At 37.7% G+C, this 72,089-nt stretch overlaps 2 protein-coding genes and 1 long non-coding RNA gene across 3 annotated transcripts; 2 read left to right on the forward strand and 1 right to left on the reverse strand.

Moving 5' to 3' along the window:
- Positions 1 to 7,142: 7,142 nt before the first annotated feature.
- LOC311625512 lies at positions 7,143 to 8,519 on the forward strand. Its single transcript, XR_014795523.1, has 2 exons — positions 7,143 to 7,360; positions 7,600 to 8,519. It is a non-coding gene; the product is annotated as an uncharacterized lncRNA (long non-coding RNA).
- CENPQ (centromere protein Q) lies at positions 7,725 to 26,470 on the reverse strand. Its single transcript, XM_084889857.1, has 9 exons — positions 26,357 to 26,470; positions 22,176 to 22,320; positions 21,364 to 21,418; positions 20,249 to 20,369; positions 19,701 to 19,769; positions 16,121 to 16,250; positions 10,428 to 10,547; positions 10,213 to 10,290; positions 7,725 to 8,832 (listed from the first exon to the last, which is right to left on the reverse strand). The coding sequence occupies exons 2-9, from the start codon at positions 22,275 to 22,277 to the stop codon at positions 8,701 to 8,703; spliced, it is 807 nt and encodes a 268-aa protein (XP_084745983.1). The 5' UTR covers positions 22,278 to 22,320; positions 26,357 to 26,470; the 3' UTR covers positions 7,725 to 8,700.
- A 60-nt stretch (positions 26,471 to 26,530) lies between these two features.
- MMUT (methylmalonyl-CoA mutase) lies at positions 26,531 to 59,784 on the forward strand. Its single transcript, XM_084889853.1, has 13 exons — positions 26,531 to 26,678; positions 31,635 to 32,059; positions 33,080 to 33,447; positions 36,106 to 36,263; positions 38,791 to 38,962; positions 40,302 to 40,550; positions 41,905 to 42,016; positions 43,094 to 43,209; positions 46,847 to 46,962; positions 49,104 to 49,235; positions 50,379 to 50,526; positions 54,331 to 54,498; positions 59,583 to 59,784. The coding sequence occupies exons 2-13, from the start codon at positions 31,675 to 31,677 to the stop codon at positions 59,709 to 59,711; spliced, it is 2,253 nt and encodes a 750-aa protein (XP_084745979.1). The 5' UTR covers positions 26,531 to 26,678; positions 31,635 to 31,674; the 3' UTR covers positions 59,712 to 59,784.
- The last annotated feature ends 12,305 nt before the right edge of the window (positions 59,785 to 72,089 follow it).

Consider the following 72,089-nt stretch of genomic DNA (forward strand, 5'->3'; position numbering starts at 1 on the left):
GTCTTCACCATAGCATTTGCTTGACTTTTCACTTGAGCTATCTCTAAACAAAGTCCAGATCTCTAGCTTCTAAATGTTCAGAACCCTCCTAGATCTGGCTTTAATATACCTTTCTAGACTAAGCAGCTATTTCAACTCACAAACAAATGACTCAGGATGACAGATACTGAGGACTTTAAAATCAGGGACATTTCTCCCAGGGGTTCACACGGAGAGAAGATATTATAATTAATGAACATTAAAAAATATCCTTTCAGTAAACTGTGATGAACTTCATAAGAATATTTCTTTTATTAAATGAAAAGATAGGTTTTTTTAAAATTAAAAAATATATATTTTTGTTAATTCTCACCTGAGGAAATTTTCCCCATTAATTTTTAGAGGGGGGCGGGTAGAGAAAGAGAGGGATAAAGATCAATATGAGAGAGAGAGACCTCAACCAGAAGCCTCCCACACTCACCCCAACTGGGGGCCAGGGATGAAGCCTGCAACCCAGGTACATGCCCTTGGCCAGGAATTGAAACTCAAACCCTTCTGTGTGCTGGCTGATACTCCGAACACTGAGCAACACTGGCCAGAGCTAAAAAGATAGCTTTTGAAGGCCACAAGAACATACAGAAATTCTCATAAGTGCAGAAAATCTTTTGCACATTATTGAATTATATCTGAAAGTCATAATGGCAACCATTCACTCTGAAAGCTACAAGATTAGGATATCATATCCTCACCACTCAATTATAAAGTCTCCATAATTAATATGGGGCCCAGAATTGGAAGGTAAATGTTTGAAAATCCCTTAGCCAAACTCTTATCAACAGAGTCACTAAATGAAGTCTTTGTGAAGGAAATTACCATGCTCATATAACTTTTATTTATTTATTTTTAAAATAGATTATTATTATTATTATTATTTTATTATTATTATTATTATTATTATTATTATTTTTTTTTTTTACAGAGAGGAAGGGAGAGGGATAGAGAGCTAGAAACACCAATGAGAGAGAAATATCGATCAGCTGCATTCTGCACACCTCCTACTGGGGATCAGCCTGCAACCAATGTACATGCCCTTGACCGGAATCAAACCTGGGATCTTTCTGTCTGCAAGTTGATGCTCTATCCACTGAGGCAAATCAGTTAGGGCTTATATAACTTTTAGAAACTGAAGTTTCTTTGGGGCACCCAAAGGATTTTACTCATATTAACTAGACAATAAAAGTATGGTACTCTCCTGGGAGACTTTTAATTCTCACAAATAAATAAAACAGAAGGGCCCTGTATTTATGGAGTAACACACCATTTGTAATAAAATAGTCATTATTTTTTCAGGCAATAGGTTTTTCTGTTTACAAAGATTCCTGTCTTATCTGTCCAGGAAGAATCCAGTCTTATGCATTCAGGAAGATTCCCATCTTATTTGTTTGCAAAAACTTCTATATTTCATAGTGCTTATTTCCCCCATATCAAAATTTAAGAGTAAAAAATCTAAAAACCCAAAAAAAATCTTTCCCTTCGAATCTAATTAAATTTATTCTTCCTATACAATGTTGAATTTCACCGCCCCTCTTTCTATTTCCCCATTTATTCTTGCACTCAAATTAGTAATTTGAAACTTAAATGCAATTAATACATTTAATTGAAGTATATTAATTAAAACCTGGGTTTTCGTTAATAAATGCTTACCTGCTATTCAGCGGCTAGCCTGGAACAGGGTTTTCCCTGGGCAAGCAGCAGCTCTTTCTCCCCAGAGGGTGAGTTTATTCCTCAAGCCTCGCCCCTTAATCCTTAGAGCACAGAGAAGGGAGGGAAAGGAAATGTCACACCTGTAGAGAGGGAGGAGCTTCTGATGTCAAGTGAGACTTCCCACGAATGCAGCACCAGTGCTTCTCACCACCTCTTCCTTTCCATCACATTTAATCTTACAGTGGAAAAGCCACTGCGTACTAATTGTGATATAGATCTGAACGTTTTCCAGACACAAAACCTATCTATCCATCAGGCTCTCTGGAAAAAAAAAAAAAAAGAAAGGTCAATGGGGGAAAAAAGGAGACATATAGTACTACTATTTGTAATACTTTAAACGATAAAATAAAATTAAAAAAGGAAAAAAAGAAATGGGACATAGGCAAGTGGGGAACAATAAAATAATGTGGATATTGACTTCTTATATATTTTTAATCTATTCTAAAAAAAAATAATTTTGCTGCTCTGAGCTTCCCAGGCTGAAAGAAGGTAATGTCTAAAGAGGAGGCTTGTAAAATGGAGAGTATCTTTGAAAATGTTATTCTTTTACCCTATTCTTTTAAATGAAAAGCTGTTCACAGTTGACTTGCTTTCCTCTAACCATTAGGAATGGCTGCAGTCTCAGGCACCACAGAAACATTTGCAGGGAATCGCAGCACACAACACCCTCCCTGAGCCTTGGATAGTAAACAGTACAAATGTCCCCGGGGTATGTGGTGATTGCTTCAATTTGAATGTAGTCACCTGGGAGGATACTGTTTACCACTTATGTCTCATAAAGTTAAGTTTCAAATGAAGATGCTGGTTTTAAGTAATACACTGGGTAATTGGTGGTTGAAAGTGGCTAAAAAACTTGTATTCGATGACAATTACTGACGTCAAAATAAGTGTTTATAGATCCTGATATTATTGATAACTTTTAAAATATATATATTTTATTGATTTTTTTTTTTTTTTTACAGAGAGGAAGAGAGAGGGATAGAGAGCTAGAAATACCGATGAAAGAGAAACATCGACCAGCTGCCTCCTGCACACCCCCTACTGGGGATGTGCCCGAAACCAATGTACATGCCCTTGACCGGAATCGAACCTGGGACCTTTCAATCCACAGACCGATGCTCTATTCACTGAGCCAAACCGGTTTTGGATTTTAGATTTTGGCCCCTTCTCTGATTGAGTTCGACACCCCTACTCTATTCACTGAGCCAAACCGGTTTTGGCTTGATAACTTTTTTTTAAAAAAATGTTATGGAGGGCGACATATACCTGTGCATGTTTTTAAGGATACTATATAAATCTAGTCTTCTGTAAATATTATTTGAGGAAAATTGATTTAAAAATGAACAGATGTTGTTATTGGTAGAACAGAAACACCTTAAAGTTCGGGGTCAAGTTATTTATGGACTCAGAGAGATCTATCCAGTAAATGTCTTCCCAGATTTTAAACTACATCCTGTTTCCTGGTGTATCCAAAACTGAAACTTCTATTCTTTTTTCAAAGTTCTTTGCTCTCTATAAAATATCAGAACTAATTAAAGCAGTTGTTTTTTGCCATTAGGAAAAGTAACCAATAAGGCAAAGCATGTTACTTTTCCAGAAAAACTACATTGGTTGAAGATAATTATGTTTGAAATATGTCCATTACGCTAAACTGAAAGTTTAACTCTGGGATTTACAAGGAGAAAGTGGGAGGAAAAGGAGGTTACTAATACAAGATAAATTTAAAGAGATTTTCTTCTATAAACCCAAGTGAACAAATCCATAATATTATCATAGAAAAATAGATGGACTTGTACATTGTTTTTAACAGGATTTACACATCAACTTTAGTAGCCCCTTCTAACTGTAGTGTATCAGCAAATTCCTAAGTCAAAATTACAACTTTTTTTTTCCTCTTCCTAGTTCTATTACTTGCTATCTGAGGATCTTATGAAGGTCACTTAGTTTCCCAGGCTTCAGCCTGCAGGATAGGGATAATGGTAACTGTCATGGGGTTTAATCCCCATAATGTTATTAGGATTAAACACTGGTATAAATGTATGTACACATGTGGTGGGCTTAGAATAGTGTCTGGCACATAGCACGCATCAGGAAATGTCAGCCATTTTTATCAGTTATTATTGTTATACTAGAGGCCTGGTGCATGGAAATTCGTGCATTCAGGTGGTCCCTCAGCCCGGCATGCACCCTTTCCCAGTCTGGAACCCCTTGGGGGGATGTCCACCTGCCAGCTTAGGCCCACTCCCTGGGGGATTAGGGCCTAAGCTGGCAGTCAGACATTCCTCTGGCAGCCTGGGAGCCCTTGGGGGATGTCCAATGGCGGCTTAGGCCCGCTCCCCTACGGCCACCTCTGTGGATGGAACTACGCCAGGACCGACTATCCTGCGCCACCACCTCTGTGGAAGGGGGGGCACTGGGACCGCCATGGCTGGCCGGCAGCACAGGCTCACTGGCCCCGCCCCCCACCCACTGGTCATTCCAGCAGGTCATTCTGGAAGGTCATTTTGCTGACTGGCCTAATTAGCATATTAGCTCTTTATTATATAGGATGGTGCTATTGTCTCACTAATTTTAAAGACCTCGTTGGGGTATGAAACAGTGAAATTGCCCAACACACATTTGTTAACAAATGAATACTTTCTATTAGTTAACAAATGAATACTTTCATTTTTAAAAAGCCATTTAGAGTCATTTATTGAATTTAGGGAACAGCCCTCTTTCTTCTTCCTGTTTGTCCAATTTTAACACGTTAAGCACCAAACCTGTTTTGTCTTTCTTTCCATTTAGCCCTAGATATCTGATTTCACCGATATGCTGACGGCCAGAGACTGATGAGGCCCAAACGGAAAGTATAGTGTCAGTCACGTGTTAATAACTATAATCTGTCTTAAATGTGGCTACTACAGCAATTTCATAGCCTTGGTAACAGCAGAGGTCACTTTAATGAGAGCCAGAGAAACCAGGAGAAATATTGCTATGGTGGTGTAGTAGTGAAGGACCACCTTCAGTGGCAGTAACTTTTAATAAGAAGAGCTGGTGAATAAAATAACAATATTATTATTTTAATAATAAGAGCTGGCTCAGTTACTTTTGACATGGTAAAGTCCAAATGGGAAATTTGAATTTCTCTCTGCTTTTGCTTTCCTTCTTTCCTCTCTCTCTCCCGCAAAGCTGAATATTTCTTGACAATGAATGAAACATGAGAGGATTTAGAAGTCTTATGTTTGGAAACTAAGCCAACCTGCATTCAAATACTAATTTTGACAGGTGCACCTGTATTTATTTTTGGTAAATGGAGAATGCCAGGAAATTCAACCCAACCAAATAGAAGAAAGCAAATCCTTTAATTTTAGGTTCCAGCGCAGGTCAAATGTAAATAAAACCTGTTTGTTAAACAGATGCCCCTCTGAGATTTGGGGGAAATGGAAGGGCTCGAATAAAGAATTTATAATGACTGGCAGTACCCTAAGATCCTGTAACCTATGCGTACAAGCTGCCTCCCCTAACCCTGGTCACACACACAGATTACACCAGTTTACCTGCCTTCCTTCAGCAGCTTCAGTGAGGTCCCACTTTCCCTTATGTTCAGCAACTTTCCCTTTTAGCCCTTTTTCAGTCTGATAGGGGAAACTTTTATTTTGCATTAAAGTGAACATCTTCCAAATACACATTGGCCATTTATGGATCTTTGAGAATTGACCACTTTCCTACTGCCATTTACTCTATTTGTTGCTGACATTTTAAGTTTATGTGTAACTTAATTTGGAATCTATCTATAGTAATAAAAGGGTAATATGCTAATTAGGGTGGACGTCTTCTGGATGTCCATCCCGACAAAGGCACAGTGGCTGCGAGGGCCTAGAGCCATTGCCACATGGGAGAGGTGGGCAGGTCCGGCCCCGCATGGGTGGGGCAGTGGGTCTGGCTCTCGTGTGGGAGGGGCAGGCCAGGCTGGTGCCATTGGCCCAGTGTTGCAGCCCCTTTTGCAGAGGCAGAAAGAAGGGGGTGCCACGCCCCCTGCCGCAGAGGTAGTGCAGGACAGGCTGCGGTGCAGTCTGGTCCCAGTGCTGCCCCTTATGCAGAGGCAGCCACAGGGGCAGTAGCTCCAGCTGGGGCCAGGTGCCACGTCTCTGCAGAGGCTGGATGGGGTGCAACCAGCTGTGCCTCAACCTCCCACAACCCCTCCCACAGCCGGCCTGGTCCCAGATCTCCCCCCACCCACCAGCGGGCAGGGTGCGGAGCCAGCACTGAGAAGTGAGGGCTGGCAGCTGTGGGGGCTGGCAGTGGCAGCAGCAGCAGGGTGATGGGGGCAGTGCCTTCCCCTAATCAGCCTGGTCACCTTCCGCATAGGACATCCTCTGAGGGCTCCTGGACTGTGAGAGGGGAAAGGCCTGGTTGAGGGACACTCCCTTCCCAGTGCACGAATTTTCGGGCACCGGGCCTCTAGTCTATATATAAAAGCCTAAACAGCAGGTACGACTGGTCAGCCGGCTGGTAGCTGTGATGCACACTGACCACCAGCGTGCAGATGCTCATCACAGGAGTCGCCCCCTGGTGGTAAGTGCACTCCCACAGCCAACCTCCCGGGCTGGCCAACCTCCTACTATCTGCCCCCCAGCCAGCTGGCCCTGATCACTGGCCAGGCCAAGAGATACACCCATGCACCGAGCCTCTAGTTTGGGCATAAAGTAGGAATTTTAACCACTGTTTCTCCACCCCATCTCTGGTGTGGTTAGCAGTTTTCTCATTTACCATTTATTGAATATCTTTCTGCATTTTACTTAAAATGCTATCTTTATCACATGTTATGTCTTTACACTATATGTCCTCCACTTCGAAATACATTATTTTTAGAATTTAAGTTTCTGGCATTGGCACTTACCATCTCCTTGCTAGACGGTGGGTTATGGTTGGCATGAACTGTGCGTATGAGAACTCAGGTGGGTGTGGAAATTACATAGGAGCTATAGCCATCTGAATTACTGGTATCAAGTACAGATGAATTTTATTTGGTTTTTTAATTAACTTAAACTATTCATAAAGAGTACACTAACATGCATCCATTAAAGAAGATATTGTGTATGTTTTTAATTGCCTGATACCTGCCAGAAGAAATGCAGATCTCTCAAAATTAGGTCACATACTTTTCAAAGCTCCAAGAGTGTAGTATGACCAGTTCATGAATGAAGAACTGTCACTCAGTAAGTACAAGTTCCAGTTGATGTTCAATAATCTGTTTAACAAATGTTCTGAGAGAAACAAGACTTTAATAAAATATTTTATTGATTTCAGATAGGGAGAGAGATAGAAACATCAATGAGAGAGAATAATTCATCAGCTGCCTTCTGTACGTCCCACACTGGGGATTGAGCCTGCAACCTGGGCATGTGCCCTGACCTGGAATTGAACTGTGAGTTCCTGGTTCATAGGTCGATGCTCAATCACTGATCCACACTAGCTGGGTTAGACTTTTAATGTACTTTCTTTCCCAAAAGCTATTATAAACACCATAATTAATGATAAAAATTAGTGAGTTGGGGCTCTATTAGTCGCTCTAAAACCCTGAAGCTCTGAGACTCCAAGTGAAGTTTTTAAGATATTTTGTAATCTTTTAGTTGTGCTGAAGCCGGTTTGGCTCAGTGGTAGAGCGTCGGTCTGCGGACTGAAGGGTCCCAGGTTCGATTCCGGTCAAGGGCATGTACATTGGTTGCGGGCACGTCCCCGGTAGGGGGTGTGCAAGAGGCAGCTGGCCGATGTTTCTCTCTCATTGACGTTTCTAGCTATCTATCTCTCTCCCTTCCTCTCTGTTAAAAATCAATAAAATATATTTTTTAAAAAAGAAAAAAAATCTTTTAGTTGTTTTGCCTGATATAGCAGACTGTCCAAAACACACACACTTTCTTTAAATGCTGCAGTACAGGTTTCTGTTATTGAAGGCTTGCTTTCCCTCTAAAATCCATTAATGGCCTTTTGGACCATTGCTTCCTAAGAAGACATTGTTTTTGACCTTTTCACTGAGCTTCCCAGGGTTTCCTGTGGAGTGTGGCCTCCCTCATGGCAGTGAGCATTACACTGAGCTTGTTGCTAGTGGTCTCTGCCTGGAGGATATTAACAGAATTATGGCACCTTCTACATTAACTGGCAAAGTATTCTTCTAGGCGAGACATAAAAATAATTAAATTTCAAGTATTTACTTATAGATAAAAGCAACCCACACAATAAAAATAATTTTTAATATGTTTTACTGATCATTTATTTACATTTATATACATATTATAATCACAACGAGGAAAGGTTTAGAAAATTATTTTTATCTGGTTTTTGTTTTAAGGGAGTAAATGTGTTTATGTTCCATTTTAATAATTTTATGAAATGAAAGTATTATTTGATAAGGGAAAATAAGTATGTAACATTGATCCACTAAACCAACCAAAGAAATAAAATATTCATACTACCTCCAAAGTTAAAGACAAATGGCAAATTTTAATTATACCATGAGTCTAGAGAGTTATGTAAAAGAATAAAGGCACTGGAGATTTCTCAAGTTTCAGATGACCAGGCAGAAAATGCAAGTCATCAGCTAAAGAATAATGACAGCAAAGATGTTTTTATGAACTAGGTACTTTAATCACGTTACATATATTAAGTCACAGTATCAAATTTCCTCTGCATTAGTCAATAAGTGAGCTTTATTTAGACTATAAATCAGTGAACTATGACTGTTCTTATTTTGGTGTCAGGTAAATAACTGGAACAAAAATGTGAGCTCCTGTACGCAACAAATGCTAAAACCAGTTTTCAGGACTACACTCCATGCTGATGGTAGATCTGCAGCTAAGCTCCATATTAGGAAACAATAAACCCTGAAGAAGACTTAGCCTCTGAAATATCATCAGGTTAACAGTTTTAGAACTTATAAACACTGAAAATTAATGTGGAATAACCTAAAAACATTCTTCAAGAGGCATCCAATCTCTTATAGGCTTCTTCGATGAAAGTTAGCATGTTCTTTGTCTGAGACGAATTATGGAGAACATCAAAGTCCTTCAGAAGAGCTTTCTGGTTTGGAATTTGTGCCAAAATTTCTTCCTGTGGGTACAATGTTTAAAACTGTTTATTGAAATATAATTGACATAAAACATTATATTAGTTATAGTTGTATAACATAATGATTCAATATTTGTATATAAAAGTGCAATGAATCTAGTTAACATCCATCACCACACAGTTATAAGTTTTTTGTGTGATGAGAACTTTTAAGATTTACTCTTACAACTTTCAAAAATACAATACAGTATTATTGACTAATTACTATACTGTATATTACATCCTCGTGACTTATTTATTTTACAACTGGAAGTTTGTATGATACCATTTGACCACCCATATAACTGTTTTTTAAATCTTATGAAAAATATAAAATGCTATTTACAGAATGGTATAATAAATCTCATGTACCCATCATTCAACTTCAAAAACCATCAACTCATTCTGTTCTTTCAAATTGATATTATTGTTTTTTCCTCTGCCCATTTTGCTTCTTACACCTAGATGAATTGTAAATACGAAAACTTCAAAATACTTTTTGAGATGATATAAAGACTTTCTACCACTATAAACATTTACATTATAATATCTACTAGAGTCCTTTGAAGAAAGACAAGTTAGCAGTGTATAGCCCACTACAAATAAGACATAATACTATTTTATGAAGAGCTATATGTCTTTGTTAGAAGTGTAAGCAAAAGCAACTGTTTTTGAATTTACTTTCCTAAATCTATTCTACAGTTATATAACCACACAAATGCATAAAAATATATGTACAAGCGTATATTCAGCATTATCTGTAATGATAAAACTTACTGATTTCCATCAGTAACTCACAATTTATATTATGGTATATCCATACAATGGAATATTATACAACTACTACCCGTGTTTCCCCGAAAATAAGACATCCTCTGAAAATAAGACCGAGCGCATAGAAAAATAAGACATCCCCTGAAAATAAGATCTAGTGCATCTTTGGGAGCAAAAAATAATATAAGACACTGTCTTATTTTCGGGGAAACAGGGTAGTAGCCCTGAGCACTAATCTCTGAGTGAGTAGCTTGCTTGCTGCTGCTTGCCTCAACTGGCCACCCGCCCACCACCACTGGTAGCTCTCCGCTGCAGCTCTCTGCCCGCCCTCCTGTAGCTTTCCACCACTTGTTCATTAGTTGTGATGTTATGGTGTAATGGATAATTAGCATATTCCTCTCATATTACACAGGATTAACAAAGACGAGACACATCTACATAGACTGACAAAGAAAGATGTCCAAACTATAGTGTCAAGTAAGAAATAATTGTGTGTATATGTATACCATGAATTCCATTTTTTTTTAATAAAAGAAACAGCATATATAATGCTTTTTAATATCAAATTAGTAACTGGTGATACAGCCAATATAGTCAATTGTTACTTACCTGAAGTATGGGAGCTTTGAGAGTCTTCTGAGGAAGTTCTGGAAGGGAGAGTACCCCACTGCTATCTATTTGAAACATCTAAAGTAGAAAAAAGAAAGCTGTTGGTTCTTTAAAAAGACTAATATCTCTGACCTTATTACATGGAAAAGTTGTGTTGGTAAAACGTAAGCATTCAAAATTACACCAAGTCTAGCAATATATTATTAAACAATTACCTGTTTGACTTTCTCCTCTTCTTTTTCCACCTCACTTGTCAGAATTTGAATTTTGTTCTTTAGGCTCTGGATATTCCCAGTCACTGCCTCTATGGTCTCTACTATTTTATCTATTTCTTCCTGAGTCAGAAAGAGAAAGTTAATGTTTCAAATTAAATATTTTATTAGATAAACCCCAAAGATATTTACATATCTTTTAAAAACCTTATATATTACAACACTGCTCAAAAGAAACTGGTAAATACATTTATGTTTTTCTTTCAAAAACCAGACTTACTAGGAACTAATTGACCACTGTCACAATGCGTTATAAAGAAGTGAATTTCCTGAAACAAAAAGATATACCTACGTACAAGAATATTTCCTCAAAAATACTGAAGCTGCCAGCTTCAGATTCTGGAAGCCCAGCAGAGCCCAAGGGCTGATGGCTGTTCATCTATACCCCACCACAGACCATGGCGATCACTGATCCTTTTATTGTCCCCACAGTTTTGTCTTGTCCAGATGTCATACAGCTGCAATCACATAGTGCACAGCCTTCTCAGATTGGCTTATTTCACTTAATAATATGCATTAAGTTTCCTCCTTGCCTTTCTGGGCTTGATAGCTACTTTCTTTTTAATGCTGATTTTAATAACCCATTGTCTACATGTGCCACTGTTTATTTATCCATTCACCTACTGAAGGACATCTCGTTTTTCCCCAAGTTTTGGGAATCATGAATGCCGCTACAAAGATCGCTGGGCAGGCTCCCTCTGAAGGCTCTAGGGAAGATTCCTTTCTTGCTTCTTCCGGCTTCGGAAGCTGCCAGCATTCCATGTAGCTGCATCACTCCAACTTCTGCGTGTTTGTGCAAGGCCTTTTCCTGTTATGTCTATCCCTTACAAGGACATTTTGGTCTCTTGAAGGATACCTATCACTGGATTTAGGGCCCACCCAAGATAATCCAGGATGATCTCACCTTGAGATCCTAACTTAATTACACATAGGAAGATTCCCTTTCTAAATAAGGTCATATTCCAGGAGTTAAGATTTAAACGTATTTTTCGGGGCCCACCATTTAAATCATATTGAAGGAAATGAATAATAATACTGATGGAAGAGTTAATAATAATGACTAAATTTTTTCATTATGAATTTAAAAAAATTAATTTTGTTCCATTGCTTTGGTTATTTACTTTAGGTATTCCTACCATTCATACCCATGTTGCAACTTTTGTATTTTCCATTTTTTTCTCCATACCTTTAAAAAATAATCTTTCTTTTTTATTCTTTTTTTTTAAAAAAAATACATTTTATTGATTTTGTACAGAGAGGAAGGGAGAGAGATAGAGAGTTAGAAACATCGATGAGAGTCATCGATCAGCTGCCTCTTGCACACCCCCTACTGGGGATGTGCCCACAACCAAGGTACATGCCCTTGACTGGAATAGAACCCGGGACCCTTCAGTCCCCAAGCCGACACTCTATCCATTGAGCCAAACTGGTCCCGGCTCTTTTTGATTCTTAACATTTTCTCATTTCACCTTCAATGTATTGTAAGTATTGTCAGTTGTATTTGCTTAATGATCTTTTTAACTTAAGTCTGCAAATCCGAAAGGCTTTTTCTTTTATTTCTATGCTTTCCTGAATTCTGTAACTTCACTTTTTGGTATAGCAGTTCCTCTAATAACATTGTTTCGTTTAACCTCATCTATACTAATAAAAGGGTAATATGCAGATTGGTCCAGACGCCCTCATGCTATGACAGAACAGCAGGCAGTAAGGGGCAATCAAATGACCAATGCATGAGGCAACCAGGCTGGGAGAGGGGGCAGTGAGGGGGGGCAGTAAGGGGTGACCAGGCCAACAGGGATGGCAGTTGGGGGCGACCAGGCAGGCAGGAGAAGGTAGTTGGGGACAACCAGGCTGGCAGAGGAGGTAGTTAGGGGAGACCAGGACAGAAGGGGGGGGGGGGCAGTGAGGGGTGACCAGGCTGGTGGGGGGGGCAGTTAGGGGCAACCAGGACAGAATGGGGGCAGTTAGGAGCTAGTGGTCCTGGACTGTGAGAGGGATGTCCAACTGCCTGGGATTGGACCTAACCCAGCAGTTGGGAATCCCCTAAGGAATCCCAGGTTGGAGAGAATGCATGCTGGGCTGAGGGAACTTCTCCCCCTGCCCTCATGCACGGATTTCATGCACCGGGCCTCTAGCTTTGTTATAATGAGGGGAGGAAAAAACATCCATTCCCTGCTAGGGCCACCACTGTGTGGAGACTGCACGTTCTCCCCATGCTATGTGGTTCTTTTCCAGGTGTTGGAAAGTCACAACCAGCAGTAACTCTAGGCTGCAGTAGGAGAAAGCTTTCTCAGTAATGCACATAAAAGAAAACGAATGAACACAAATTCTACAAATTCCTAGTTCGAAGACTCTCTTATGCTCAAAATGACAACAGTGCTTCTGCTGAGTAACTGACTTATCAAGCAAACCACAAACTGCTGTAATATAACAAATATACATTTATTCAGTCTTCATGCTCAGTTCCTGGCACAGAGTTTCTAAAACCTTTGTAACTTCCAAGTGATGGGTGGTGGGGAAAGGTGGGATAAGAGCATATTTAGTTATATTTGATTTTTGTCCTGGTTCCTGGCATAGCTACCAAAAACCCTTGTAATTTTCTGAGTAATTGGGGTGAGAGATTTATTTGTCTTCTATAATTTGAGTTTATGATAATGCACACACAGAGGATGAAGGCTGGTTGCTAGAACAAGCAACCATGTGATCAGAGGTTTGGAACTTCCAGCCCTAATCCCTGACTTGTGAGGACGAGCTGGGCTGGAGACTTAGTTAACAATCAATATGTCTATGTGATGAAGCTTTTATAAAAACTCCCAACAACAGGTTCAAAGAACTTCTAGGTTGCTGATCACATGAAGGAACTGGGAGGATGATGTGCCTGAAGAGGCATCCCTTCCCCTATACTGTGCCCTTAAGCATTCTTCCTTTGGCTGTTCCTAAGTTGAGTCCTTTATAACAAACTCGTAGCCTGGTTAGTCTAAAATGTTTCCACCTGGCTATAAAGCAAGTCATGTTCCTGGGCTGAAGAAACTGCAAGGAGGCTAGTTGTTGCTAGGGAGAGGAAGCTGGGTGTTGCTATGTGATGTTATTACCTGGACAGACACTTAGCATATTAGCCTTTTATATATAGACTGGTAATAGTAAGTAGCTATTGCTTTCCTAAGTCCTATGAGCCCTTCTAGCAAATTATCGAACCTGATGAGGGGGTGACAGAAACCCCCCATTTCTACTTGGTTGCTCAGAAGTACAGAAGGCTTGGGCTTGAAACTGGGATCTGGGATCTAAAATGGACGTGGGGGGACAGAAGTCTTGTGGGACTGACCCTGTGGGGTCTGTGCTTACATTAGGTAAGTGTCAGCATTGAATTAAAATGTAGGACACCCAGCGAGAATTGCAGAACTGCTGAGTATGGAACACACACAAATTTTAGCTGTAACACAGAAATGCCTCCCAGTACTACAAAAATCACACTGTCATTTGCTATCTCTAATCACTTTTAAGTGACTTATGGAAATATTAAATGCTAAAGTAACATTTACTATTATTACACTTTAAAGCCATTTAAAATAACCTCAAAAAAGTCCAAGTCATAGAAGCAGAGTAGGAAAGTGATTGTCAGGGGCTAGGAAGTGGGATGTTAAAAGGGTACAAAGCTTTAGTTACAAGATAATGAAGCCTAATAATTTAATGTAAAACATGGTGATTATAACTGATAACACCATGCTATCTAATAAAAGAATAATATGCAAATTAACCATCACTCCACTATACCCACAAGCCATGCCCCCCAGCCAATCAGGAGCGAGTGCAAATTAACCCGAACCAAGATGGCTGTGGCCACAGAGCCAGCAGGAAGCTTACGTTTCCCAGGCACTGGAGGAGGCCAAGCTTTCTACACACCCTGGCGGGCCCAGCCCTCCATTCAAGGCTACAAAGTTTCAATTATAGAAGATAAATAAATCCAAACAAAAATGGCTGCAGCCATGGAGCAGCAGGAGGCTTGGCTCTGCTCTAGGCTACAAAGTTTCAATTATAGAAGATACATAAATCCCAGATACTAGGGCCTCCACTTGGGTCACCGGGAGGCATGCTCAGCCTGCAAACCACCACAGGCCCATGCCCCAAGGGAACCCCCACCCTGATCCGGGACACCTTTCAGGGCTAACCAGCTGGCCCCCACCTGTGTACCAGGCCTCTATCCTATCTAATAAAAGAGTAATATGCAAATCGACTGTCACTCCAAAACACAAGATGGCTTCCCCTATGTGGACACAAGATGGCCGTCACAAGATAGCCAGCAGGGAGGGTAGTTGGGAGGGACCAGGCCTGCAAGGGAGGGCAGTTGGGGTGATCAAGCCTGCAGGGGAGGGCAATTAGGGGTAACCGGGCCGGGAGAGGAAGGAAGTTGGGGGCGACCGGGCATGTAGGGAAGGGCAGTTGGGGGAGACCCAGGTCTGCAGGGGAGAGTAGTTGGGGACAAGGCCTGCAGGGGAGGGCAGTCGGGCAAACAGGCTGGCAGGGGAGTGATTAGGGATGATCATGCTGGCAGGCAGAAGCGGTTAGGGGCAATCAGGAAGGCGAGCAGTTGGGAACCAGCAGTCCTGGATTGTGAGAAGGGTCCCAGATTAGAGAGGGGGCAGGCAGGGCTGAGGGACACCCCCTCCCTGTGCACGAATTTCATGCACCGGGCCTCTAGTATAATTTATGAAGTGATCTCCCAGTAAGGTGCTTTTCTTAATTGTTCAAGTATCCACTAAGTACAAGGCTGAAGTTTAACAACTAATGTTATTTCTCAGTAGCTTCTACAGCATAATGATTAAGAATCATACTCTGACATTGGACTGGCTAGCTCTGCACTACAACTTTAAGCAGTTTGTCTAAGATTCAGCCAGAAATGTCAGTTTTTTTTACATTTGTAGCATGAGGATAATATAGCATAGACCTCTTTAAGTCCTTGTGAGGATTAAGGGATATAAGTGCTTAGAAAAGTGACTAGAACAAAGAAAGCCCTCCTTATATGGTAGCAATAATAGCAATGATGATGATGACTGTGTTCCTGACAATGAAGTACAGAATGGAAAACTAATGTTTTCAAATTCTACAGCATTTAGTGATGAGTTCCTGTAATTTGATAATAAAAAATACTAAAATAGCCTGGCCAGTGTGACTTAATGGTTGAGTGTTGCTCTATGAATCAGGAGGTCACAGTCAGATTTCCGGTCAGGGCACATGCATGGATTGTGGACATGGTCCCCAGTGAGGGTTTTGCAGGAGGCAGAGACCAATAATTCTTTCTCATCATTGATGTTTCTATCTCTCTCTAACTCTCCTCTCTGAAAAAAAAAAAAAAAATCATTAAAAAAAAAATCACTAAGATAGTTCAGTTATAAAGTCTGGTAAAAAAAAACCCAAAAACACAAGACAGTTACTTAATCACTAATTTATTATAAATACTTAATTTTAGAAGCCCCCACGTTTAGGTGAAGTTTTTGGTTAGAGTAAAAAAGAAAAAAAGAATTTAATGAACAAATCTGATCCAAAATCTAGTATTTATTTATTATTTATCATAATATTTTATAAAACATTTTGGTCTCTTCCCGACCCAGTAACTAGGGACTCCCTGTTCAATCTCATACCTGCAATGACGCCAGGCCTTCTTCATTGGCTCTGTGACGGGCCCTTTCCATTTTCAGTAGACTTGACATGTTAGTTAAATCTTTCAGTTTTGGGGCAGGGACTTTTAGGGTTTCAAATATTTGTAGCAATCTTAGGAATAGATTTAAAACACAATTATTAGTTTATTTTTTGAGTACCATTAATATTACTTTTGTTTTGAAATACTGCTATTATCTTTTTTATTTGCAGTCTTGCTCCCAAAGGCTTCATCTTTATTAAAAGTGACTCACCTTAGCAGTAAGTATCCCCAAAAAAGCCCTGACAAATCATCATTGAACATTTTATTTTTTTAAGATTTACTTAAGCTTCTTCATAAAAGGAAAATTTTCTTTATACATTTAACAATTACTTATATGTATTTTAAAATAAAAATTTCCTTGTGTTTTTTTTAAATGTGTTTAGACTATTCCAGCACATAAGTGTATTATTTATTGTGAATTATTTAGTAAGAGAGGGAGCACTGCTCAATAAATCTTAACAATGAGCCTGGATTCTAAATCTCATTTGTTTTAGAGAATATGACTAATAAAATTACTTTAAAGAAAACTGTCCCGCAGATTTTAAGACAAAACACTGAGATTAAAGTGCTTTGTTTTAAAGTACTATCAACATGAATAGTATTAAAGTTAAAAAGTGTCCTTCAAATTGGGTGGGTTAGAGCACCAATAAAAGCTGATATTACCAGCCTCACTTCTAGCAGAGAATGATACAGCTTTCCAATATTTGATTCTTGTTTCCATAGTAGGAAAATCTGAATTTGGTTGCTTTTACCTAATAGGAGCACTTAGGGGTGCTAAAAAGTTCTACTACTTAATCTGAACAACAGTGGAACCTAAGATTTATCTTCCTGGGGTCTTATCAAATTATTAATTTTTATAAAGAAAAAAGTAGGCAGTAAAACCCCCACCAATCATAATTTTCATTAAACTTTTAGGATTAACTTCAGTTTTCCAGAAAACCATCATTAGTGTATCATGTTTAAGCATAAATCTTCTCTGTGTAATCTTCCCAAGAGGGTAAGTTTTTGACTTCTTAACGAAAATGAAGTTTCCATTTAAAATCAGTTTCTTTTAAAAGTTCATTAAATCAATTCTGTGGAAGGGTCATCCACTATTCCAATGTCCTAAAAAGTGGTCAGATTTCCAGAATTCTTTTAAAACTAATTAAACTAAAAATATAACATGAATACACCCTACTTAGCAATGATACTAATCACCATTTACAACATTGTTTCTATATGACAACTTTCCCAAACATGTTCCTCTAGAAATTATAGAGTATAACCACTTTATCTGACTAGCAACAGTGTTTGTCTGGTCATCTGTGTATGTGTATGATCCAGTCTATATCAATCATAACAGTCTTGCCACAAAAATCAGCCCAAAGACAGGGTAGCACCCAAGCTGGGCCAATTACAGTCTACCTCCTAGAATTTTGTGAATAAAGCTAAGAGGATAGTGTTTTCTTTCTCCTCTTTCCTCACAAGGTTGAAAAGATAAATAGGAAGCTGTCTATGTCTACAATTCTAACCTAGTGAGGGTAATCTCTCTAAAAGAATACAGCCAAATGTAGGCAGAGCAGAGATGAGATTAATAGCCTATCTAATAAAGAGGGAATATGCTAATTGACCATCACTCCATCACAAAGATGGCTGTAGTTCCCATAAGGAGCCTTAACAAACAATTAGCAGGGACCTGAGACTACATCCTCCCCTGCCCCATGGGACTTGACAGGGGACCTCAGGCCCCACCCCCTGCCCTGGCGTCAGGTGGGGACCTCAGGCCGCACCCCTCACCCCAATGCCAGGCCATGGGACCTGAGGCCATGCACCCTGCCCGGCGGGGTTTGATAGGGGACCTCAAGGTGTGCTTCCCGTTCTAGTGCTGGGCTAGGAGCCTCAGGCCGTGCCCCCCACTTGTTGGGGCTTGATGGGGGACTTCAGGCCCCCCCCCCCCCCCACCTGGCAGGGCTTGATAATGGTGGGACTGGCCGGGTCTGGATGTAGCCCAATGTGTGTGTGTGTATGAGGAGCGGGGGCAGCCGGGTCTGGGTCTCACGAAATTTTGAGGTGCATGTGGGTGGGCGGGGACTTGACTTTGGGTCCCGCGGTGCGCCCGACTCTGACAGGAGGAAAGTTTTCATATACATTTTATTAATTTTCTTTCATCTCTGACACTTCAATTATAAAGGGCAAATAGCAATATTATTTCCTCTAATGAATCCCCTTATAATGTGCATGAATTTCGTGCACCGGGACACTAGTATGAAATAAAGAGTCCCTGTGATAAATACTAACTTGGGAGATGCTAGGTTAAGCAAAATAAAATACATTTACTAACTGTAGGACTTTTAATATGCTAATGGATCAAAACATTATTCACAATATATCACTTTTATTCACAGAGTATCTTTAAGAATGAATGTCCCAAATATACTTTGATAAATGCTGCTATAGGAAAATGTATTCAGAGATCCAGTTAAAATAAATTTGCTAAGGCTGTAAACGTTGCTAAATTAGTAAAAGGGAAAGTGTCTTGAATATTAATATTTTGGGGATTAAAGAAAGTGAGCTGCAAGAGCAAACACAAAAACAGGCAGTCTTTAAAATATACATCTCCATGGCTGCTACATGATGAAGAGAAAGCCCATGTGATTACCACGGTGAAGAACAGCTATTATGTACTGTCGTATTCTCATTTATAAATTAATCATGGTTATCTGTCCCATATTAAAAAGACCATGAATAAGCTATACACCTTTATTATATATTATCTTATTTAGTAGCTTTTTTAGGGCACTCCTTCAATATTAGGCTGTTACTCCTATAAGCCATTTATAGGCCTGCTTATATAAGTCTTTCTTTGATCTCTTCAACTTCTCTCCACCAACTCCCACCCCCATCTACCCCATCCCAACCTTTCTATTTTGCTACCTTACACTTTAAGTGAGCAGAATTTGTGTTCAGTCTTCTGAAGAATAAAGTACTAGGTTATAAACATTTCTGGGTAATCTAGTAACTAAGATGCAGAACATTCTTCTGTGAAAAGATAACGTGCAAACAGAAAAAAATAATCAGTGAAAATCACTCATAGTGCTGTGACTTTTTAAAAACATAAGAAAATAAACCTCCATTTGTGACTTGCCACAACAGGAAGAGCAGTAATATTCTGGAAAATTACATGAAAACACAGTGATAGAATAAATAAGAGTGGTGACCTGTTAACTTCAAATTGTTCAAAATGCAGTTGAAGGGAGTTAGAGTTGACAAAATATTGTTCAAATCCCAATTGTTTAAATTTATAGGAGGAGGCATTTCGTCACCTTCAGGTTCTTCCTAATAAATTCTCTTAAACGCAGACTTGCAGACCGCAGCAATTTAGGATAGAATATATATTCCCAAATTGTTCCTCTGTTTAAAACAACAACAAAAATCCCAAATGAAAAACTTTTCTATTCCACAAATGTCTGTTCTGCAACATAGAGACAGATTAAACTTTTCCTAAATATGTTTTAATCGTTTCCTATTGCATACTCTATTACCTTTTCTTCAGGAAGTTGAGATGATACTGAATTTGTTCATTTTCTCTAACTCTGTCACTCAAAATTGCTCTAGAAAAGAAAAAGAGAAAGAATTGAGTAAATATTAGCTTGCCTCTTTCCTAGCCAGGCAGAACCAATCACTTTTTCTTCTGCATACATTTTAAGTGGAGGAATAATCAAAGTGCTTTTATTATATTATGTTGTTGTGTTTAATTTATATGCCAGACTGTTCTGATGGATTTCAGCTATTTTCTTTGTATCCCCTTTAGCGTGGCAACTTACACATAGTGTAAATTTGAACTCAACTTCTTTCTAAATTGTCCATATTGTATGGATCAGGCCACATAGACTTCATTTTTATTTCCCTGATGGAATTCTAAGTTTCTGAAATTAACCAAAACTTTTCTTCTTAGGCTAATGCCATTGACATTATCTTCTGAAAGAGAAAAACATCCTATCACCGTAAAACAGAAAATAAAATTTAAAAGAATACTATCTATAGGAAACATAAGAAGAAATAAAGTTAAGTGAAAATATTTCATACTCACATGATGACTGTTTCCATCATAGTTTGCAAATGCTTTCTGCTACTCTCCGAAAGAGGCTGCCAGGTTTTCCTCCTGCTGGATGCTATCTTTATCTGTCTTAGACTAGTTTGCTCTGTTTGTCCTGGTGAAAGAAGAGACTGGTCAGTCTAGAAGTTTGTATGATTTTACTCAAAAAGTGATTAAAGTATAAATTAATCTAAAATAGCTAATGGATTTAAGAGAACCAAATATTATAAAGCTGTTTAATTTCCTCTTTATTGCACAGCCCTCACATGGCAGGTGTTAAATATGAACATGCTATCTATTGTTAATTAAAATAATGTTAACAGACACTGCAGATAGAAAACCAGACAATTTTAAGTGAAGAACCAAGTTACACTTATTAGGGTTCAACATAAAAGTATGGTTCTCAGAAATGATCTTAATTAAAGAGTTCGTTAAGACTTGGGCACTTTTTCTACTAAATGTTGGATGGCAACTAGAACAAAAGAGATTAACCAAACCACAGACAGTGTTTAGTAGACTTTTAACTGTTCTACTGAGAAGAGATAAACAAAGGAGATATACTATTGGCTCACATGAAGATTTACTTTGGAGAAAAGAGAGAGTAAATAATTATAAGAACGCCAAGCATTATAAAAGCAGAAGTATTGTGCGCTCTGGAAATATAAAACCAGACGACATAACCTGGTCTTGGGTGAGGAAAGGCAGGCAATTCTACAAGGAAAAGGTGATATTAAACTAATTTATTCCAAATAAAATCAGGGAGCGGTTCCAAACTAATCTGTACAGTGGCGGCAGAACAAAAACATATTTGTCTTGGGAAATCACTAGGTGCTTCTATGTATCACAGATCAGTAATAATTCAGACTGTGGGACACTTTTTCTCTAGTTCCTATCGATTTTAGAACCCTATACAATATTTTGTTAGCAAAGGTAAATAAAATTTCAGTTGATCAAAATAACTGACTAACCAGTGCTACTTATTCTTGCAATGTTGCAGTTTGTTACTATCCTTTGTTTTTGCAGAACTCATAAGCAATATACTGATAAATTTTTCATGAATAAACACAGCTTGAGAAAGGCCAGTTCAACAAGATATAGAAAGGAAATACCTTCAGAAGACAGATGCTTTGGATGATTTTTATTTTTTCCCACTGTATTTTTAGCCTAGAGGGAAAAACAAGGCACATACACAGAAAGAATTAAACATCAGATAAAAAATTTTTGCTATGGCAAAAGGTTTGTCATTTATTTGGAAGAGTATTCATATAACTTTTGGCTAGGTAGAAAAAAACATATTGCCACTTTTACAGAAAAAGGATATGTTCTTGTCTCAGGCAAAAAATACAACCACAGCAACTCCTGGACAATGTGATAATGTATAATAGAATGTCCTAGGATCTCAAACAATGTCTTAAAGAAATAATTTCTCATTTTACCAGTGAAATAGTGTTACATACTTAATCTGCAAAAACAAATAGAGTAACTGCCTAATACAGGGTAAAAAGGAGGAAAAAATAAATGTGATTTAGTAATTTATTCTTTTAGAAGAGATAGTAAAGTCATGGTAGGAAAAAGCTAATTCTCACTGATCTAATTTTTCTCTGTCTTAAAAAAATCTTCTCCACCAACTGTGGAGAAGATTTGTCTTTTAACATATGAATGCCATAGAATTTGTATCCTTTATTCCTAGTCTTCCCATTTAAATACTTTAGCAATGTCCTATGACCCACTCCTCCCCAAAGAATTCTGATTAATATCTTCAGAACTGAAGTAAACAATTTTGAGATCTTTTACAAATCATGCTGTGACAGCTCTCACATAATATGAATTACTATAATTTGCAGTAAAAGTGGCCTTTAGTCTTCATATACTCCTATACAGAGAAAGATATTTCTAATGAGTTCTGGATTATTTTCATTACCTCTTTCTCTGATAACTCCACTTCTTTATCATCAATTTTTCTTTTTGGATTTCTTTTTAACTGTTGAGACCTTTTCTTGGAAGCATATGCTTTGCTAGACATCTTGATCTAAATAGGACAATTCTAACAGTGCTCCAACAAAAATCTGTAAAAATGAAAACAACAGAAAAATGCCTAAGATTTGCATAATATTTTGTTTAAAAACTACCTATATCTATAAATATTCCAAATTGGCCTTTTAAATATTTAAACATATCTTAAAACAAATAACACTGATTCTTATTACTTACAATATCTAATTTAATTTCATTCCTAGAAATTTCTTCCATTTGCATGGCTTTAAAAAAACATTTTTTTAAAATGCTTTTGCATATATAACTTTATATTCCTCCATACAATATCATTATCTCCATATTTAAATCCAAGTATATGGGAATATAAACTTTTGAATTGTCTTACTCTGGTCACAGATAATTTTCATATCTACTATCTTATAGGTATCACTCAGGTCTTCTTGCTTTAAACTTAATGGATTTATCATTCAACTTATGCCAAAAAAAAATAGAAGGTAATTTTTAGAATTACACCATGAATCTAACTTGTGCAGATTAATGTGGTAAATTCACTCATAAAGATTTAAGCTATGTTACTGTCTGGGTTATGTGCATTTTAACAAGTGCACAGAAGTATACCGATTCCTCTGTTATCCCACAAATTAAAAAACAGGCACAGGAGTGGAGACAAAATTTAGAACAACCCCCTTGCTCCATCTAATAGTTTTTAATCACCAAACTCATTTCTGCTAAAAGGAACAGAGGAATAGGATATTTATTCTTGCATTAGGTTATAAGGAGTAGATAGCCAGAAATTAGGTACAGTATATATGGAGATATATAAACACATATACATCAATACATAAATTCTTATAGTCCTTTTAAGTATAGAAATTGAGAGTATTGATTTAGAAACTTTTAAAACAATTTGACAATTTTGTCTGTATTGAATCTGATCATAAATATTTGGCTTTGTTTTTTTTCTTTTTACTAGATTTCATATTTCTAGTAATTTATTTTTCCTAAAAAATAGTTTTTTTAAGAGCATTTTGAGGTTCACAGCAAAATTGAGCAGAAAGTACAGAGTTCCAATATATTTGTATACCTCCTCCCACCACTACCCTTCCCCACCATCAACACCCCACACCATTTTATGAATCTACATTGATACATGACACCATGCAGAGTCTGTAGCAAGCACGTCAAACTTGCGGCCTGCGTGCGGCCCGCAACGAATATTTTTGTGGTCCAGCCAATATAACGGAATGTAAGAAACATTTTAATAAACATTTTGTAACTTAATTTTTACAATATTCTGTTATACATAACTAGAGACCTGGTGCGCAAAATTCGGGAGCCCTAGGGGTATGTCCAACTGTGGACATCCTTAGCACTGCCGTGGAGGCAGGAGAGGCTCCCCACCACTGCTGTGCCCACCAGCCGTGAGCCTGATTTCCGGCTGAGAGGCACTCCCCCTGTGGGAGTGCACTGACCACTAGGGGGCAGCTCCTGTGTTGAGTGTTTGCCTCCTGGTGGTCAGTGCACCTCATAGTGATCATTCTACCGCTTGGTTGATTTGCATATTAGCTTTTTATTATATAGGATTATTAATAAGGAGCTACAATGTTTACTAATGACTGATTAGTAATGACTGATTAGTATAATCGTGCTGCATTCATTTCCCTTAAGTGCCTTCTGTGCAGGTGCACCATTTCTTCATTAATACTAGCAGTTAATATTTTAGCAGTCGATTGCCATGTCACTAGTCTTGGACTGATTTGTTTGGTGTTCTCCAAAGGAAATATTTCTCTTTTGGAGAACAAGAAAAATAGGTTTACTTGCATTACCCTTAATTTGTGCAGTTATTAAGTGTCTGGTAAGTTGATGTTTAAGAAAAAATATTAATTTTTATTAAAATGTTCTATTATTTTATGTTAACAGTTACTCATTTATTTCAGCCTTTTGTATTCAGTATGTCTCTATCGAAATAAACCTATGTTTCTATGAAAATTGAAGCTTTTGTTTTTTGCAGCCCACATAAACTTAACCTTATTTATTTGGCCCGTGTTAGCCTTTGAGTTTGACATGCTTGGTCTATAGTAGACATTAGGATTCCTTCCTGGTGTTTAATATTCTATGGATTTGATTAGCAATTCATTTTTTAATTGGATTTTACAAGCGTCAGATGAGACTGATTAAAAATTAAAAAACAAAAATTAGCCCTTTATCACAGTTTGAGAAGCACCATTTTCACTGAATCCTACTTGAAGCAATAAACCATATTGCAAAAAGTTTCTCAACTTTGGCACTACACTGTATTCACAGTGGGAATGGGATAATTCTTTGTTGTGGGTGCTGTCCTGGGCACCGTAGGATGTTTAGCAGTATTCCTGGCTTCCATCCACAAGATGTTTAGTAGCACCTTCCCAGTTGTGACAGCCAAAATTATCTCCAGACATTATCAAATGCCCCTGCAGTGAAATCGCCCTGGGTTGGGAACCACTGCCAACAGTGAGCCAGGAGTGAGAATACGTTGCCCAGGTTCCAAACCCTGGCTCTGCCATTTAACTAGCTGCAGAGCCTTGGCCAAATAAATTTGCTCACTTTCCCACTGGTAAAATGGGTTAGTAAAAGTACCAACACCAAAGGCTTGTGTAAAGCTAAAAGTCTGTACACAATACATCAACTGCCTAGAACAATATCTGGGATATAGCTATAAAAAAAAAAAAAAAAAAAAAAGGGCGGGGAGGGAATAGAATTTTTAATGAAGAAGCTAAGGTTTATTTTTTTAAATGTATTTTATTGATTTTTTACAGAGAGGAAGGGAGAGAGATAGAGCTAGAAATGTCGATGAGAGAGAAACATCGACCAGCTGCCTCTTGCACACACCCTACCGGGGATGTGCCCCCAACCAACGTACATGCCCCTGACCGGAATCGAACCTGGGACCCTTCAGTCCGCAGACCGACGCTCTACCACTGAGCCAAACCGGTTTCGGTGGGAATAGAATTTTTAGATCCACAGGAAACCACAGCCTAGTGGCAGTGGGTACAGACAGATACAAAAAAGCATTTATTATTTACAGTTACATACAATGTGACAAAAGTTTCAAGACAAATGAGTGAATAACTACCTCAAGATGGTGTGAGAGAGAATGTACGTTATTAAGAAAAAAAAATTAATATTTGAGTTACAGTTTGAAATACTGAGCCAGAAGAATGACGTTTTGGAGAGAAAGAGCGAACACCCGATGACAGGACAGCCTGGAGACTGGTGCGTTCAGCGACACTTGAACGTGCATGGGAGGACTGGACAGGAATCCTAGGAACTGGAGCGGTGGCGTGGGCCAGACCTCATTTTGCAGCAAGAACGTATGCTTCACGGTGTAGGACACAGGGAGGCACCCGAGGTTGCCTCATTTCCTTCCTAGCTTGCTGAAACTCGTGGAAATCAAGGATCTCCATCTAGACCTCGCCGAAACACAAACACAATGTTTACCTCTGGACAATGACGCCAGCGCCGACCGCAGGAGCCTCTAGGCCAGACCCTAGGCTCCCGCCACGGGCTGCGGGGAGATTAAGGAAGGAGGACCAGCCGAAACCGGTTTGGCTCAGTGGATAGCGTGTCACAGCCTGTGGACTGAAAGGTCCCAGGTTCGATTCCGGTCAAGGGCATGTACCTGGGTTGCGGGCATGTACCTGGGTTGCGGGCACATCCCAGGTAGGGGATGTACAGGAGGCGGCAGATCGGTGTTTCTCTCTCATCGATGTTTCTAGCTCTCTATCTCTCTCCCTTCCTCACTGTAAAAAATCAACAAAATATATTTAAAAAATTGTGACATTGCTTAAAAAAAAAAAAAAAAAAAAGGGAAGGAGGACGAGGGTGAGGATGAGCCGGGGAAAGGAGGGGCGAGCCAGCGTGGCTCCCCATTCCCTCCTCGCGAATCAAAATAATTCAATCCGTGGCCCGGCAGGGCAGCCCTGCTCGCATCCTCTCTCTCCCCCCACCACTTTGGAAAAGTCACCACACGCTTCTCGAATGCAAAAGGCGGAGTTTGCCACGACCGGCTCGGTCGCAGAACTCCCTCTCCCCCGCACCCACGGGCAGGGAAGGGCTGTCACTACTCACCGGCCGCCCCTCCGGAACCAGCCAGCGAGCCGGGCCCGCCGCAATTCGCGCCCAAACAATCAAACCGGGCAAACCCGGAAGTGGACCGGCAGAGACCGGAAACGCCGCTAGCCGGAGGGGGGCGGCTAGCTACACCCTGACGTCATCAGGAGCGCGCCCCCGAACGCGCGAGCTGATTGGCTGGGAGGAGGGCGTTGTCGACCTACGCCCCCCGACCGGCTCGCTCCGGGGGCCCAGCTGTGTGGACCTCTGGCTGGTGGGGCCGGGGGAGTCCAGCGGCCGCCGCGCGCTCCCGAAGCCCAGGTCCCGGACCGACCTGCCAGTGAGTAGGCCTGGGCACCTTGGGGCACGTCAGCCTTTTCAGTCCCTCCATCTTCTGGCTGCTTTCTCCCCGTCACCCCCGTCCTCTGCGCCTCTGACCTCTCCACCCTCCCAACATCTGCCTTTACGTCTTCTCGCGCGGACGGGATCCCGCTCTCCTCTTCCTTATCCTTGGGTTTAGATTCGCTACTGACCTCTCTTCTCTCCGTGAGGCCCCTGGGGGTTCAGAGGTGCTGCTGCGAAGGTGTTGTTAACGGGGAGGGGAGTCCATGTCGCCATTTCCCCTGGCCACCCAAGCACCCCGAGGTTCCTAGGCAGAGGTCACTTGTTATGGCTCCGGAAGGGGGTGTGGGCTCCGCATGTCACTGTGATAGAGAGAGAGAGAGTGTGTGTGTGTGTGTGTGTGTGTGTGTGTGTGTGTGTGTGTGTGTTAGAGGTGGCGGTCCACAAAGTGACTTTCGGTATCCAGGTAACGGAAAGACAGATCAAAGTTGACGTAAAATTGTAAATTACTAACTTGTTCTCCGTTCTCTCTAGAAAGAGAGCATTATATCCGAAGGTCGAAAACGTGGATAGTGTACGTGTGGTTTTAGATCACTTGATTCCTCCCTCACCCCCCCCCCCCGTATGTTATGTTTAATGATTTATTTAGGCTAGTATTTAATATGCATGTTCTATGTTGTCATTTTCAATCTAAATCTGCTGAACATTGGAAATTGGTTAGTCATTTAAAAAATTTTTTTAATTGATTTCAGAGAGGAAAGGAGGAGGAGGAAGAGAGAGAGAAACGTCAATGATGAGAGAGAATCATTTATCAGCTGCCTTCTGCATGCCCCCTATTGGGGATGAAGCCAGCAACCGTGACCCGCAGGTCCATAGATCCACGCTCAACCACTGAACTGTGTTGGCAGGGTAGAGGTGACTAGTTATTAAAATATTAATGTGGAGCTACATGTAAACAGCCAAAACTTGAAGGTTATTTGCTTTGCAAGTTGCTTCTTTGAATGTTTGAAGCTTCTCTTTAAAAAATGTTTTTATTGCTTTCAGAAAGGAAGGGAGAGGGAGAGAGATAGAAACATCAGTGATCAAAGGGAATCATTTATAGGCTGCCTCCTGTATGCCCCCTATTGGAGATCCAGGCGGCTACCCGGCATGTGCCCTGACTGGGAATCCAACCGTGACCTGCTGGTTCATGGGTCCTCACTTGATCACTGAGCAATACTGGCTGGATTCAAACGCTCTCTTTGATGGGTTTTGAGAAAATTTAGAAGTCCTGTTGCCATCAGCAGCACTTGTGTGCTTATCCAAAAACTAGAGGCCCAGTGCATAAAATTCATGTGTGGGTGGGTGTCCCTCAGCTTGGCCTGCACCTTCTCTCAATCCAGGACCCCTTGGGGAATGTCTGACTGCCGGTGTTTAGGCCCCATCCTGAAGGGATCTAAACTGGCAGTCGGACATCCCTCTCGCAATCCAGGACCGCTGGCTCCTAACCGCTTGCCTGCTTGCCTGATTACCCCTAACTGCTCACCTGCCTACCTGATCGCCCCTAACCACTCGCCTGCCTGATTACCCTTACTTGCTTGCCTGCCTGCCTGATCGTCCCTAATCATTCGCCTGCATGCTTGATTGTCCCTCACCTATCTGTCTGCCTGTTTGATCACCCCTAACCACCTCTGCCTTGGCCCCCACTGCTGCAACTTCATCAGAATGGTGTCTAGAAGGTCGTTAGGCCGTCTGGTCTATCATATTACACATTTATTATTATAGTCTAGAGGCCCGGTGCACGGATTCATGCACTGGCAGTCCAACATCCCCCATAGTAGTAGTGCACGAAGTGGCAGGCGCCTGGGGAGGAGCCCACGCCTGGCCGGGCACCACTCTCACTCATTCTGGCCCCGCTGCATCCGCCGCTACTCAGTAGTGCTGCCCCGGAGAGGGAGAGGCTTGCACCAACACAGCTGCTCTTGCCAGCCCTGAGCTTGGTGTCTGAGCGGTGCTCCCACTGTGGGAATGCACTGACCACCAGGGGGCAGCTCCTGCATTGAGCATCTGCCTCCTGGTGGTCAGTGCATGTCATAGCTACTGGCTGGTCATCTGGTCGCTTAGGCTTATATATATATAGTGTGTGTGTACATATATATATATATATATATATATATCCTATATAATAAGAGAGTAATATGCAAATTGACCATATATCTGCTACACCCACAAGCCATGCCCACCAACCATGCCCACCAGCCAATCAGAGTGAGTATGCAAATAAACCCAACCAAGATGGCTACAGCCACAGAGAGCAGGAGGGAGGCTTGGGTTTCCCTGGCAATGGAGAAAGCCAAGCTTTCCGCCTGCCCTTGCCCACCCAGGCCTCCACTCAAGGCTTCAAAGTTTCAATTATAGAAGGTAAACAAATCCAAACAGAAATGGCGCAGCCATGGAGCAAGCAGGAGGCTTGGCTCTGCTCCAGGCTACAAAGTTTCAGTTGTAGAAGATACATAAATCCCATATACCAGGGCCTCTGTTTGGGTCGCCAGGGGGTGTGGCCGGCCTACAAAGCACCACAGGCCCCTCACCCAGGCCACCCCACACCTCAAGTGAACCCTCACCCTGATCTGAGACACCCTTCAAGGCAAACCAGCCAGCATAAAGTTCTTGCTGGTGCCAATCGCACACATGTGTTTTGATCTGTCATTGTCAATTGTGAATTTGGTTGACACTTCTATTATAGAGAAAGGGTGAATAGCAACATTAAAATATTTAATGCACTAGGCCTCTATCCTAGCTAATGAAAGAGTAATACCCTCTAATAAAAGTTGGGTGTTTTTATTTTCTTTTAAGCTTTACTACAGGTTAGAAATGGTATGGAAACTAGAATTTTAAGTTCACATTACTTCTTGACTTATCTATTATAAAACAACATGGCATGATGAATATATTATAAAATTTGCATATCAGAATATTTTAAAATACTAGGTTCTAACAAGTAGTAATTCAGATAAATAGTTTACTGCTTTGTGGAATTTTGGTCAAGCTATTTTATTTCTTTATTTCTGTGGACCTAAATTTCTACCTATGTAAAATGATGAAATTGGACTTAATGGGACTTAGATACCTAGTGTAAGACTCTATGCTAGTTTTAAGGGATATGTAGCTCTAATGTCAGACTAGCAGTGTATAAACTAACCTCTATATATAGAGAGATGAATATATGATTTTATATACATGTATTTTATGTAGATATCAAATGTATCTTACATAAATAAATGCATTTTATAGAAGCATAAAAGATAGTGTTCTAATATGTTATCACATGGAAGATGATCTTTCTATATAAAAGGCTAATATGCTAAGTGTCCTTCCCTCCATTTGGGTAATGACATCATGTAGCAACACCCGGCTTCCTCTCCCTAGCCTCCTTGTAGTTTCTTCAGCCCAGGGACACTTTAGCCAGGTGGAAACACTACACTGTAACCAAATGTCTGCGAAGCAATTTCCCATGCCTCATTTAATCCTCATAGAAGTCCTGGAGTAGCTATAATAGATAGGAGACTTGGTGGAATCCTATTTTCTTTTCACTAGCCAGAAAATGGAGATTTAAAAAGCTTAGAAACTTGACCCAAATGAAAAGAAGTAAGAAATGGTGGACCTTGAAAATGACTTAAGGTTTTCTCACTGCCCAGAATATAGTAAAACACTACTGCAGTTAAATATTTTACCTTTTGTTCTCCCTGCATGACCTACAATAATAATCTGCTTCATGTTGATATTTACTGCTGTGTTGCTGACAATTACCTGAAAGAGAAGTTGGGATGCTTCACTGGGCTGGAAAAAGTTTAGCTAAATCAGAAAGCAGGTCTAATTGAGCAAGTTTGTTCTATATCTATAAAAGGCTAAGCTGACTCATGCATGCGCAATACATATTAGCATAAAGCTCTTGCTGGTGCCAATCGCACACATGTGTTTTGATCTGTCATTGTCAATTGTGAATTTGGTTGACACTTCTATTATAGAGAAAGGGCGAATAGCGACATTAAAATATTTCTTCTAATTAATTTCCTTTCAATGTGCATGAGGGAAACGGAGTTCTGTGGATTACTGAAGAGGCTATTAAGCCCAGTTTAGGGATTCAATGAGAGGCTGTGAGTATATTAGTTCAACTTAGGGCTTTTGAAATGGGACTGTCTAGACTCAAATGCTGACTCTTTTGTGCCTCAGTTTCCTTGTCTGTAATAATATTAGTACCTATTTCTTAGTGTTGTGAAAATTAAAATTGGTACTTTATGTATAAAGTTCTTAGAGCAGTGCTGGGCCCATAGAAAGCCTTGTATATTTGAGATAATGCCTTAGTTTAATTAGCCAAATAAGAACATTCTAGGCAGGTGAGAAAGCAAGAACAATTCAAAGAACTTTGACATATGCAGGGAACTGTGGGTAATCCAGTATCTATAGAACACAGATTGTCTAGAGGACAAAGGCAGAGATGAGTTGAGAGGCAAGCAGGTCATGATGACCTTAAATGCCTGTTTGTCTTCTTTACCACTTTTTATTCAGCAGCTAACACAATGCCTGTCATTAAATAAGTGTTAAATGAAAACCTTTTGAATGAAAAGAATCAATTAAGATGCTATATATTATACTATATCCTTTATACAATGCACAGCCTTTGAAAAGTCTGTAAGAGTAGTGTAACATCAGATTTGCTCTGCTGTCAGAGTGTAGAATAAAATAGAGGGGCCAAGACTGGTTAGTAAAATCAGCTAAGAGGCTATTGAGGAAGAAGACTAGAACGATAACAGTAGTTGTGAGAAGACTGGCCAGTTATAAAGTATCAGATACAGGAAGCAGAAAAGAAGAAGAGATAAAATCATACTAATATACCTTCTTCCTTCTCTTTTCTCACTATTAGTTCCCATTTTGTCTTTCTCTTGTAAATAAATATACACTGCTTTTTTTCTAGGTCAGTTTTTTATTCTGCTGTGTGTTTTCCATGCTCCATCATGTTGAGGGCTAAGAATCGGCTTGTTTTGCTTTCACCTCATCATCTGAAGCAACTAAAAGAGTCATCAGGCTCCAGACTTATATGGCAGCGACTTCTACATCAAAAACAACCCCTTCACCCAGAATGGGCTGCCCTGGCTAAAAAGCAGCTGAAAGGCAAAAATCCAGAAGACCTAATATGGCGCACACCAGAAGGGATCTCCATAAAGCCCTTATATTCCAGCAGGGATACCAAGGACTCACCTGAAGAACTTCCAGGAGTGAAGCCATTCACACGTGGACCATATCCCACCATGTACACCTTTAGGCCCTGGACCATCCGCCAGTATGCTGGCTTTAGTACTGTGGAAGAGAGCAATAAGTTTTATAAGGACAATATTAAGGGTGAGATTTTAATGAGATATAATATTTATGATCAAACATACACTTTCTCATCTTGGCTTCTTTTTGAGGAGAGATTGGTTTATTTCTGTAAAGATAATAGTTATTTTATAATTTTGTAGTTTAGATTGTATTCTGAAAACAACGAATGGTTTTCAACTTCCATGGTCAAAAGATAGGTGAGCCAGAATAAAATACTCAATTCTAGAAAGCAAAAAACACTTCCATGCACATTGTGTAAAAGAAATTAGGTGAAATGAAATTGTAAGAAGAAAAGAGACATTGACTTTGCCTTTGAAAAGTTTTAATAAACATTATTTTAGAGTAGGAATTGGATGACAAATGGATTAAGTGATGTCCAAAGAAAGTAAGAAATAATAATGTGATATAAATATATTCAGTGTAATTTGGCATTCATTCTCTGAAAATCGTATTTACTATTTCTTCTTTCTGATCTATTATACAGTCATATTGTTTGAATGCTGGACTTGAGAGTCTATAAGTTTGTATTGGCCATAGAGGATTGAACTTATACTTAGTGTAGAATATTTCAATTTTTCGCATGATTTTCATAGTTTCCCAGAATATTTGAATAGCCAAGACATCCTGTAATGACCATATTAAATTAACAAAAATAAATGAGTATTGAAATACTAAATACTGTTAACTATATATAAACAGCCAAATCTTGACATGAATCATCAACATATTTCTATCAAAAACGGTTAAGATACAAAAAAATCGACAAATGGATGTGGCATAAATGAGTGTTTTGTTTCTTTCATTCTGATAGTGAGGTCTGGAGCTCAATTTGTGCATTTTAGCACATGGGAAACAATTGACTGTGTTAGGAAATAAAATATCTATTTAAATTTGTTTTGACATTTCCAAATATAAAAATGTTTGTTATAGAAGTATACTATAATATGATGAGATGAATCATCACTTAGTTGTGATAGGCAAATCAGTTAACTTCTATGCCACACTCTTTCATCTTACTTTATTTTTTCTTTATATATTTAGCTGGCCAACAGGGATTATCAGTTGCCTTTGATCTGGCAACACATCGTGGCTATGATTCAGACAACCCTCGAGTTCGTGGTGATGTTGGAATGGCTGGAGTTGCAATTGACAGTGTGGAAGATACCAAAATTCTTTTTGACGGAATTCCTTTAGAAAAAATGTCAGTTTCCATGACCATGAATGGAGCCGTTATTCCAGTTCTTGCAAATTTTATAGTAACTGGAGAAGAGCAAGGTGTACCTAAAGAAAAACTTACTGGTACGATCCAAAATGATATACTAAAGGAGTTTATGGTCAGAAATACTTATATTTTTCCTCCAGAACCATCCATGAAAATTATTGCTGACATCTTCCAATATACAGCACAGGTATCTTTGTGTTTATTATAGGTTTTTCTGTAGTTCTGTGAATGTAGGAATTTTTATAAAATACCATAACCTAATTTGAATTCAGTAACTGACTCTGAGTAATACTTATTGTAGTATAAAAGTCAGATATGAGCTTTTTTTTGTCTTGTTTTTGTGTATGTGTTTTGTAAGTTTTTGTTTTGTTTTTTGTCTTTCATGTACTAATGTTATGATCTGTCATTAGCTGTAGAAATCTGGACACTAGACATTTACTATATTTTTTTATTATTAAAATTTTTATAATCAGAGAGGGTCCATAATTTATATTTCTTCATTTCTTCAGTTGTGAATAGACACTGGTGTCAGACAGATGGAGATCAAAATATCAGCTTTATTTATGCTAAAAATTGGGTTAGGACAGCAATTTTCAACCACTGTGTCTGAGATACACTGTTGTGCTGCAAGAATTTTTAAAACATGCAATATCTGACTATTTAGTCACAGGCATTGACCTCTTTTATCTTAGATTATCAAATAAAAAAAATGACAACAGCCAATACAACAATGGCCATCTGGTGTGAATGAATAAAAAAAATAGAGCTATTTTCTTGATAGATCAGCAAAATATATATATTTTTGGTGTGCTGCAGTATTTTAGTTGTTTCTGTATGCCATGACATGAAAAAGATTGGAAATCACTGGATTAGAAGATATCACTTATATCTGCAATTAAAATGAGGCTCCTAATATTTCACCCCTGAATTAGGTTCATCTTTCTCAATCAGAGTGGTGGGAAAATAAGGCCTTAAAGTGTTCTTATATTAACAGCAGTACCTCCACAGAAAACCCGGCTTCTTAATTTCCCTTTGGGTAATTCATATATATATATATATATCCCCCCATCATTCTCACTTTGCTTTCAAAAATAGATATATAATTTAAGCATTTAAAAATAGTTTTTATTAATTTTTAGAGAGAGAAGAAGGGAGAGGGATAGAGAGATAGAAACATCGCTGAGAGAAACATCATCAATCAGCTGCCTCCTGCACACCTTGTACTGGGGATCGAGCCTAAAACCTGGGCATGTGCTCTGACCAGGAATCAAACTGTGACCTTTTGGTTTTTGGATTGATGAGCAACACTGGCGGGTCTCTCTTTGTTTCTTGATGGCAATACTCTCCTTTTCCTTACCAACCTTAAAGTTAGACCACTGTTTCATAAAGGGCAAACTTCACTTCCACCATCAAATCTTTATCTCTTTCACCTCTTATAATTGCTATTATCTCAGAACTCTTACAAGTATTGTATACTCTCCTCTTTTGAGATTTAGCCTCTACACTTTGCAATTTTATTTCTTTTCATAGATTTCATCTGTCCATGAAAATGATATTGTATAGAATTGTACATTTCCATCACCCTTTTCAATGTCGAGAACACATGCCCAGGAGTATAGCATATGACAAACCCAGATAAACAAAAAGTAGTGGTTTAGACTAAATAGGAGGCAGTTCTCTTTTATGTAGAAGAAGGTGGGGTGTCAGAAACCACCACAGTCATAGGGTTCCAGTCTCCTTTCACCTGGCTTCTCCTCTGGTGTTAGTGTGCCAGCTCATGGGCCAGGTGTATTAGTATGATAAAAGGTAAACTTCCTGAAGGACAAACCAAATTTCTACTTGTATGCCTCACTGGAGACACACCAGTAGTGAGAGAAGATTGGAAGTGCAATTCTGGACATTGGCACTCTGAATTTATAGTGCAGGTATTATAGGAGAGTGGAGAATATAGCAGTCTGTGCTGCCAAGCTTGTACATTTCACCTTGTAAAAGATCCTAATGTCATCTACAAGCTCAAAATTGCTTTATATATAATTCTTCATATAAATGATAAAAGTGCCAGTTTCGAATATTGATCAAGTAATGTTGTATCAAAGTGCTTGTAAACTGGAAACTTTTGTATTATGTTTGGTTAATTTTCGGGAAGGATAATAATTTTTTGGCTCTTGAGAATATGTGTGATATGTGATATTCCAGTCTATCTAACATGAAATTTTAGGAGAATAGTGGAAATGCTGTTTTCTTAGTGATTATGGTAGAAAGAATTTATCTGAGGTATGTAAGCATTAAATATCTCAGTTAATTTAACTGAAATCTTTGTTTTTTGCCACTCATTTTATCCTGTTTTTTTTCAATAATTAGTGCTTGGGATTGAATAATTTTCCCAATTGTTCCCACATTGTGTATTTACTCATGTTCAGTGACTTCATTCAAATAAGATAATAACAAAAAATCACAATTAAATTTATACATTCAGCAAATTAGCCCAAAGTTATGAGGTCTTAGGACCTCTTTGGAGATTGAAGTAATTGGTTTTGAATTAAAAATGTCTTTATTCAGTTCTTAGGGCAAAGGTTACATTCCTGACCTCAGCCAGCTAATTTTGAAGTTTAAATTTTTGGTGTTAAAGGTGATGGTGTTAAAAGGTTCATTGGGTCAGTCATTTAAATTGGTAAGTGAATTAAATGTAACAAAGTAAGCATTAAATATTTTCAGTTAATGTTATGAGCTATTACTTAGTATATTGGAGTTGGACAACATTTAAAAATAATATTGTTTTACAAAATAGATTTAATAGAACCTTTTAATATTTTTATTCAGCGTTGTGTTTTTATTTTTTATGTAGCACATGCCAAAATTTAATTCAATTTCAATCAGTGGATACCATATGCAGGAAGCAGGAGCTGATGCCATCTTAGAACTGGCCTATACTATAGCAGATGGGTTGGAGTACTGTAGAACTGGAATCCAAGCTGGCCTGACAATTGATGAATTTGCACCAAGGTGGGTAAATTAAACTCGGATATTGCCTCAACATTAAGAAAATGCATAGGACTATATTATGAGCATACACAGCAAAATATATTGATAAAATGAACTTGTATATGTGTTATACTATATTCTATTGTTTTATCAGAGTGTCAATGAGAGAATAAGTCAATATTGTTCATAATTAAAAATCAGAATGAAGTTTGACTTTCATTCTTATTTACTTCATATTTACTTTTTGGTAAATAAGAAGAATCTTGTTCCCTGTGATATTCAGAGGATATAATTAACTGGCACGTCTTGACAAATAATATTAAAATGTGAATATAATGCTTAAGATAGATTTGTTTTTATATTTGTTTGTTTATTTATTTATTTATATTTTTATTGATTTTAGAGAGAAAGGGAGAGGGATAGAGAGATAGAAACAATGATGAGAGAGAATCATCGATCGGCTACCTCCCACATGCCTCCTACCAGGGATCAAGCCCACAACCCAGGCATGTGCCCTTGGCTGGAATCAAACCCAAGACCCTTTAGTCCATAGGCCGACACTCTATCCACTGAACCAAACCAACTAGAGTTGTTTTTATTTTTTTATTTTTAATTTTTTTAATTTTTATTTTTAAAAGATATTTTATTGATTTTTCACAAAGAAGAGAGAGAGAGAGAGTTAGAAACATCAATGAGAGAGAATCATCGATCAGCTGCCTCTTGCACACCCCCTACTGGGGATGTGCCCGCAACCAAGGTACATGCCCTTGCCCAGAATCGAACCCGGGACCCTTTAGTCCGCAGGCCGACGCTCTATCCACTGAGCCAAACCGGTCCCGGCTGTTTTTATTTTTTTAATGGAAGTTTAAAATACAGAAATCACCTACTACATTTTAGTTTTTCATCTGTTGCATTTATAAATTTGGAATGCACAATGCTATTAAAATTTTTCTTTCAAACACCTTGTTAATAAAATTGTATGAAAACATGAATAAACTTAAATTAAGTTTATGAAGCATTTAAATATGGAGATCAAAATCAGTGTGATGAGCAATAACGTGCTAAGCTTTGCTCTGGACCAACCACTAGGAATGTAGCATGTGAAAAATCTGGTTTCTGCCCTCAGAGTTTATAGACTAGTGAATGCTCATATGAGGGGTTGTTGCATACTTATTATGACAGCAGTTCTCAAAGAGTGGTCCAAGAATCCCTGGGAGTCATTGAAACACTTTTCTGGGTTTTAAAGGTCAAAAGGGATTTCATGATTATATAAAGAATTTGCTACTTTCACTTTGATTCTCTCAAGAGTATGCAATGGTTTTCAAAATCTACATGATATGTGATGTAACAGGTTAAATGCAGAAGCAGATATGTGACTCCAGCTTCTTCCTGGCACCACACATTAAAGAGATTTGAAAAAAAAGTACATCAGTGACTCTTAAAATTTTTTGTTTTAGAAAAGTATTATATTTAATGAAAATGTTACTTATGTTAATAATTTTGATTTTTTATTTCTAAATTAATTAATATATAAAATATTGATAGATGTTATCCAAATAAACAACTTTTCTTTAGTAATTTTTAAGAGGTAAAGGAAGCCTGAGACCAAAATATTTGAGAACTGCTGTGTTAAGAACTTCCAGCTAGGTGAAATAAAAAACAAAATAAACAAGCAACTCATAGACACAGACAACAGTATGGTGATTACTAGAAGAAAAGAGGGTTGGGGGAGGCAGAAGAGGATATAGGAGGGATAAATGGTGTTGGTCGTAGACTTGGCTTGGGGTGGTGATCACACAATATAATATATAAATAACATGTTATAGAAATGTACACCTGAACCCCATATAATTTTATTAACCAATGTCACCTCAATACATTCAATAAAAATAAAAATAAAACAAAAAATAAAAACAAAAACTTCCAAGTGTATATCAAGAATTTTTTATTATGTTTTAGTTTCTTTACTTAAGTCTCACCTTGTTTTATATAGGGGTTCACAACCTTTTTGATTTTACACTCAGGCAAGTAACTTAAATGTGTATAGCTCATAATGTAAAAGGGAGTAATGGGTTGGGAATAATTGGAAAAATATATGCCTAAACCAAGTATATGCCTAGATAGTCATTCTTTAAAAAAAACAACAATACTTAAATTGCTATTTAGACAATCAAGCTTGTAGTTTTATTCGTTTTGTAAGTGACCCCTGTCTTTGGGTATTCTTAAAAAATATTTATGTGTGTATTGTGAATAATTCTTTAAGGACACAAGAGGGCTTTTTTTTTTCCTTTCTAAAAAATCAACAACACAATTATAAAGTGAGTTCATTCTTACCTGAAGCAAATAATCACAGCCATTTCTTCTGCATGCATAAAACTGTACTTTTATATGTTTGGTTCAAAGTTTCAAAAGTATATATGCTTGATTTTAATTTAAATTAAGTAATGAAATTAAAATCTGACATTGTTTTTAGTGTGTGATACAATTTGTTTTATTTTCCATTTTATATTGGTAACTATAAAATTTGGACTTAACATTACTATTTTAGGTTGTCTTTCTTCTGGGGAATTGGGATGAACTTCTATATGGAAATAGCAAAAATGAGAGCTGGAAGAAGACTCTGGGCTCACTTAATCGAGAAAATCTTTCAGCCTAAGAACTCTAAATCCCTTCTTCTAAGAGCACATTGTCAGACATCAGGATGGTCACTTACTGAGCAGGTATGCATGTAATTTAAAGTGTAGAATTTTAACAAAGCCATATACTTTCTTGTAAGCAACATGACCCAATCAGGAAATAGATTTAAGAACCTATCCACTAATATTTGAAAATAATTATTAATCTGAAGCATAATTCATACTTAACACATTCATACTTGTTTTTACACATATTAAAATAAATAAAATTGTCTCCCTCTAGTGGTTAACAGTATAAAATCAGCTTAACATGTTTTACTTTTCTTTATTTTAATATTTTTATTGATTTCAGAGAGAAAGAGAGAGGGAGAGAAAGATAGAAACATCAATGATGAGAATCACTGATCGGTTGCCTCCTGCATATCCACTACTAGGGATCAAGCCCACAACTCGGGCATGTGCCCTTGACTGGAATCTAACCCGGGACCCTTCTGTCTGTAAGTTGATGTCCAATCCACTGAGCCAAACCAGTCAGGGCATATGTTCTATTTTTAAAGGGGAAAAACTGTGGTGAGGAAGAAGTAGAAATCATAATTTAATGCTATTGTTTTAAATAATTTTAAGGGTGGAAATTCTTAACATAAAACGGCCTAATTAAATTGATTATATATATTTACTAATTATAGTTGTATGTTTAAATAAGCATGCATGCAGACAGAGCATTTAAAAACTATTATCACTTGGGTAATTTAATTTCATTCTATTAAAATTTTTATGGTGGTCTATTTTACATGCATTTTTCTTTATAAAAGTTTTTTGGATAAATTTTAAAATAATTTATAGCTTTAGAGTTAGATTGTTTTTATATATTTAAAAGTGAATACAACGAATATGCTTCATATTAAATGTAATGTCATATCCTTATAAATGGAGAAATACAGACTTCAGGATTGGAAAGAACTTTAATAATTGCTTTTGTCTTAAACTCCTCATTTTTACAGCTAAGGAAATTGAAGTCCAGAAAGGTTCAGTGACTTGCCCAAATCACAACAAGGAGCACAATAACTCATTTATTGGGGGCCTGTTTTGGGTACATCTTGTGGCAGATACTCAAAGTATACCACATAATTAGGAGATAGTGAATTATGAAATGAAAGATAATATAATCTAAGTAGACAAGGTATACAGTTATGATACACTTACAGAAGAGTAAGGAATACAAAAGTAAAAACAACAAATATTTAATATTTCAGGGATTATAATAGGTAATATTTTTTAGTGCCTACAAACAGACTAGACACTTTGACTCTTAGTTCTAAGTCTGGCTAATTTACTGTTTGTCTAAATTTATTTGATATTTTGAAGTCTAACGTAGACATATATATATATAAACTGTTGCCTTTTTTTTCATTAAATATTTTAGGATCCTTACAATAACATTATCCGTACCACAGTGGAAGCAATGGCAGCGGTCTTTGGAGGGACTCAATCTTTGCACACAAATTCTTTTGATGAAGCCTTGGGTTTGCCCACCGTGAAAAGTGCCCGAATTGCCAGGAACACACAAATCATCATTCAAGAAGAATCTGGGATTCCCAAAGTAGCTGATCCTTGGGGAGGTTCATATATGATGGAATCTCTCACAAATGATGTGTATGAGGCTGCTTTGAAGGTCAGTTTAGTCTCTTTGAAACTTTGATTTCAAGATTTACAGGTTTATTCAGATTTATAGATGTTTTGATTTATAAACAAATCATTTATAGATTTATTTTAAGATTAATAAAATGTTTGATGGAGAAGAATTTTAGATTTGACTTTCGAGTATTTGAAACTGAAACGTAACTTAAAAATACACGTGTATTTGCCGTAGCCACTTTGGCTCAGTGTATAGAGTGTCGGTCTGTGGACTGAAGGGTCCCAGGTTCAGTTCTGGTCAAGGGCACATGCCCAGGTTGCCAGCTTGATCCCCTGTTCTCTCATAATTGGTGTTTCTGTCTCTCTCCTTCTCCCTTCCTCTCTGAAATCCATAAAAATATATTTAAGAAAAGAAAAGAAATAAATACTTGTAAAAAAAAAAAAAAAAAGAAAGAAAGAAAGTACGATTGACCTTGCTCCTCTGCTGTCAGGTACTATTCCACCACCCCTTTCCCACCATTTCATTTATATCTGAGGCTGTGATTGAAGGTTTACATAGTTCCTTGTGTCAATAAAGATAGAGTTATACCATTACTCTGCTGCTCAGATAAAAAGTAGAATTGGCCCTGGTTTGTTTGGCTCAGTGGATAGAGTGTCGGCCTGCTGACTGAAGGGTCTCGGGTTTGATTCCGGTCCAAGGCCAATGCCCCTGTTGTGGGCTTGATTCCAAGTGTGGGGCATGCAGGAAGCAGCCGATTGATGATTCTCTCTTTTCATTGATGTTTCTCTCTCTCTCTCTCCCCTTCCCTTCCTTTCTAAAATCAATAAAAGAATATTTTTTTAAAAAAGAATTGCATTTTGAAATATTTTAAAGAGTATTTAAGTGACTATGAAAACTTTATTTATGTAACTAAAAATAAAGATTAGAGAATTGATGTTATCTTTAGTTTCCTCCTAAGACCTGAGAGTTTTTATTTTCCTGAATATACTTGTTAGTTTTTCTGTTGACTTTTAAGAAACTTTAAGCAGATTTTTTAAAAAATTGAGATATAATTGACATACAACATTGTATTAGTTTTAGGTGTATAAAATAATGATTTGATGTTTGTATATATTGTGAAATGATTACCAGAATAAGTTTAGTTACACAAGGTTACAACTTTTTGTGTGTGAGGATAAGTTTTAAAGTCTACTTTCTTAGCAACTTTCAAATATAACTATACTATTTTAACTCTGTAGAATTTCTAATTCCCTTGATGTTAACTTAATTCTTATAAATCATTAAATTTACCACTGAAATAATTCAATATTAGTAAAAATGTAACATAAATCTGAACAGTTTATGAAAATAGTTTTATATTCTCATTTTGTTAACTTATTTTTCTTATTAGCTTATTAATGAAATTGAAGAAATGGGTGGAATGGCCAAAGCCGTAGCAGAGGGAATACCGAAACTTCGAATTGAAGAATGTGCTGCCCGAAGACAAGCTAGAATTGATTCTGGTAAGATAAAGTAGAAATGTTCATATGTGAAATCCAGTATTTAAAATGAAATATTAATTTCTGTTTGAAGATAACATATGTAGTCAATAAAAAGTAACAGAAAAATGGAAATGTGGATAAAATGTTTCTCATCTAAATCTATCCATCTAGCTGTCTGTCTGTCTTTCTCTGTGTTTTAGTATGTATGGATGCACATGGACAAGCATATGTACAAAGTATGCAAGTATGAATGGAGGCATGCCCGTAGTGTCTGCGTACGTGTGTGTGTGTGGGTATCTTCAGCATTTGGAAGGTGACATGATAATTGGTCATTGGGCTCTGCATTTGAGTTCCACTTATTCATTCAATCACTCAACACTTTTTAGTCTTTGAGATGCTCTGCTGTGTCTGAGTATACAACTGTAAACAGGACAGGTATGGTCTGTGGACTGACAGAGTTAACATTTTAGTAAGAGAGAGAAAATTAACAAGTAAACAAATAGAAAAAGCAATTCTAGATTGTGGTAAATTCTATGAAGGAATTAAGAAGGGATATATAACCTGAGTTTGGGGTAGCAGGTTGACTTTTGTTAGACTAATAATCTGATAGCTTGAGGCAAAATATATTCTTTATCATGTTAAGGAAGTGTCTTTGTAATTCCAGTTTATCATTTATAGTTTTAAAAATATTTTTTGTTTTCATGTGATCAGCCATAAGAGAATTCAAGAAAATATTAGAAAACTTGTTGGGTGTTAATTCTCTACTTATAAATCTTAGATGGTTGTTGCTATGATTATTTTGATTTTGTAAAAGTGTTAGAAGATAGTTTGTCAGAAACTCTGGGAAAGCATATTATTTGGGAGAATAATAAAAAATGGTCCTTTACAGAGTTTCTGATATATACCAGTTTTTCCCCCCCTCCCACCTTCATCCCAGATTGGATTTTGCTGATTTATATTTAAGTGTTTCACTAAGTGTTAAGAAGACTACTTAATAATATTAAGCTTACAAGAGAAGTACATGATGATAAGACTATTACTATTAGGCATTTATTTGTGAGTAGAATCTACATATTATTTTCCTCTGGGAAATAACAGGTTCTGAAGTAATTGTTGGAGTAAATAAGTACCAGCTGGAGAAAGAAGAACCCGTGGATGTCATGGCGATTGATAATACTTCAGTGCGTAACAAGCAGATTGAAAAACTTAAGAAGGTAATAGCTATCATGTTTTGAGTGCTTTCTGTGTTCTGGGCACTGGCTAAGCTCTTACTTTATCCTGTTAATTCCTTACAACCACCTCAGGAGGTGGATATTATTTCCCAATATTTTAAAGATAAGGAAACTAAAGATAAGGGAGATTGAGAAACTTGGGTAAATAATTGTACAGCCAAGACTCATACCTAAGTATGTTGACTTAGTGCCAAAAACTCAGTGCTCTAAATCATCATATCTGCCTCTGAGAAAATGATATGTCAGTATTAAAAACCATACCATAATAATATTCCCTATAATTTGCAGATTAGAAAAAGGCATGGGTGATTATGTAACTCACAGTAAAGTTCAGAATCAGTATTGGAAGCCAGGGCTTCTCACTGTAATTTATTTCCACTAGACCATGGTTCCTGATACTATTATGAATCATTTATCTTCTGTTTTTGTATTTTTAAGTAAAATATAGTTGGTAGTGCTTTAGTAAGCTACATTTTATAATGAACTATATTTATTTTGATTGAAACGAAAGTACGGTCTTTCCTTCTTATTTTTACCTTCTCACTAAGATGACCTGAAGTATATGAAATACTAAACTAGATAAAACTTACTAATTTTCACTGTTGTGACAATATTTCTATTGTATGAAGCTACCTTGGTCTCTTAATCTCTGACTGTTGTATTTATGTCTAAGGCAGAAAACTAAAAATTCCTTAATGACTTTTCCCTGTTCACTTTCCCTGTGATTGTTTAAGATAAGGGTGAGGAATGATTGAACCTCAGGTTATATAAGACCACAAAATCATTTGGTCTGGCCCTGCCAAGGCATTAGGGGTGTGTTATTAAATGTTTGACCAAAAAGTAAGACTAATTTTAAATTGATAATTTTGTATGGCTCACAAATCCTATATTATAAAAGCCTAATATGCTGAGTGTCCGGTCGTCTGGTGACTGGTCAGCTGTTCAACCAATTAAAGTGTAATCTATAATAATAAAAGTGTAATATGCTAATTAGACCATATAGTAGAACGACCTTCCAGACGTCATTCCAGACATCCTTGTGGACAAAGCCACTGCAATGAAGGCTGAGGCAGAGGTGGTTAGGGGTGATCAGGCAGGTAGGCAGGTGAGTGGTTGAGGGTGATCAGGCAGGCATGCAGAGTGGTTAGGGGTGATCAGACAGGCAGGTGAGTGGTTAGGATCTAGCAGTCCCAGATTTCAAGAGGGTGCAGACCAAACTGAGTGACCCCCCTCCTAAACCCCATGCACAAATTTTGTGCACCGGGCCTCTAGTATGCTAATGATCTGCTAAGGTCACTCAATCTCTCGCTATGATGTGCAATGACCACCAGGGGGCAGATAGACAACTGGTCAACCAGTTGCTATGACGTGCACTGACCACCAGGGGATAGACGCTCCATCTGGTAGGTTAGCTTGCTACTGAGGTCTGACAGATCAGGACAGAGCAAGATGGGCTGGAAACACCCTGGAGCCGTCCCGAGGTCCCTCCCTGGCTGGCCAACCTCCCACATCCCTTCCTGGCCTGCCGGCCCTGGTCAGGATTGGGCAAGACAGGGCCAGACACACCCTGGAGCCCTTCTGCCTGGCCTGATCATGCACAGTGGGGTCCATTGGCCTGGCCTGTGCCCTCTCACAGTCTGTCAGAGAGCCACTTTCAGCCCGATCCCACAGGCCACTCCCCCCAGGAGGGCGCCAGATGCAGGGCTCATGGCTGGCAAGCACTGTTGTGGCAGTGCAAGACTCTGCCAATTGGGACTGATTGAGTGTGAGCCTGCAGCAGGCTCAGTTGGGCCAGGAGGAGCGGGAGCAGCAGGTAGGAGCCGCAGGCAGTGTTGGACTGTGGGTTTTGGCCTGATCCTTGATCCTCGCAGGCCACCCAGAGGGGGCCCACCCATGCACAAATTCGTGCACTGGGCCTCTAGTGATGTTATAACTATCCAAATGGTCCTTTGCAGAAAAGGGGTTCCCCACCCCTAGTTTAAGATATAACTCTTCCCTCTCAGTTCAAATGAGCTGTAACAATCTAGTAAATTTTGTCCAGGAAGATTGACTGCATAATGATAGAGTTAATGGTAGATGTTTAATGATATTTCCTCCTATTTAATCAGGAGATAGTGACTCCTCTCTTACATTTTGTAATTTTAAGAGACCCTTTTAGGGTGTAGCATTTTATTTCCAGTGACCACAGAAGTCTTAATATTTATTATATTTGGGAAACCCCTTTTTTTCTTTTGTTATACTTTATGCTTTTATTAATTCTATACCCTCAAGCTTGAGGGGTTCCATTTATAATAAATAACAATAGACCTTAGAGAGAGAAATTTAATAATGGAGTTGGTTTTTTCCTTACCCTTAATATACATTTTCTGGCCCACCTGCTTATAGATACCATGGAATTTTAGTAACATAGTGAGCAGTATGGTATTTTAGACTCTTTTACAAGTGATAAAAACCTGTAAAATGTTGGATTTTAAGTAACTTTTTTTTTAGACAGGTTGTTGACAGAGCACAGTAGACCTAGGACTTGAAAGGAAAACTTTTGACCATGCCTTTTGTCGTCTTTATCTCAGTATTTCTCGTGGTCTCTGTCTCTCTTTGTCTCCTTGGAATTTTAAAATATATATTTTTTATTGTTGACATTATTGCAGATGTCTCCCATTTCCCCCCTTTGCCTCCCCTCCGCCCACACCCCACTCTCCCCTCCCTCTGGCCCTCACCACACTGTTATCTGTGTCCATGGACTATGCAAATATATTCTTTGGCTCTTCTCTTCACCTTCTTCATCCTGTCCACCCCACTCACTTCCCCTCTGACAGCTGTCAGTCTGTCCCACGTATCCAATGTCTCTGTTTCTCATTTGGTTGTCAGTTTATTTTATTCATTAGATTCCACATATAAGTGAGATCATATGGTGTTTGTCTTTCTCTGGCTTATTACTCTTAAATACAAAAGAAAAACCAGTATACATACATATTGATATATTGTTAATTAGTTAAGGAAACAAAATGTATCTAAAATATTATCTAAGTTGTAATCTGCTAATTTTTTTCTTCCTTTTCACTATTCATCGTTAGTGCTTTTGAAATTCCTCATATAAAACATCCACTTGTTTTCAGTGTCTTATAGAGCTTATCATACAGTCAGGGGATGCAGACAATACATAGTAAACAAATATTAAGATAATCATGGGACAATACTACAAAGACACTAAAGTAGGCCAAACGGAATGGGGTGTCTGGGAAAGCAGTTTTGAAGATATGAAGACTTATGAACTAGGACATAAATAAGAAATAGAAGGAAGGGGGAAAGCCTAGAAGCATGTACAACTTGGGATGGTCAGCACTGTTACTGATTACTTTCCTGCTTGTTTCTAACTTATCAGGGTTATACAGAATTTAGTCTTATTTAGGAAGTTCTTAAATGTTTATTGAGTGAGTAAATGAATAAATTAAAGAAATATCAGACTTAGGATACATATTTCTTTCTTTTCCCCTCTTCTTTTTTTGAGGTTAGGACTGTGGAACAGTTTCTGTGTGATGTATAACAGGTTCTAATCTCCTAACCTCTGCTTTATTCTCTATTCACTTAACTCCTCCCTTTCCTTGACCTTTCCCATAAGATCAAATCTAGCAGGGATCCTGCTGTGGCGGAGCAGTGTCTTACTGCGCTGACTGCGTGTGCTGCCAGTGGAGATGGGAATATTCTGGCTCTTGCAGTGGATGCCGCTCGCGCAAGGTGAGGATATTACCTTTGGAGATTTCCAAACCGTAAAAATTGGCCAGTTAGCTTTTCAGAGTGTGCTAAAATAAAAGTTTGATTCCATAAACCATGGGAACCTAAGAAAATATTGGAGAACAAAATAAAGTTCATTCTTGTTTTTCTTAAACATCTGTGCATTTAAAACATTCACATATTTTGAATGCAGAGTATTAATATTTGTGTATTTCCCTGCGACTCAGGACATTTGACATTGTAATGAATCCCTTTGCAAGTTGAAGTTTATTGTACTTTCACATATAGGGAGACATTAATACATTGGACAATAAGAAGACTTGCCCTGTGTCCAGAGGTGGACTGTATATCTGTCTTCCAGGGCTATTCACTAGGTAGTTATCTTCAAAAAGACAGACCGGAATAAGGGGCAATCAGTGCCTTGCCTCCTAGGACATGGTAAAAAGCGAGTGACTCACAGAAACTTTTCTCCCAATGTATGATAATGTCACTAAACAAATTATTTTTGCTTTTATTAGTTATTGCTGAAGATAATGAACTTTTAAAAAACATGTTGTTTTAAGTGCTTAAGGGGTAGAGTAAATAGCGTGTGGGTTGTTTTTTATTTTATTTATTTTAGTTTTAATTTCTTAAAATCCCTCCAATGGACTTCTAGTACTTTTAAATTAAAACCTAATTATCTTACCAAGGCCTTCAAGGCTGCACTGAATATGACTCTTGCCTAACTCTCTGACCTTATCTTGCTTCCTTCACTATGCTGTGTCCTCAGTGTCCCCTTTTCTATTTTTAGAATACAAAGTTTTTCTACTTCTCAGAGCTTTTGCATGTAGTGTTTCCTTTTTCAAATACTCTTCCTCTGATCTTCTATTTCTTATTATTTATATCCTAGTTCAAAAGTTTTCACATCTTTAATATCTTAAAAACTGTTTTCCCAGCCACCCCATTCCATTTGTCCTACTTTAGTGTCTTTGTAGTACTTATCACATTATTATTTTAGTATTTGTTTACTATGTATTGTCCATATTCTCTGACTGGATGACAGGTACGTGGGTTTTTTTTGTTTTTGTTTTTTTCTGTCTTATATATCAATGAATTTCCAGCACTAACCAGTGCTTGGCCCATATTAGGTACTTAGTGCATCTTGAATGAATTAATAAACAAATGGAATGAACAAATCTTTCATAAAAGATTATCGTTTAATGAAAATATATTGCTCTTTTCACATCTATGTTGTGGTGAATTATTCAGTAACCTTTAGAGGCTTATCTACATATAGTTTTTAGGTCAGTCATTTTTTTGGTTGAAAATGTAAAAGAGAGTTTACTATATATCAAGGCATCTAAAATTTTCTCTTTTTAAAAAAATTTATCTTTACTGTTGAAAGTGTTACAGATGTTCTCCCCTGTTTTTTCCCCCATTGATTCCCTCCACTGGGCACCCACCCCTCCCAGGCCTTCACCATACCCAGGGGCTATGCATATATGCATATAAATTCCCTGGTTAATCTCTCCCCACCCATCCCCCACCCCAGCCTTCCCTCTGAGATTCATCAGTCCATTACATGCTTCTATGTCTCTAAAATCACTCTTCATAAGTATCTGATGAAAATACTTTCATGATGCAATAAAAAAATTCTTATTTAGATTTTTAACAGCCTATTTTTTACTTAGGTAATAAAAGATGTCTAATTGATTACTTCCCTGCTTTTTTCTAATTTATCAGGGTTATACAGAATTTAGTCTTATTTAGGAAGTTCTTAAATGTTTATTGAGTGAGTAAATGAATAAATTAAAGAAATATCAGACTTAGGATATATATTACTCTCAATAATACCTAAATGATATTAAGGTAATTAAATATTTTTAAAATATATGTTTTATTGATATTTAGAGAGGGGAAGGGAGAGGAATAGAGAGATAGAAATATCAATGAAAGAGAAACATCGATCTGCTGCCTCCTGCATGCCCTCCTAGTGGAGCATGAGCCTGCAACCTGGGCATGTGCCCTGACCTGACTGGGATTTGAACCATGACCTCTTGGTTCATGTTACAACACTCAACAACTGAGCCACATTAGCCAGTCAGTAACTAAATATTTTAATCTCATAAAATGATGTTAATAGAATATTAACTGTAATATTTTAGATGTACAGTTGGAGAAATTACAGATGCCATGAAAAAGGTATTTGGTGAACACAAAGCTAATGATCGGATGGTGAGCGGAGCCTATCGCCAAGAATTTGGAGAAAGTAAAGAGATAACATATGCAATCACGAGGTAATATGTGAGATTTCTTATAGAAGCATATCTTCTTTTCAGTTAACACAGTCCCCATGAATCTACTGAAGGCTTAATATTTTCGCATATCTCTTGGATAATATGTATATTGTCTTTCCTGTTAGTCTGTAGTTTTACTAAAACAATATTCTGAACTTTCACTGTAGTCCCCGTTAGTAGTTTCTCATTTTAAACAGATATTTATTTAACTAATGTGATATTGCTTCATATTCTCCAGGTATTTCAATTTCATTCTCCTTACCAAAGTACTAAAGTGCTTTCATATTTTTTCAAGTTTATTTACATTAATTGCTGAAAGTAATTATAAATTCTTAATTTTGCTATTCGAAAGTACATATTTGATTGCCATCTGTATGCATTAATTAAAATCAGTCTTCAGTGAACTGACAGTAATAACTGTCAAACATGATTTGGAAATATATATTAATATAAAAGGATCATGCTTCACAAGTGTAAGAAGTAGCTTCTTAGTGATTAGTTTTCTCAAACTTTGTAATAAAAGTTCCCACTAAAATGTTTATGTGACTACCTATACACGAGATAAATACCAAAACAGCCAAGGTAAAAGTCATCAAAATGGAATCTTTTTTCCTTTTGTCAGAAATAAATGTGGTGCTTTTTCATATGGGGTATACAGTTATTGATATAATTAAGCAAGTATTTTGATTACATGTGATTGTAAGGCATGCTGCAGTCAGCTTGGGAAGTTCACACTTGTGAAGGGAGGTATACGGATAGTTCACTACAGCTAGTGGGAGTAGCATATGTATGCAAATAACTCTGAAAGGCACTTTTTAGTTTACATTTAAATATCTCCAATATTTAATATTCAATACTCTGGAGGTGCTTTAGAAGGTGAAAAGTAGTCATTTTCTCATCTTGGTTCACTGTGATGCTCTCAGGGATATGGACTTAGAGGCTATGCCATCTTTCAAACTTTACTGTAAAGGGGAGATGGTAAACATTCTGGCTTTAATGGAGTTCAGTGTAAAACATATTAAAAATATTTTAATAAATAGATTTTTAAATAAACTTGAAAGATTTGCTGCAAATAAATTGTAGTTTTTATATCCTACCTTTATACAACTAATATATAATTATTGTATTTTAAAATGTTGTTAGGGTTCATAAATTCATGGAACGTGAAGGTCGCAGACCTCGTCTTCTTGTGGCAAAAATGGGACAAGATGGACATGACAGAGGAGCAAAAGTTATAGCTACAGGATTTGCTGATCTGGGTTTTGATGTGGACATTGGTCCTCTTTTTCAGGTACTGAAAATTGTTGGGGAGAATTTCAAAAAGTATATCATAAATCACATGTAGGAAAAAATCATAAAAACATAATAAACCATGATGATATTTTAAATTTTTGAAAGAAGAACTTGAATGCAACAAATTTCCTAATTTATTTTTGAATGCATGTAATCTAATTAATTAGGACAGAAGTAGGAATGAAATATAACTCATGCTAATGTACTTGTTAATCAGACTTTGTAAAAATCATTGTCAGTTCTGAACTATAACTTTTTTTTTTTTTTAAATATTTTATTGATTTTTCACAGAGAGGAAGAGAGAGGGATAGAGAGTTAGAAACATCGATGAGAGAGAATCATCGATCAGCCGCCTCCTGCACACCCCCCACTGGGGATGTGCCCGCAACCAAGGTACATGCCCTTGACCGGAATCGAACCCGGGACCTTTCAGTCTGCAGGCCGACACTCCATCCACTGAGCCAAACCGGTCCCGGCCTGAACTATAACTTTTATTAGGCTTCTGAAGCTGCGAAGATTACTTTCATGTATCTTACTATGCTACTTATTAAGATATGACTAATATTTTGTGGGAAAGATAGCCCACATTGGATTGGTGGAAAATGTTTTTAAAGGGAAATCAAGCATCAGAGTAAGCTCAATTTAAAATTAGATTTTATCTTTTTTACTCTCTAGTAGTATTTTATTTGATCACAGAATATTAGAATTAGCAGAAAAACAATTTGTTGCAAGTAAATGAAGCTGGAATTTTCTATAGGATGATGAGGCACTAATCATTCACTCCCCCAAAATCTTTGGTTGAGGAGTAAATTGTAATAACTTTTATATGAAAGGCTTTATCCATTACATATTTACTGATCTTCTACCAGGTGTTAGCTTCTGAGTTCTATAAGATACAATTTTATTTTGTCTTCAGGGAGGTTTCAAGCTTCTAACAGGTGTCCAGCTAAAAATGTTTGGTAATCTGAGTGAGAAACAACAAAGGCCTTAATTAACCAAGGCAGGACCAGGGTCTTTGAAGAAACAAAGAGTCAGCTAGGGTTTTGAAGAAAATTTAATGAAGGGGCTATTTACAGATAGGTTGGCAGGCTTAAAGAGAACCAGCTGTGGGACATTCAAATGAAGATGACCACATAAGTTGGATATACATGTCTGAAATAGCAGAGGCCTCAGTTACAGACAAGACTTTGTGACTTGTCACTATATAAATATTACTTAAACCATGACATGGATGTCATTTTCCATAAAGAGTTTATATAGCAAGACGAGAAAACTTGAACATTAAAAGGAAATAGAAGAGAAGGAAACAGCAAAGGAATGAAAAGAAATGGGATAAATGGGATAAAAACTAAGAGAAGAGTTTCAAGGAGAGGGAAGTACTGTTACTACAAATGCAGATACATCAACTAAACTAAGATAGAGACTAAAAGAGTACTCATTGCATTTTACAGTAAAGAAGTAAACCTTCCTTTAGAGGTCTAGCCTTTGTAGAATCTCCCATAAAAGTTTTCCCTTTTTGAATTTTAGAATATTACTTAAGAGGGTCTAGGAGAAATTGTTACTATAAAGAGCCCAAATTGCTGGAGATATGTCCTTGAACTGTGTTGGTAGGTGAATTTATTAATGTGTTTAGAGTCTTATGCATTTAAAGTAGGTTTTATTAGGAATCTCAAGTATATTTAATTTTATTATTTTTTTGAGAAATTTTATAAGTGTTTATTTGAACCAAACTGATGAAATGTACCAGGAAGCAAGATTTCAAATGCTCCTCAAATATATATGTTGTTTTCATTCTTTAAGTTGAATACTTTTCTATTTTTAAAGTTATCTTCTGCCATTTTACTTTAGTTTGTTTTTTGTTTGTTTTAAAGTGATCAAATGTAATGCATTTCCAATATTTAGTAATTGGGAAATATTTCTTTCATAAAATAAAAGTAAATAAAAGCCTTTATCACCTAAAAGAATTTTTTGAAGAACTGTGAGTTCATTCCCTCTTAAATCCCATCTATAAAAATATAATTGAGCTAAAACCGGTTTGGCTCAGCGGTAGAGCATTGGTCTGCAGACTGAAGGGTCCCAGGTTCAATTCCGGTCAAGGGCATGTACATTGGTTGCAGGCACATCCCAGTAGGGGGTGTGCAAGAGGCAGCTTGTCGATGTTTCTCTCTCATCGACGTTTCTAGCTCTCTATCTCTCTCCCTTCCTCTCTGTGAAAAACCAATAAAATATATTAAAATAAAACATATATATAATTGACCTTTTAGTACCATCAACTTTGTTAACAGAATACTGTGTTATTTAAACAAAAACTTATCTGTGGCTGAAGGTACAACCCTATAGTTCTTTGACGATTAATTTAATCAAAATTAGATATGAGGTTTCAAAATTTTCAGCCTTTGATAATGCAAAATATAGTTTATATAAGCATAAAGTATGAACTGAACTGTTCAGATGGAATTTTGTCTTATAAATTGTGGTAGCATGGATGAAATAAATAATAAATCACGCTTAAATCAATTAAACTTTTCACCTTTAAGAAATCAATGGCAAAAGTGTGCATAATTTTTTAAAGGGTTTTAATTTTATGTATTAATATATTTAATTTTATGTGTTAATATATTGCATATTTAAAATTTGATCTATTTGCTGCATGACTTACCTAGAGATCTTGAATGTGGCTCCATTATTGAGGGTATGGAATCTCTTGTTTCCACACTAAAATTACGAGCCTTAAAATCTTGTCAAACTTAGAAAGTTCATAGATTTTGATAATTTTTTTGAACTTATAATTGTGCAGTGGTTTCTGAGGTGGTCTTATCCTTCTGAAATTTCTCAATTTACATTATATTCTCAATGAGAAACTCTTAGGCAGTTTTATATGAATGACTTAAATACATGTAAATTATCAAAGTAATGTCACAGACTCATTACAGAAAGTGGATGTAATCTTGAGTAACCCAATTGATAATGGAATATGGGAAATATCCTTTATAACTTTTGTATATAAGATATATATATATATATAACTTATATAAGTTAAACTTATATACTAACTATATATAAAGTTAAACTTATATACTAACTGGTTAAAAGTAGAGTTCTTACAAAGTTATTTTGGTCCACATATTGCTGTTAATTTAGTGCTCTGTGGGAGAACCATGTCCTGGAGCACATGTGTCAAACACAAGGCCCGCGGGCCAAATCCAGCCCGTCAGGCCTTGCAATGTGGCCCGCACCGCGCTGTCATCACTGCACTCCGCTGTCAGTTTATGACATTGTCAGTTTATGACTGTTCAGTAAACCATTCGGCCTGTGATTTCGGCTGGATTTTAGATTTTGGCCCCTTCTCTGATTGAGTTCGACACCCCTATCCTGGAGTTTCCTCACCTGCTATCTTGCTAACATCACTCTTTCCCATTCTGTTTTAAAGATTCACCTTTAACATTGCATTTTATATTTGGCCTTTTACTTCTTCATATATCCCATAACAAGTTGCCTTACACTGCACAACTATTCAATAAGTGTTGATAATGAAGACAACAGATACGTTCTTAAAAATGATAATGAAGAGGAGATATGTTTTGGTATAGCTTAAATCTGATAAATTCTAGTGCTGGAAGCAAATACAGCACTGGTGTTATTGCATCCATTGGATGAGTTGGTATTTATGATGTGAGAATGATGAAATAGGAAGCTATATTCACTTCAAGATTTCTAATAAGTAAAATCTTAGAATGTTGATTAAGTAGATAACACTTTTTGAAATAAATGAGATTTGTCCCTTTCCTTTCTCATTGTTTAGACTCCCCTTGAGGTGGCCCAGCAGGCCGTGGACGCAGATGTGCACGCCGTGGGTGTGAGCACACTTGCTGCTGGTCACAAAACCCTCGTTCCTGAGCTCATCAAACAGCTCAGCTCCCTTGGACGGCCAGATATTCTTGTCATGTGTGGAGGGGTGATACCACCACAGGTATTTTTCATCGCCTGTATTTTTCAGTGTTGTGATGGGAATCCCGAGTAAACAATGTGTAGCTCTTTTAATTTACTGCACACCTTTCCAGAAGATCAATGTGTGGTAGATTTTGAGCCAAATTATTTTCTGGTGATTTTACTGAGTTCTACAAAGTCTACAAGTGGGTAATGTTGTTTTCTCTTTAAGCTATATGTAATGCATATGTATCATTTAACAATTTACAGAGCTTCTTTGAGTGAGAGAATTATTCCCTTGCAAACTAGTAACTGAAATAGAGATCTACTTTCTTTATATTCAATAAACAGTGATGAGAAGGAACAGGATAAGGTAATAAAAATCTCACAGCTGGAATAGAGAAGAATGGTAAACACACTGTGCATATAGCAACCAGAGATAGAGTGAGCACTCCTCCCCTGGTAGTAAAGTGAGTCGTTAGCCAGTTGGCAGCGTTTGCTTATGATGTTTTAGAGAGCTACCTTGTCCATTTCCCCCATGCTCCCATCCCTAAATGCTGCCCTAACTCAGAGCTGTAACAGTTACATGGTCCAATAAAACCCTCTTTTTATTAAAGCTAATTTGGGTAGTTTTCCTTGAGCCCAAAATATCATATTTTAGATGTAAATGGAATCAGCCTGTTCTAAAAATTATTGGCCAAATGGAGTAGAGGTGGATTCTTGAACAAAAACGTGGATCATCTTAGGAAAGGAGAAATGGACAGTAGGTAACAATCGGTGATGTCAATTAATTTATTAATGGAGTGGGGGACTCCTTCCATATATTACCTTTACCTATCAGTTAAAATAATTAGTAAAGATAAAAATTGGGCCCTAACCAGTTTGTCTGAGTGGATAGAGTATCAGCCCATGGACTGAAGGTCCCAGGTTTGGCCTGGACAAGGGCATGTACCTGGGCTGCAGCTCGATCCCCGGCCCTGGTTGAGGCACATGTGGGAGGTAACCAATTGATGTGTCTCTCTCACATCGGTGTTTCTTTCTCTTTGTCTTTCCCCCTCCCTTCCACTCTCTAAAAATCAATGGAAAACTACCTTCAGGTGAGGATTAACAACAACAAAAATATAAATTTGGTCTATTTCCAATCCAATTTTTAATTGTATCAAGTTTCTCTCTCTCTCTCTCTCTCTCTCTCTCTCTCTCTCTGTCTCTCTCTCTCTCTCTCTCTCTCTCTCTCTCTCTCTCTCTCTCTCTCTCTCTCTCTCTCTCTCTCTCTTTTACTGAGAATGGAAAAAAAAATCCAGATGGAAGAATTGCATGTGATATTGCTCTAAAGAAATGATTTATAGATCCTACAAAACCCCCACCACTATAGCAGGAACCTATCATTGAAATGGGAGCTTGTGTCCCAGTCTATAATTTTTCTTCTCCATTACAACTCAGAATATAAAAATAGTGGCTTTAGATACTACTTATGAAATGAGAGAATACATATGTATGAGGTTATGAGATTGGTAATAACATGGGACTAGCAAGCAAACTATATATATATATATATATATATATATATATATATATATATATATATATATATTTTATTCTGCCTACCAACACAATACTTTAAGGTAATATAGTCAATACAAAATTGCTTTTGTTAACATACTTGCTTATTTTTTCATAGCTATAGCTTACTATTTGGGAATATAAAGGGCTTTTATTCTTTACTGCTATTTATCACTGGAATACTTCTATCTATAATGCAGTTTTACAGACTAATATCTAAGCTCTTAGGCATGATATTAAAATTTAAGAACCAAAATAATTAGGCAGCATAAAATAATGGAATTGAAATACAAGCTGGAAAAACACACACACAGGCTCGTTATATGAATAAGCAGAGATTTTCAAGCAATATATTTCTCAAGTTGTACTAACTCTGGATATTTGGATCACTTGGAATATCTATAGGTGTTTCTTGTACTTTTTTCCTCTGAGTTTAAACACTAAGTATCATTTTCTGTAATGACAAACTTGAAAGTGTTAATATGGGTATCTATTATAATTATAGCAGTCAGTATCCATGCATTTTTTTTTATTATTTGTTTGTAATAAATATATAATACATTATTATTTGATTGAAAGATGCATAGATTTTAAATTAGATAGCACTAATATATGGTGGTTAATTAAACAGATTTAGCAACTACCATTGAGGAGCTTATAGTTTCTGCTGCCTGATTAAATCAATGTGGTTTGCCCTTACCAGTATGTGTAACTACCCTGTTTCCCCGAAAATAAGACAGTGTCTTATATTAATTTTTGCTCCCAAAGATGCGCTAGGTCTTATTTTCAGGGGATGTCTTATTTTTCCATGAAGAAGAATATGGTACACATTATTGTTAAATGAAAATAAAGGAAATTTATTACCTGTATATGGTACGGTAGTACGGTAGTTGTCAACACAAACCAGACAAACTGTGAATCCTACAGTATCAAGAATTTACTCATTTATTCAATGACAATCATGTCATCATCTTCTGGAACATCATCATAACAATCCAATTCTTGAATTTCCTGGTGAATTCCTTGTGACTCCATTTCTTTCAGAATCAGTGGACCAAATCTCTCATGTTTAGCAATAGCATTCTGAGACAGAGCCTAAAGGGGGCCTTATTTTCAGGGGGATGTCTTATATTTCACTCAGAAGGAAACCTGTAAGTAGGTCTTATTTTCGGAGGATGTCTTATTTTTGGGGAAACACGGTACCTGCAGGATCTTCTAACCCCTTTAACAACAGTGGCTTCCAAGTACTGTAGGCAAAATTAGCAGCATCATGCTCCCTATTTCATCATGAAGCAGACAATGTGATATGGCTGGCCCAGCTCAGTGGAAGACACTTTATAATAATAACTTTTTATTTAGAAATAATTTCTAAATAATAGATAGGGTACAAAATGAAAATAGTACAAAGAACACTCAGATTCACTTGTTTCTAACATTTTATCCTCTCATTAAAATACACTTACAAGGCTTATGTTAGGCTTAGATAAGTCAAGGACCCTTTCTCCAGTGGCAACATTTCATAGTCCTCTCCTAGTTGAGTCCTCCATTCCAAAGCCATAACTTGGATGTCAGAACAAATGGTACATAGCATTGTTAGAAAATATAGAAGATAACCTAGCAATTTAACTATCTCCAATTTGGAGGTAATTGTTATTACATGATTTATCAAGTTTTCTTATGAACTTTTAAACCTATAGCATCTGTCCAAGAGCGATGGCATAGTTTCAGCACCTTTATGTGTCACAAACTGAGGATATAAAGATGCTTAGATGTGATCTCTGTTCTTAGAGGTTCATAGACTAGGCGTAAAGTTCAATGAGATGGATTCAGTGCTATTGCAGGATTATAGTATTGCAAGAATATTATAAGGAAATTAAATAGTTGGGGCATAATTAGCATGACCATATAATTTATCATCTAAATTTTATCACTTGATAATGAAAATGAGTGCTGCAATAACCAAAGAGTGATTTAAAAATGGCTTGAGTATCTGAATAGACATGCTTCCAAAGAAAACACACAGATGGCCAACAGGTGTGGGAAAAGGTGCTCAACATCACTAATCATCAATGAAATGCAATCAAAACCACAATGAGGTGTTACCTCACACCTGTTGGAATAGCTATTATCACAAAGACAAAAATAACAAGTGTTGGCCTGGGTGTAGAGAAAATGGAATTCTTGTACCCTGTTGGTGGCACTATAGTACAGGCACTATTGAAAACAGTATGGAGGTTTTTTAAAAAAATTAAAAATAGAATTACCATATGTGCTAATAATGTTACTTCCAGCATTTATCTGAAGAAAAGGAAAACATGCATCTCCATGCAAATGTGGTCTGTATACACAATAAAATATTATTCGGCCACACAAAGAATGAAATCTTGCTTTTTGTGAGAATATTAGAGGGTGTTATGTTCAGTGAAATAAGTCAGACAGAGAAAAACAATACCATATGATCTCACTTACATGTGGAAGGACAGATTGATGATTGCCAGAGACAGAGGCTGAGTGAAAATGGGTAAAGGGAGTCACAAAGTACGAATTTTCATGGAGATGCAATGTATGGCATAGTGACAAAACTTAATACTGTATTGCATTTGAAGGTTATTAAGAATAAATCTTAAAAAAAATCCTTACCCGAGGATATGTTTTTCATTGATTCTAGAGAGACAGAAAAGAAGAGGGAGAGAGGGAATGGGAAGGAGAAAGAGAAAGAAAGAAACATCAATTGATTGCCTTTCATACGCAGCCTAACGGGGGATCCAACTCAAAACCTCAGTATTTGTCCTGATTGGGAATCCAACCTGAGACCCTTTGGTGCACAGGATGATGCTGTAATTAACTGAGCCACACCAGCCAGGGCAAGAGAATAAATCTTAAAAGTTCTTAACATGCACACACACACACACGCACACACATCATTTTATAACTCTGTGGTGATGGATGTTAGTTGGACATATTGTGGTGATAACTTTGCAGTATATATAAATATCAAATCATTATGTTATGTACCTGAAACTAATATAATGTTATATGTCAGTTATTCTTCAATGAAAAAAAAAAAGGCTCACTAAAAAAGAAAAAGATTTGTGCTGCAATAGCACAAACCAGAATGTCCTGAAATATATAATCACCCTAGTGATTGAGGATCAGGGCTTTAAAGCGTGCCCTAAACTTGATATTATTATAGCAACAAATATTCCATTATTGAAACAGCCTAAAGCCTGGAGGAATATTTGTGTCTTATGAATATTTTCACTCAAACTTTGACTTTGTTTAAAATAAACTAATGAACAACAGCAGGGTGTTTGGGAAATGGGCAAAATATGTTTTGTTCTTTTAATATGTTTTGTTCTTTTGACTTGTAATACAAGGGTGTGTAATACAATTCTTACAGTCCCAATCAAGGAAGAATTTTCACCCCCAAATGCTAGTAGTGTATCAGTGGAGAAAGTTTGGGGCACTGGGGACAAAGAAAAAGAAAGCAAGTATTGTTCTTTTGTTTCATTTGCTTGAAATTAAAAATATTATTGTTTCTATTAATTAAACAAATTCTTTCAACAGGATTATGAATTTCTGTATGAAGTTGGTGTTTCCAATGTATTTGGCCCTGGGACACGAATTCCAAAGGCTGCTGTTCAAGTGCTTGATGATATTGAGAAATGTTTGGAAAAGAAGCAGCAATCTATGTAACATCCTCTTCCTGTTTTAGCTTTTTTCTAAAATATCCTTTCAATGATGATTAAAGAAGATATTTTCAATTTAATTCAACACCGTATATATGCTTTCCTGAAAGCTTTACATTAAAATACCTGACTTTTAAGAATGTTGCCATGCTATAAGTGTGTATGTACAATTTCACTTAAAAAATTATCTGAGAAAACTCTCAAGAACACATGCTTACTGCTTTACCAGAAACTCTAAACAAATCTGGTTTTAAAAAATCATGTTTTTTTAAAAAAAGATTACTTGTAAATCTATTTACTTTCTATTTTAAGAATTAAATTGTACCTTAAAAAAATCTGACTAGTCTCATTTTCAATTTAGCATTATATTGACTTGAACATCAGAAAATAAAATCCATATGTGAGTAAAAAAATATTATATCTGTCTTGGAAAATATAGTGGGTGAGTATTTATGTAGGGAAATAGCTTGTGGTTATGGTTCTCAGCCAAATTCTAACAGGATTACCTCAGTAAGAGTATTAAATCAGAAGGTTGTAATGGGCGGGAAACAGCAGAATGTTTCTGGTCTGACTACTTTTTTCTTGGGCATGAACATGTGACCTTGTTATTATTGGACTTGGCTCAAGACCCAGGAGAGTGGATAGATATTTATGAATGTTCCCTAACATGAAAGTGCTTTGGTTGTGAGTAGGCTTCCTCAGAATGGGAATGTGAGCTGAGAGTGCAGAAAGGCCATGGTCTATGCATCTAGAAAAGTCAGTGATATAATTCAGCCCACGTCTGAATGCCTGAGAATGTAAGGAGCCCATGATGTAAATCCCAGATAGGTGGAAAAAATCCCTCTGTCCTCTGCCTTTGTTCTTTCCAGGCCCTTAGCAGATTGGATGACACCTGTCCACAGTGAGACTTGACTAAGTCCACTAATTCAATGTTAAGCTCATCCAGGAACAGTCTAATAGACACAACCAGAAAGAATATTTAATCTTGGCACCCCATGGCATCTAGCTGACATTTAAAATTATCTATCACAGAGCCCCTGTACATGGCTGGTGGGAATGTACAGTAATGCTGCTAGAATGGGAAATGGTATGATTTTAAAAAAAACAATTACCAAAATGGCCCAGCAATTCCACTTCTGGGTATATATCCTAAAGAATTGAAAGCAGGGACTCAAACAGATATTTGTACACCTATATTTATAGCAGCATTATTCACACTAGCCAAAGAATTGAAGCAACCCAAGATCCATTGACAGGTGAATGGATAAATAAAATGTAGTACATACATACTTACATAAGAATACTATTCAGCCTTAAAAAGGAAGGAAATTATGATAGATGCAACAACACCCTAGATGAACCTTGATGATATTCAAATGAAATGAGCCAGTCACAAAAGGACAAATATATGATTTCAATGAGGTATCTAGGATAGTCAAATTTGCAGAGACAGAAAGAATGGAGGTTGCCAGGACCTGGGAGAGGAGGGAATGAAGCATTAGTGTTTAATGGCTGTAGAGTTTCAGTGGGGGAAGATGAAACAGGATCAGAGACGGATGTTGGTGATGATTGCACAACAATGTGACTGTACGTAAAGCTACCGAGCTGTACACTTAAAAATGTTTAATAAGGTCAGTTTTATGTGTATTTTACTACAATAAAAAGTATTTAGGACAGTCTTGACATGGTACATGTTTTATAAATGTTAATTATTATTTTTATTTAAAAAAATGAATGGTAAGGCATAACACTAAGAAGGTCACATATAGAGACTTGTATAGTTAAGGGATTTGGCTTTATCGTATAGATAAAGCCAGAATCATATAAGGGTTTTAACCACAGAAGTACCCTGATAAGACTTGTGTTTTTAGCACAGTAGCTAGCTGTGTGGCAAATGCCTTTTAGGGGGCAAGATGGAGATAAAAGTTATGTGACTTACAGTATGGAATAGAGGAAGTCTAAGTATTACACTTGTCTGCTTAGGTACTGCTCAGAGATGGCAAAGGTGGAGAGGAGGAGATCTTATTTTGGATGATTGCTGTGTGGAATCTGCTGTTTCCTCACCTATTTTGGTTGTTCTTTTGTGGACTTTTTGTTTTTGTTTTCACATTTTTATTGTTGGCCACAATGGAGGAGACCCCCTCCCTGTCAGTGGAGGTGTTCAGAGTTTTTTCAGCCACTCCAAGCTTGGGCCTTGGGGGTGTAGGGACTGAGCAGGCAGAATTCTAGAGTGGCCTTAATTTGTGAAAGGCATGACATTCTTGAGGAAAGCAGTGAGTCTCCCCAGCATGGTCTTGACTGTGGCAGTGGTGGCAGTGATAACCGTTGGACCTTTTTGGATGTGCGGTTATTTGATGACTGGATTCACAGGAATAGGGTCAAAAGCAGGAAAGATAAAATTTTGAGATTTGTTTTCCAACGATCTTTTTGTCAGTACTTGAGCTTGGGAAGCTGTTCTGGCTTTAGAAGTACACTGGAATGATTATCTTTAGAGGTCTCGGAAGACATTAAAATCATTTCCCTGAAACTTATTGGAAATTTAAGTGTTATACAGTATTATAAAGCAATATAGCAAGTGGAGGAGAGGTTTAGGAGGCATCCTTTCTGAGTGAAGCCTGCATGGAAGTAAGGGAGAGAGAGGAACCAAGCAAAAGAAACGAGAATGAATTCTTGCTCTGATTTCCATCAGGGAGGGAGATGCAAGTAAAGGAGAGGAGAGATGGGGGTTGTTGAAGATCTCCAGATCTAGGCACAGACGAAATTATGCCAGATGTTATCACCTTTAAATTCCTATCCATCTCATAATACTAAAAAAAAAAAAAACTTAAAAAAACACACACAAAGGATTTAATAAAACCATCTATGTTAAGGCATAAATGTTTGCTAATGTAGACTATGTTCATTTCCCCAGTAATATTTTATTTTAAGTGAAGAAAAATACTCATTGAAGTAATAAATATCTAAATATACTCGTGCTATTTGGTAGTTAGTAAAAAAAATGACAACGATGATGATGATTATGATAAAAGCTAATGTAATTTATAATAGATAAATTCTGGCTCATTTAAAAAGAATTATGGACCATCCTATAGGCTATTAGACAAAGCTTGATTTTTTAAAGTAGCCTACATGTGAGAGGTAAGATTTAAAAATCTATGTAGTTGTTATTAAGGTATTTTCTTATTTGCACTGATCATTATGAAAAATGCTCTGAGCATTTAAAAATACTTTTTGAAGAAAAATCACTTTGCTTTTCCTGGTTCTGCTATGGTTTTCTGGTTCTGTTTCTCATTTTAACTTTTTCTATTGTACCTGTAGGTGTCTCCCTAAGTCCAGGATTATTCTATATCCTTAGAATAGATGATGTCCATCCCAGAGACTCATAGGTGCTATAAACACTCTCAGAAAAAGCACATCTCTTTAAATAATCTGCTTCGATGCACCTAATCCATGCTTTGTGATTGTGATCTGTGGTCAGTAACACTTGCTATTGATCATTGCTCTTGAACTGTGTTGCATTTGTGTTAAAATGGTTAGTTGATTAGCAGTGAAGCTAGAATATGACCTTGGACATGAGATTACTATTGAATTTTATTAAGTAAATCCACCTATAATTCACACTGACTCATTTTAAGTTACTAATTCTTCATGGCCTATTTCCTCCCTCTGCACTCAAGCCTTTTATTGTTATAGTGACCTTCTCTTTCATTTACTATGAATTCAGGCACCATGAAAGTAATTTTCACCCAACAGGATACACATATTCCCCCAAAGTCCTTTAAAAAAGAGAATTGCAGAATTTAATACTTTCTTTTAGGATTATTCCAATAATTTGATTCTGAGATCATGGACAAAACATTAATTTAGATAAATGCTATGAGGTCATGGGATATATATTTTTATTGGTTGAATACCATTTGTTAAATTCTAATACGCTATATTATTTGGAAAATAAAAAAATACAAGATTTTATTGTTTTAGAGGGCTTCACATGGCCAGTAAGCATTACATATGCCTTATAGCAAAGAGACATTTTCCTGTTCAATTCTTTCTTGAATGGAAAGCCTAGATCAGAGCTTTTTTAGGGGGTAGAGATAGAGTAACAGCGATGACATTTGATGGTTTTCTAGACCATCTTTACTAGACTTCAGTCTGTCCTATTGTCTCCTTTAATGGTGTCCTCATTAGACCACATGATCATCATACCAAAGTTAATGACAATTTTCTGTCAGTATAAATGCTTGTCTAGACATTCCATTTTAAAGTTCTTTGGCTTAAGGCATTAAGTCCTATAAAAATAGTCTTTAAAATTGCAAATATATCTGCTAAAAGCCTAATGTTAAACTGGACATTTAAATATACTCTGAGAGCATCAACTGAGAGGGCTGTTGCTGATTTTGCACAGGCTGTGCACAGCCCAGCTCCTGGAGTGCCATCTCCTCTGTGGTCATGCACCATCCTAGCTCTACTTGCTCTGGGTTGCAATTTTCCGTCTTAGGAGAGGGTAATGATAGAGCCCACATAAAACCTTCATTTTTAAGGATTAATTGAAATCATGCATGTGACCTGCTTGGAACTATGCAACATGCAGTGGAAGGCCAATAAGTGTTTTCTATAATATTTATTATTATTATGGTAAATGCTAGCCTCACTGCTAGCCCTTGGAAATAAAAATGATACGTGCACATGACATGGTTCTTCTCAAGGAGCTGGTAGCCAGTTTGCATGAACTAAGATTAACTCATAGGAAGGCTGACTACATGTGTAGATGTCTCCACATAGTGCTGTGAGACACCAGGAATTGCTAATTTTCTCCCCTGGAGAAATGAAAGCTACAAGGAGGAGATAACATCTGAGGCCTACAACAATGGGAGAGTTTAAGTGGGCAGAGGTATGTACATATCAGAGATATATGAGGAAATAGAGAATACGGGAAATGGGAGCAGTTGCATTGGTTGAAGCATGAAATTCATGGCAAGGTTAAGATGTAGGATGAAGATTTTATCATTTATTAGCATCTTATTGTGAATTCTTTCTAAAAAATACATTTCCTCTAGGTAGCTTGCTGATTTCAAGTAGAATATACTTGTATATTAGTGAAGTAGAAAAGTAATTCTATATTACCTCCTTTTTAAAATTTTTGAGTTATAAGACTTTTTTTTTCTTCTTACATGCATCCTGTAACTAAGGCCTTTGTGATAGATAGTAGCTTTCTCAAATGCCGATGAAATCATGGGCAGAATTTTGCATTTCTTTTTTGCCTAAGGTTGGCCAAGGCTTCTGCGATTAGGGAGGTATTTTTCAAGTTATGGCTGATGGCCCTCTAGCTGTGCAACCCTTTATGACTGCGTATAAAAAATGCAGATTAACTCAGAATACACCCCTTCCTTTCAATCCATTTTGTAAACCCCACACTCAAACCCAGGGCCATTGTACTAACTATGCTTGGTCACATAGGAATCTCTTAACTGGATCACTGGCAAATCATTCCATTGCTGGGGGAAAAACAACATTTTTAGATATGTGCCTTACATATATAGTAAGACCTCACTTAACATTGTCAAAAAAATTCTTGGAAAATGTGACATAAGCAAAATGATGTAAAATGAAACCAATTTTAGCAAAGGTTAATTGATATAAACAAGAGTTAAGTTCCTACAGCATATTTCTGGTCACTAAACCATCACCAAACTTCTAAATAAAGACCTCAAATGCTCCTAATTTTAAACACTGAAATAAATGTGAAATATACATACATTTCCCAACCTGCTATTGCAGTGCAGGGTCTTTGGTGGAGGAGCCCCTCCTGGCAGCTCAGGGTGCAAGACTGGACATAGGGGTCCTTCTATCACAGGGTAAATTACACACTCACTCACTCACTGAGACTGGGGCAATTAGAACACCCCAGTTCACCTCACATGCACATCTTTGGGATGTGGGAGGAAGTCACACTACCTGGAGAAAAGACATGTGCAAGCTCTACATGGACAGTGCCTTTAGTTGGGAATCAATCTCCCCCCGCCCCCATCAGCATTAGAATGAATGGAAGTAGGTTATTTGAGGACCTACTGCCCTTGCATTGGCAGCATCATTCATATAAAATGGTTCAGAGATGGTGTCTGCAATAAGCCAAAAAATTAAGACCAGCTCTGTTCACTGGCTTTTCAGGTGAGAAAATTCAATCACTTGCTATTTTGGCTTAACAAAACCAAGAGACATTTCTCCCCCAAAATGAGGCTTTTTGACGAGAGGATTAGATGGTTTAGTATGATCATGAAGCAAAGAGCAAGGAGCGGAAAGGAATTTTTGTTTGTTTCAAGATTCAAAGTTACCTTTCTGTTCTCCAAAATGCCAGACTTTTTATAGAAAACATTTGAGATAATTCTAGACTTCCATTTGCTAAGAATCCAGCTAAGGGTTCTTTAAACATCTAATTGTTAGCTGACCCGGGGATATGAATCCCTCTTCAGTGGAGTAAAAATGGTTCTGTGAAATACCTTCCCTCCATCGTTTTTATGAGGATGTGGCTAATCAGAATTATCATGATAAAAAAAAATAGCTTTTTATTCAGTCAAATTTCTGACTCATCAAAGTCTCTATTCAGTTGGACAATAAATTGGTAGAAATAATCCATTAGTATGATTTCAAAGATGTTTCAAAATATGCTTTCCTGAATGCTTAGCTGTGCTGGAAATTCCTTTAACAGCAGACAGCATCTTTAATTCCAGGGAGAACTGAGAGTAAAATGTACATAATGGAAAGAGGTATTGACAGTCCTTACTAGTCCTTTTTACACGCTCACATTTTGATTTGGGAGAGATTATAAGGGAGCTAAGGGTGTGAATAATAGAATTAGGGGGGGATCAGTGAAAAAGAGATGAAGGCACAGAAAAATGTGTGTGTTCTTTTTGAGTAATGTGAAATTGGCAGCCAAGTTTTTTAGAAGTCACCTGGGTACAGCTTATGCTTCCATTTGCCGCAGTATGGCTTTACTAAGCCCAAACTGGTTCAACAACAAGGAGAGTCCAACCTATGCACATAGAGCACTTTCTGAAGAGAATGTCCACAGGAACTGTGCTCTTCACGGGGCACCACGAGTGGAAGGAAGTTGTATGCTAAGGACTGCTGCATATGCACCTCCTTGTATAGACATATTTCCACTGTCAAATTCTCCATTTCCCTTAAATAGTATTTTAATGTGTGTGCATGTGTGTGTGTCTGCACTTATGTGCATGTACATGCAGAGCTAAAACAAAACAGTTTTTATTTTATATCTTTGCTGAGGTAAATGGTAGTGAAGATGTGCAAGTGGTGTGGAAGTAACCTAATTATGGGTACTGATGGATGTAAAGCTTTCAGTTTCCATGATTCTGATTCCAATTTGGAAACGTATTTTCTTTCCTGCTCTCTGTCCACTTGATCAAGCTCCGCTCTAGGCTTTTATGATGCACCCAGGATGTAGCATCTCATCTCAGTCCTGTGAACCATACTGAGCCGCGCAAAGAGCAAGGACGTGCACGTGAGACCGATCCAAGTTCTAGTTTCAAGTTCTAGTTCTATCTCAGCCTCTTACCAGATGTTAGATTCTGGGCAAGTTACCTATTTGTCCTACTGAGTCTCTTTCTTTAAAAAAAAATAATTTCTTATTTTTTTTTAAAGAAAGGAAAAGAGATAGAGAGAAACATTAATGATGAGAGTAAATCATTGATTGACTGCCTGCTACGTGTTCCCACTGGGGATTGAGCCCTCAACCCATATGTGCCCAGATGGGAATTGACCTCCTGGTTCATAGGTCGATGCTTAACCACTGAACTACACTGGCTGGGCCTCAGATTTCTTAATACTTTAATACTCTCCTTGAATGCTTTTTATTAGAATGTGCGTGTCAGAGGAAACACTGAAGAATATTAGTTTTACTCCCCTGAGGGAAAGAGAAACAAGTAGTATGGGCTATCCAGTGAGACAGTGAATACAATTTTTCACTCAGTTAAGACAAAGTAAAAAAAAAGATTGTTAACTACTAAGATATCAAAGGACACTATACATAAGGTGCGATATTTATTTAGCTTTTTCCGAGGTGTGGACTTTTGATAAATAGAAATCCACAGCAGCCCATCCAAAGTACGTTTTGCAAATGGATTTGATTTGAGCCACCTTGTCAGTTTAAAAACAGTATCATCAATATAAATGACAAAGTCCCAAGGAAAGCCAACAGACATCCCCTTTGCTGGCTTTCACAAAACCTAATTTCCCACGCCATCTCTAGTGCATTTAAAAAATGAAATGGGCCATCAGCGTTGAAGGGTGTCCCCAGATGGCCTTTTATTAGCTACTGGGGAGGCTGCTTCTATTCTCCGTCAGCCGCACACATTGCAGCACCAGTGTCCACCTTTATATGCAACAGGCTCTCAGTGCTGCATGAGATATGAAAGGACACCTGGAGGACTGCTCCTTGAAATATCTGCTGAAATGCCGTGACCATAAATCTGGATTGGCTCTGTTTACCTGAAGGTCAGACAGTGTTGGCTTGAAAACGACCTCGAGAATTTCACAGGTGAAATCTGTAATTGGCCCCGTGCACAGAGGGCAGGGAGAGTTGGAAGAGGCGGGCCAGTCCAGGTTGGTAGGTGGCAGTTGTAATAAGCAAGGACACTTGCTTTTCTTGGGCAGCGATAGGACAGTTACATCTTCACACCTGCCCACTGGTCTTAAACTTTTATGTAGCTGGGCTCAGCCACTATCCCGTTCAGTGGTCTCAGCAACATCTTACTCCCTGAAGGCCGGGCCCTTAAACAGCTCCAGCTGCAGAATATTGGGCAGAACATGCTTTCCAAGGACAGGGGAGGGGAGAGAAGGAGAGCCTCCCATTGCCTGGGCCTGGCTCCAGGGTCAACTGGTGGTCATGTCTTCTCAGTGACCCCCTCCAACAGGGGTAGTCCAGAAGATAGCAGGAATGGACTGGAACAGTGAAGAAGGCCCAGGATACTCCGAGTAACCTTAGAATACAGGAACATCTACTCGCTTATTCAGGGAGCTGTGGGCTGGGCGCTACAGCGACAGATGGAGCCCAGGAGCTGAAATGGACAAGCACAGCTCCCTCGCGTCCAGCTTTACCAAGGTAGGCAGCATTGAGCTCCTTCCCTCTCCTTTCTAACAGATGAGGAAACAGACACTTAAAAGTAACTTCCTGAAAGCTGTACAGGCGAGTTGTGGTGAGCAGCGATTAAGCCCTCAGCGGCCTGTATTAAGCTGACCCTGTGGAGCAGGACAAATGGTCCGGAGTCTGCTCTGCTCTGGGGTCAGAACTCACCTGCATCTTTTGTTTATCCTGGGACATTCTCTGATATTTCTCTTTCATCCCTCCCTAGGCTTCCAGTTCAGGCTGTCCTATCTGTTTTTAGATCAGTGGCTCCTGGGTATGGCTCTTCTGGTTCAGTCCTGCCATGTCACCACTCTGTACAGATACAAAACCTTTCAAGTCACACAGGTGACAGACACACCGTATAAAATGCATATATACATAACAATATGGAAATGTCTACTAAAAATGTGAAAAACCCTTCTTCATCCCAGCCTCCAGATACATTCACTATAAAATATTATAAATGTGTATAATTTACATATGTTTTTACATTGTTTTTATATAAATGGGGAAGTTGTCTGTTTTTATATAAATGGAGAATTCTGTATGTTTTTATATATGAATGGGACAATTCTTTGAATTGCCTTTTATAGACATTTAGTGTGCTGTGTTGTGTCAGTATGCATGGATGTATCCCATTCTTTTTGATGCTCCATGGCTATAGGAAAACCCTTCTATTGATGGATATGTGGATTGCTTCAGTGTGTGCACCTGTCTTCTTGTTTATTTCAAATGGGCTCCCAGGATTGGAATTGTCGGTCCAATGCTTTGTAGCATTCATACTCATTGTTCTATTGAATGACAGAAGCCTCCTCTTAGCACTGAAGTGTGATGCTATGCCAGATGGTCACTCACCTCAGTCAGAAAAGAGTGAGTGAGGAGGCCTCCCGGCGAGCAGTAACCAGGTGGTATTCTTGGAGCTTTCCCGCAGGTGGCTTCATCTGTGTCCACCTCTCCGAAGATGGGTGCGATGAATACTGCCCAGAACTCTGAAGTACAAAAGAAACCCCACTTAGCGAGGCCCCCAAAACCAGTGAGAGTAAAACATGATTATTTCTTAACGTTACCTTGAGCTGGAAACAAAACGAGATCATTTTGGAAATTCATTTTGGTTGGCTATTCGCCTTTTGGAGTTCCGCCACTTGCACTTCCTGCCTCATTGAGAAAACAGTAAAGCATCAAGACTGACAAAAATAAGAGAGTCTAGTGTCCCTGACATTTGGTCAAGAATTTCCCAAACACAAAGATGACTTGCTCATGATATTTGGAGCTTGTTCTGGAGTGTATATTTCTTTAGAGCTCTAAAATTAGAGGCATCATTCAGAGGGTAAATGCAAGGGGAGAGGCTCATGATTTCAGTAGATTGACAGAATCCTGTAGGGTCCAACTCCCTGGAGCCAGCTCTCAGAGGCCGCAGTATCAGGTATACTTAACTGCCCCAATTCTGTTTGGCTGCTCCTTTGTATGTCTTGTTTCATGGAATTGCTCCTTGGCCAAAGGTCACTTAATTTCAAGAAAACTATTAACTGATGATTATGTTGACACACGCAAGATGTCCTTCATCTTCTCTCCTCCATCAATTCCTACCTAGCCAAACACTCTACCTTTCCTGTTAGCTCCCCTGTTCTATTCTCCCATGCACTCTGGTTTCTATTATTATATCTCTGCTAATATATTATATTATATTATTATCTCCACCTGTGGCACACATTTTCTTGATCACTATTTTTTCTTCAAGGTTAAGTGAAGATGCTGCCTCCTTTCTAAAATCTATTTGCTAAATCTTTCCCCATGTACTTATGAATTATTGAGCTTTATATTCTATTAGAGCATTTACTAATTGGTATTATATGACTCCTCTTAGAAGGTAAAGACTAAGTATAATTCACATTGATTTCCTCTACAGTCTAAACAGAGAATTAGTAGGTGCCCAGTAAGTAATATGGAATTAAAGTTCTCAGTTGATTTTGCATTCATGGCCCCTATTTTAGAATTTACCCATTTATTGGCTTCTCATTTTTTCTTGTTTGTTAATTTCCTTTTTTCCTAGACCATGAGTTAAATTTTGGTAGTGATTTGGCTATGTAGTGCCTGGTTCCCCTGACTGTGTCTGGTCTTAAAGTCTCCATGCCAGTTCTAACTGATGTCTATGATGTCTAGGTTTGTATACTACTAGACTTACAAAGTTGAAGAAGGTTTAATTAGTATATTACTAGTCTTTTTCCATACTGAGGTTCACTTTTCTTATTAAAAATATGGAATGATTTAATCTATTCTTCAAGGTAATGTGAAGGTTAAGTGGAGTAATTCATTAGAAAGTACTTTGTGAACTGTCAGTTGCCATACAAAATGATGTTATTAATAGTCAATTAATAGTCACAAAAGCTATTTGTGAGCTCTGACCAGTTTGGCTCAGTGGATAGAGCATTGGCCTGTGGACTGGGGTGTCCCAGGTTCGATTCCAGTGAAGGGCATGTATCTTGGTTGTGGGCACATCCCCAGTAGGGGGTATTCAGGAGGCAGCTGATGTTTCTCTCTCATCGATGTTTCTAACTCTCTATCCCTCGCCTTCCTCTCTATAAAAAAATCAATACAATATACTTTAATTAAAAGAAACTCTTTGTGAATTTACCTTTATGCAACAGATTATGTTGTTTGCTCACATACCAGCTGTCTGCACCCTACAAACTCCTTCATACTTTCTTGGCCAAAAGTGCCTGAAAAAACTCTTGGCCATATCTCTGGCAGCTGGGACTTGGGTAGTGAGTCCATTTCTGGCCAAGGAGACTTGAATGGAAGGAAGCAGGAGCTATTGTTTCTGGGAAATATTTAACTTCCTGATTTAAAAAATGCCTGAAAATAAAATAAAACCCCCTGTTTTGCTTCTTGCATTGGTTGCTAGGAGCTCTGATAGCAATCTTGCCACCCAAAGGAGTAAAGCCAAAAATGAGAGCCAGTAATCTAAGGTGGCAGAGTGGAAACATGGGCCCATGTATGGAACATGGGTCTCTGATTCTATTGCTGCGTGACTTCAGAAATCATGGAACCGCCTTACCTCTAGAGCTTTTGTTATGGGGGAAAACAACTGTTCTTACCAATTAAACCAGTTTTAGCTGTATATGATATGTTCCTGGCACCCAATGAATTCTAACTAATACAGGGTGGGGCAAAAGTAGGTTTACAGTTGTGAGTACGTAAAACACAGAGTTTATTCTTGTGCTATTATTTATTAATTCTGGTATT

This window comes from Pipistrellus hanaki (genome assembly GCF_964339955.1).
Source record: "Pipistrellus hanaki genome assembly, chromosome: 7".
Lineage (NCBI taxonomy): Eukaryota > Metazoa > Chordata > Mammalia > Chiroptera > Vespertilionidae > Pipistrellus > Pipistrellus hanaki.

Excerpts from the sequence above, each read along its gene's own strand:
- CENPQ (XM_084889857.1), bottom strand. The coding sequence starts at position 22,277 with ATGTCTAGCAAAGCATATGCTTCCAAGAAAAGGTCTCAACAGTTAAAA. Across the intron at positions 16,251-19,700 it reads CTCAACTTCCTGAAGAAAAG|ATTGCTACAAATATTTGAAA; the intron begins GTAATAGAGTAT and ends TCTATTCCTAAG. Across the intron at positions 10,548-16,120 it reads AAGGCCTGGCGTCATTGCAG|GAAGAAATAGATAAAATAGT; the intron begins GTATGAGATTGA and ends TTTCTGACTCAG.
- MMUT (XM_084889853.1), top strand. The coding sequence starts at position 31,675 with ATGTTGAGGGCTAAGAATCGGCTTGTTTTGCTTTCACCTCATCATCTG. Across the intron at positions 38,963-40,301 it reads GATGGTCACTTACTGAGCAG|GATCCTTACAATAACATTAT; the intron begins GTATGCATGTAA and ends TAAATATTTTAG. Across the intron at positions 49,236-50,378 it reads ATAACATATGCAATCACGAG|GGTTCATAAATTCATGGAAC; the intron begins GTAATATGTGAG and ends AAATGTTGTTAG.